This window comes from Mytilus galloprovincialis, chromosome 12, assembly GCF_965363235.1.
Source record: "Mytilus galloprovincialis chromosome 12, xbMytGall1.hap1.1, whole genome shotgun sequence".
Taxonomy (NCBI): domain Eukaryota; kingdom Metazoa; phylum Mollusca; class Bivalvia; order Mytilida; family Mytilidae; genus Mytilus; species Mytilus galloprovincialis.
In genome coordinates, this window is record NC_134849.1 from 11,379,010 (window position 1) to 11,451,098 (window position 72,089).

General features: G+C 31.9%; 2 protein-coding genes across 3 annotated transcripts; one reads left to right on the forward strand and one right to left on the reverse strand.

The window, feature by feature from the left end:
• Positions 1–7,887: 7,887 nt before the first annotated feature.
• On the reverse strand, positions 7,888–30,133 carry LOC143055441 (uncharacterized). 2 transcript variants are annotated; one of them, XM_076228584.1, is made up of 6 exons: positions 29,073–30,133; positions 27,691–27,723; positions 17,462–17,515; positions 16,999–17,035; positions 10,418–10,481; positions 7,888–8,919 (listed from the first exon to the last, which is right to left on the reverse strand). In XM_076228584.1, the coding sequence occupies exons 1-6, from the start codon at positions 29,559–29,561 to the stop codon at positions 8,853–8,855; spliced, it is 744 nt and encodes a 247-aa protein (XP_076084699.1). In that variant the 5' UTR covers positions 29,562–30,133; the 3' UTR covers positions 7,888–8,852. The 2 variants fall into 2 exon arrangements, with proteins under 2 accessions (XP_076084699.1, XP_076084701.1); XM_076228586.1 differs by lacking the exon at positions 27,691–27,723 and having other exon boundaries at positions 29,073–30,125.
• A 3,984-nt stretch (positions 30,134–34,117) lies between these two features.
• On the forward strand, positions 34,118–47,882 carry LOC143053642 (calcium load-activated calcium channel-like). Its single transcript, XM_076226430.1, has 7 exons — positions 34,118–34,238; positions 39,622–39,699; positions 41,438–41,494; positions 43,120–43,166; positions 45,724–45,791; positions 46,362–46,506; positions 47,435–47,882. The coding sequence occupies exons 1-7, from the start codon at positions 34,178–34,180 to the stop codon at positions 47,525–47,527; spliced, it is 549 nt and encodes a 182-aa protein (XP_076082545.1). The 5' UTR covers positions 34,118–34,177; the 3' UTR covers positions 47,528–47,882.
• The last annotated feature ends 24,207 nt before the right edge of the window (positions 47,883–72,089 follow it).

A 72,089-nucleotide genomic window follows, 5' to 3' on the forward strand; every position in this document is an offset into this window, starting at 1 on the left:
AAATATGTCTGTCTTGAATTCTAAATATGTTTCAAAATATTTGGTTGATGGGATGATTGTTACAGAGTCCGACATAGGGTGCAGGCTCATTGGTTGATTATATTGTGAATAACTGAAGCCGGACCCGCTTTGGCAGTCAGTCTCCACATTGCCACTGGAGAAATAAAATAACTAAGAAAAAAAATGGTATAAGAAAAAAAAATTGAATCACGATAATTTTCTGTTGATATGCACATCTACATAGTATGTCCTTATTATCTAAAAAGGTTTCGTGAAATTCTGTTGTGTGGTTTCAGAGGAGTTGCAATGACAAACTGTTGCAGTAGTATATTGAAGCAAATAAGTTCAAAGGGGCCTTACTCCTAGAAAAAAAATGTGTACATCAAAATAGTATGTCCTTATCTAAAAAGGTTTCATAAAATTCTATTGTGCGGTGTGAGAAGAGTTGCAAGGACAAACATGCAGTAGTATATTGAAGCAAATAAGTTCAAAGGGGCATAACTCCTAGAACAAATTTGACTCGTAATTTCCTGTCGATATGCACATCTGCATAGTATGTCCTTATTATCTAAAAAGGTTTCATGAAATTTTGTTGGTCGGTTTGAGAGGAGTTGTGATGACAAGAAACAGGACAGATAGACTGGCTGATGGACGGACGGACGGACGGGTCAAAAACGTTATACCCTGCGCAACTTCGTTGCATAGGGTATAAAAATAGGAAGATGGGGTATCATTGTTTATGAGGCAACTCTTCACCAGAGACCAATTTACAGAGAAGATAACAATTATGTTCCCGGACGGACTTCAACAATTACTATAAACTGATATACCACATAGTCAAACAAATAAAAGTCCCAGAAATTACGTTTTTTTATATGATTGCACATAATGAAAATTTAATTTGCATACTGAATGATCACTGGCAAATGTTTCAAGCATAATACGGATGAGAACATGCAGATAAGTATCAATTATGAAAGTTATGCAAAGTAAGAGGAGCTAGATATATGGACTGCCATAAGAAAATGAATTGACAATTATGATTGGTGCATGTATAGGCAAAATTTCCGCTTTTTACCCTATGAGGCTTCGTATGTATATATCCAGCTGTTTGAACACCCTGTATAATCAAGGGATCATCTGTCAGATTAGTCATATTTCTATGTTAACCACACGATATGAAAATAAGCAGATGTGGTATGATTGCCAATGAAACAACTATCCACAAAATTCAATATTATAAATAAAAAAAAAAACATCTCCTTTTATCATCACGCATAGATCGATGATTAGTTATGCATTTCTTTGCCACGGTAAGATCAAATCAGTGTTCACAAACAAAATTGTCATTCACATTTTTTGCCCCAATGACATCACTCAACTATATTTTTTTTAATCAAGAACTTTCCTTATTCGCTTACCTTTTAAAAAAGCAAGTCAAAAATTAAGATATAAGTTTGCCAACATCCCCGGCTAATATAGCGTTCCTGTGTACTGGGCGTAGTTTTTAAATTACAATCCAAACTTTCCCTGAACCTATAGTAGTATTGTTTGAGATTGCCCGGCACGCTACGGGTGTATGTCCTAGCAAAATCCCGACATGGTGAAACATGGTTCTCCGCAAAGCATGCAGTATTGAGGAATTATATCATAGACCGATATATATAAGGTCGGAATACTAGGCCAGTCCCGGTTACTTTTGACAGTGGTGGATCCAAGGGGAGGGTTCCGGGGATTGGAACTCCCCCTTTTTGGACGATAGAATGGGGAAATATAGTTGGAACACCCTCTTTTTGTCCTGGGCTGGAAACCCCCTTTTAACATAGCTGGATCCACCCCGATTGATCAATTTTCATCTTCATGAAAAGGCGGAAAACAGCAAATTATTGAAGTGTCGTTTTATTTCTGCAGGAAAACAAATAATCATTTTAGTGAAATAAGTTGCTGGATCCATTAGTCTATTTTAATAACATTCAGTGCTCTGATTCAATTATTTTAGTTTTAATGCTGATATTTCTTTTTTTTTTAATATGAACTCGGTTGACATATTGATAGATACAACAGAAAATTGCAAATCAACAAAATAACAATTCAGCAAAATAAGTAATAGAAGAAAAGTATCATAAAAATAGAAAACATTGGCCCCGAGATCTTAGATTATAGGACTTAGTCTAGTGTTCCGGAAATCATGGAATTGTGATACGAGAAAAAAATTCAAATGATTTTCGTGCAGGTAAACAAATCTTTAAATAAAAATGTTAGGTGTGCCTGTCAAGTATTAAGTCTGTTAGAAAATTGGCATGTTCAAATTTGTTTTTGGGAAAATAAAAAATATTCTATAATTATCAAAATTATGCTGTCGCATACTCGGGAATAAACTCCAAAAAATACTTTGAAATAAAGATATTTCAAGTTTTAAATAGATTTATGACAGAAACAAACTGTTATAAAACGCCAAACGGAGTATAGCTTGAAAATAAACCCGTCCGATGCTTTCAAAGCATACTATACGGGCAGAGACATATATACACATATATATCTCTGATACGGGTCACAAGTCAGTGGCGGATCCAGACCTTTTCCTAAAAAAAAGGGGGGGCGCTCTAGTCATGCTTCAATGATTCCCTATATAATCAAATTTTTCCCACGAAAGGGGGGGCCCAAGAGGCGACCGTGTAAGATGAGAATGCGTTTTGGGCTTTGCGAAGCGGCACCAAATACCGTCGACGTCATACATGTGACTTTGTCAGTATTTGTATATTCTTTTTTTTTTTTTTTTTTAATGTTATATTCATGTATATTTCTGTCCTTTTTAACTTTTATGCGAAAAATGAAGAAAGCACTCTGAATTTCTGATCGAACATATTTCCTGTTTTGAAGAACGTTTTGTATCTTTTCGACATTTGTTTACATCGTCAAGGGTGCTTTCATACACGCCCGCGTTCCAAGGTCGTCAAAGCTATTTTTGAGAAGACCCCTAAAAGCGACCGTTCCCAAGGCAGTCGTCGTAAGAAACATGCGTTAAAATATGCGCACTGTTAAAGGGCCGAGCCACCTTAACAGGTTGTCTACGTCAAGTTCATTATAAAAAGAAGGAGACGTGATATGATAAATGTACACCATATTTCAAATAAAGTATACACAAGCAATATATGCAACCGTACGGCCTTCAACAATGAGAAAAACCTACACCATTATCTGCAAGAAAATATCGGTAATGTCACATTTTATTAGTTTCCACATGGATGTTAGGGTCAAAAAAAATAAAGTCACTTATTTTGTCAGTGTGGTAAAAGTAGGCTGATGCTTATTTTGTCAGTGTCGTAAAAATAGACAAAATTGAATGATAATGTTGTTAGTGTGGTCAAACTATACAGTCGGAAAGCAAGCCCTTAGAAACGACCGTTGTTGCTACTTTCTTAAGACAACAATGGGACTGATATTAAAACCCGCCATTCTGAACTATTGTGTTAATGTCGCGGATTTTTTTTTTGGCGCCAATTTGGAAGTTTATCTTTTTTTTAGTTTCCTACTTGCCATTTATTTCGATTTGTTAAGCATGGAGTTTATTATCAAAAGGCAAAAGAATATCTCAAACATGTCAAATTGGCCGTCTTTAAACGATCCCGTAATGCCGTTGATCGTCGTTTAAAATTATTTTCTTCTATTTTTCACAGATTAACAAAGACTATATGTACTATACAAACAATTAATAATACGTATCTCAAAATTTAAAAAAAGCATCAAGTAGAAGATCGTATAACGTTCTATTATGAGGGGGAGGACAGGGGGTACCCTTCTCCCTTCTCCCACCCCTCTTCTCCTTTCTCCTACCCCCGTTCTCCTTTCTCCCATTAGAATAAAACATCTCCTTTTGAGATATTTTTTCTTGAAATATTATAAAATTTTTTAAAAGGAGAGATATTTTATTTTTTCTCCTTTCTCTAACTTTTTCTCCTTTCTCCCAGCCTTCCTCTCCTTTCTCCTACCCCCTTTCTCCTTTCTCCCACCCCCTTTCTCCCCGTCTCCCTTACCCCTGTCCTCCCCCTCTATTATCCCTTGTGAAACCCCGTCTGAACTAAATTCCAAAAGAAAGACATTTTTTGTCATTGTAGTTTTTCGGACTTACACATCGATGTCACCTTGCATCTGAACAGTCAATGTACACACATTTAGTATGTTTGTTTGGAAAAGTAATGGCGAGATCAGCTGTGAATATTTGACTGGATTAATTATTCTCTTTAAGTCAGTGAAATGTATGACTTAACTAAAACAAGGTAAGGAAATCTTATACCGTCTTTGCACAACCTTAACTGCTTTAGATGACTGACATAAAACACATTCGTTGTTTATAATAATATTTTTTTTTTGTGATAAATCATAAAGGAATCCTGCAAAAGTAACTGATAAAGTATTGTCCTAAATTTGAACTTAGGCAGCAAACAACCATTTGATTTTCTGGTGGGGGTAGGGGGTGGTGGCTATTGATTGTTTTGAAGAAAAAAAGTTTGTTTCCAATTTTTGGATAAAAAATAATTTGTTTTTGACCCTGAAAAAAAAATGTTTGTTTTACCCTCAGCTGCCATTAAATTAAATGCTAAAATTGAAAGAGAAGAATAGTTTTCAACTTGTCTGGAAAAAAATCCATATATATAGTTCCCCCTCCCTGAAAACAAATGGTTGCTGCCTTCAAACAATCTCTTTCAGATTATCATTTTAATCAATCTTATTCAAAGCATTATCATACTGACATGAAGTGTGACTTAATTTTGACTTGTGATCTAAAACATAATTGTTGACTTAGCCTCCAGAAACTGCTCTGAAATACTTTTATATAAATTTAAAAATGCATAGTTTTTTTAATGTTATTATTATTTTTTTCAAATAGAAAAAGAAAAATATTACTGCATGAGTCTATTTTGTTCTTATTTATTTTCAAGTTCATGATTAGCACCATTTATGTATTGGTTTAGTGTGTTATTTTTATAATTTGAGTCCATTCATTAGAACTATAACTTGCATGAAATCAATGAGACACCATGTATTGTTATATTTAGTTTGTTCATACAGGGATTGCAAACTAATTTTCCTTTTATAAATTTAAAATAATGAAGATTTTACATTCAGAGTACTTTCATTATGATCTCTTTTAAGTTTAAATGAAAAAGGTAGGACCAACTTGCAAGTGTCAGTAATGAAAAGGAATGCCTGTTTTTTATCATTTTAATACTGTCTTGATCCATTATTCATGAATATTTAGACTACCCTTGTATAAATTGGGTAGACATTTATTTCTGTGTTAAAATAATTTGGTTGCAGCAGTAAAAATAATTACCAAAACATGAATATTAAATTAACTCTTGGAATCTTAAATTAATATTAAATTATTAACCCTATTATGGCACATAGGGACACTATAGGGCCTATTTCACTGGGACTGAGTTCTGAAAAGTGATAAAATGTGTTTCTCTGTTTTTTTTGGCACATGTTAACAGTATCAAAATATATTTAATAAGATAATTTTTAATAATATCCACATGTAAATAACAGCTTGATATAACAATAGTTTGTTCATGATAGTGTCAAACAAAGGGACGTAACTCGTGAATTACCGTCGGCCTGGCTTCGTCAGAAATATCGACACATCGAAGTGGCACATTTGCGTATCTTAGCGTATCAACTGGCACAAATTTGACATAACATAGTCCAAGTTATGTTACATAACATTATTCAAATTCAGCATAGCTTCCCGAGCAGTTAAGAAAGAAAATTCCGATTTTAATTTTCTGTGACCAATTTTTTTCGTCAACACCTTGATTTGAAGACACATTTTGAGAGAAAAAAAATGAGTTTAATCCATAATTGAGTTGAGTAATATATTTCTTATATACTCAAGAATGTTCACTTAAAAGGAAATTAGTTTTAATTCATGCAAAAAACTACAAATTCCAAAAAACGAGCTTCACTTTTTTTGGTAAAAAATGCCCATATATGGTAATCACATGACGTCCATTGTTGCTTTAAGAAATGGGGTCAAACCGGGGTCAGCTTTCCGACTGATAGACAGATGTTGTTTTTTTTTTGTTTTTTTTTTGTCAGTGTGGTAAAACTGAAAAGATGCTTATTTTGCTAGTGTGGTTACTATATGCTTAGGTTGACAGTCTGATACAACAATACAAATGTTTATTTTATTCATTTTGTTAAAATTAGACAAGAAAATGTCACATGATACAACCTGTTTTAACCTACATGTTAAAAACAGAAATAATCTCGATACACAGATTGAAACAAAACAGAAAACACATTTTTGGTCTATATTTTTTTTTTTTAGAGAATTGAAACTTCAGAGATCCGCAGTATACAAAACAAAACATAGAAAACTAAAGAATTAGCAACTCTAATCCCGCTAAAGTCAACCGGTGATCTCAGGGGGTGGTACCGGAAGGTAAAGCAGACCTGCTCCACATGTTGTACTCGTCGTGTAGCTCATGTAGATACATATCCGGTGATTGTATTGATATTTGATATTTTATTTAGTCGGTACAATTCGGGAAAATATGACGGGATTGTGGTTACAGCAATTTGAACAACATTGAAGGTGTGTGCAATTTCACAGCTAGTGTATGCTAATAAGGAAATTTTGGGATAAAGATTCGTTAACATTTCTAGTGAACATCATCGTGTACTAATCAAAACTTGTTGGATTCCAAACAAGCAAATATATGTGCATATATGTATAAATAAGAAAATTAAAAGATAATAACGGTTTCAATTCATCACTTTTACTAGTACTTTCACTGCTTTCACAGATCTTAAGGTGGTATGGGTGTCTTCCTCCATCTTGGATTGTAAAAAACAGAGAATCATTTAAAAGTACCAATTTATAAGAATATAACTTCTAAATATTGATATTTTTGCAAATGTTAATTATTTTTGGTTGTTTTTATTTTTTTTTAAATTGGCATTTTAAGGGGAGATAACTCTAAAAAAGTGCATTTTCTGAAGGATTCTGTATGGAATTTTCCTATTTTGTATTTTAGCCGGAAAAAACGTACGGTGACCCTATCTTTTCTTTTGATATTCTCAAAACAGTGTCTGAAAGCTATCTTTTCCTGAAGTATTTAACAGTTCTATCTTTTTGTTTAGTTTCTAATCACAAAATGGTGTTTTTTTTCCTGTATAATCCATACAAAATGTGTCATTTTGTCCCGTCCTGTAGCTTGAGAAAATGCGCGGTGACCTATCATTTTTATTATATTTTTCAACACGTATCAATAGATTTTTGGCAAAGTATGAACAAATTCTATCATTTTTATTTTAGACTCCCATACCACCTTAAGGTAATGTGACTTGTATATAAAACAATCGATTGACGTAAACAATAGCATGACGTTAACAAATACAAGGGAGACTAATAATGTCATTTCAAGTCGTTAAAATAAGAATATTATACAATTACTGTCTTTTGATGAGGTAAATATGCGGTTTTATTGACTTTTGAAAAAATGATATTCACTGAGGCCGACGCCCGAAGTGAATATCAGTTTTTCAAAAGTCAATTAAACCCCATATTTACCGAAACAAAAGACAGTAATTGTTTCATTCCATATTCCGAGAAAGGAAAATGTATTTAATGACAAACATATACTAAAACAAATTTTACACGAAACATTTTACCATAACGTTGCATGTAAAAGCGCGTGACGTTTAGCGCGGTGAATAACACTTTCTCAGGTGAATATGCTTTTTTATTCAAAATCCAATTCATATAGAGAAACCTACTAAAATAATTCCAATATAGAATAATATTTATCATTTAATCCTGGGTTGAGAATGTTTATGAATAATTCTTCTTTTGCTATATTTATATATAAATCAAAACTGAAATCAAATATAATACTTTATTAACAAATATATCCGATGTATAATAAATAACATAATATGTTTTCCTCTAATATCAACCTCCCTTGGCAAGTATAAATTATCACAGATTTATTCCATCGTCACTACCAATCGGCAATCCTCGTGTGAATCCGCAACTCTCCGTTGATTGGAGGAACGGAATCGATCGAGTTTAGACGAATGTCGTCACTATGTCAATTGCTTACCTATCTATATCTATAATATCAGGAATATGTTTTAAGAAAAGCCCACCATCATAAAATAATCATTACAGTCGTTCATTAAAAAGTTCTCAAGTCGTATAGATTGATTTACAACTATTTTTTCTCATCTATGTGCTGCTATCTTTCTCTCTTTTTCCGATTTTACCAACAAATATGTCGATAGATATTTTTCACCATAGATATTTCTTTGATGAAAATGCAATAAAATTTAAAAGAGGAGGAGGAGACAGTTAATATTGAAAACAGTAACTTTTACACAGCTGTCATGACCAAATGCTCTCATTCCAAATTCGGTATAAAGTGTCAAAGTCACAAGTTTAATACCTTTGATTACTATTTAATATTTTCAGATAAGATTTTATAATTGCATAATGGAAGCATTGCGAAATGTTTTACATAAACATAACATTTACTAGCAGGTTGTTTCTCTTGTTTCTGTACAGTCATACCATAGCTAACATCATTTCTTGAACTACTAGGCCTCCGTTGTTTATGATATATTCCTTATAAGTTAACTACACCTAACAATTGTAATAATTTAACATCGTGCTGATATTGCAGTCGTTCATAACTATATTATTTGTATATGATAATACAAAAATAAATATTGTGATCTACTATATTTATGGGGAATATATCATAAAAACGTAAACATGGAGTCATTTCCTGTTATGTAGACATGGAGTCATTTCCTGTTATATAAGAATGGAGTCATTTCCGGTTGGTTTAGTAATAGTGACTTTCAATATCGTTCATTAGGTCTTCCTCGCTTACATCGTATCTTGGTATGGATCTGGAAAACAAAATGACATTGCTCTTCATTATATATATATACATGTATATACATATACTAGTATACATTGTGTATACATTTGTAGGATACATACATTAATTGAAATTTACCGCGCTAGGGATAAAATAAGTCAAAGACAGGATGGAAATGAATAATCTGCAACACAAAATACAGAAAATAATTTTGAACAAATATTTGTCTAGTAATGTCTAAATTTTGTCTAGCAAGCGTAAGGAATTTGTCTAGTACATTCAGGGATTTTTATCTAGCACTTGTAGGAATGTCTATAGATCATACGAAGATGTGTAATAGGAGTTCCAATGAGACAACTATTTATCGAAGTCACAGTTTGAAACAGTAAACCACTATAGGTCGAAGTACGGTTTACAACACGGAGCCTTATATCACAACAAACAGAATGTTGTAGAAGCCGCCCCAAATGACCAGTGTAAATCAATTCAAATGGGAAAAACCGACGGTCTTATCTTATAAAAAACGAGAAACACTATAAACCACATCAACAAACGACAACCACTGAACATCAGGTTCCTGACTTACAACAGGGCACTCAAATGTAGCGGGTTTAAACGTTTAAGTACGTATAGGAGTTTTGTACATATGTTAAGCGCATTTGTATGTGTTTGAATATTGTCTAGTACATAGATTTTGTGTAGTATGTTTATAGGTTTTGTGTAGTATGTGTCTAGATTTTGTGTTGTATGTGTAACGGTTTTGTGTAGTATGTGTATAGATTTTGTCTTGTGTTTTTAAGAATTTTGTTCTGTACGTAAAATTGAGAATGAAAATGGGAAATGTGTCACAAAGAAAACAACCCGATCAAAGAGCAGAAAAGAGTCAAAGTCCACCCATGGGTCTTCAATGCAGCGAGAAAATTCCGCGCCCGGAGGCGTGCTTCAGTCTGCCCCTAAACAAAAATATGTACTAGGTCAGTGACAATGGAGGTGATACTAAACTCCGAAATGTATAATTAGTTATCAAAGGTGTCAGGATTATAATTTAGTACGCCAGACACGCGTTTCGTCTACATAAGACTCACCAGTGACGTTCATATCAAAATATTAATAAAGCCAAACGAGTAAAAAGTTGAAGAGCACTGAGGATCCAAAATTCCAAAAAGTTGTGCCAAATACGGCTAAGGTAATCTATGCCTGGGATAAGAAAATCCTCAGAACGAAACGTCCACCAGCAGTGGCATCGACCCAGTGGTGTAAATAGTTATCAAAGGTACTAGGATTATAATTTAGTACGTCAGACGCGCGTTTCGTCTACATAAGACTCATCGGTGACGCTCATATCAAAATAGTTATAAAGCCAAACAAGCACAAAATTGAAAAGCATTGGGGATCGAAAATTCCAAATCGTCTACCTTTCTTTTCTGTTTTTCTAATTGACTATAGACTTGATAGAAAAATATTTGTTTTGTGATTTTTGCCTGTTTTATCCTCATTGAAATTAAAATAAAGATATGGTTTCTTACTTTTTTCTGTTGTTATTCATTGTTCTGTAGTAATTATCGTCATCCACATTACCAAACGAGTAATCTGTAGAAGAAAAGTACAAATAAATGCATTTAAAGGACAGCACAAGTTGATTGCAATAACACTTTATTTTTTCTCTTCTCTATGTATTACAGTTGTTTTTTGGTAACGCAAGTGCGAAATTAGGATGTGCTCAAATACTTTGCTACTGATGTTTATTGGTGTGTTAATTAGCAAATACACAGTTTATGTATTGAAGATTTTTATCTAGACCACAAGGAACAGCATTTTCCATCCAAAATATCTGCAGATTTCTTAATTTTGCAAATGCAACATTTTTATGTTTACAAAATCCTTACATGTACAATTTGAACTTATACGGGACTTAACGAATTATATCAAAGATGTGTATACAATACACATAGCATGCATTCGGAATTGTGGGTAAACTGTTAATTAGAAAACACAAATATCTATACTTGCAGGTGAATTAAAGATGCAATACATTTGTCATACGATTTAAAAGCATCTAAAACGATTTGCTTAATTTAGGATTTGAATAGCTGAGGCTTCGTTTCTGTATTCTTTCAGACTTTGACCATTCTTCTAATCATTATTCTCCGTTTTTTCCTAATCTCAATTTTTGGATCAATAATTGTCTATTCTATGAACCCACCAAGAACCTTTTATATTTATTTGTCAAGGATAAATTTTATAGAAAAGAAGTTATGTAATTATATAATTTCGAGATCTCTTCAACAAATCAATACGCAAAATATAACTTAATTATCTGTAAACATCTCAAATTGGTCTTTCATACTTTTACCTTTTCTTTATAACCAACTTAAGTGCGTTTACCTTTATTAGAATACTTAATGCTTAATGTTTATAACACCGAAGTAATAATAAAAAACAGTGTGGCAATAAATGGTCTGTTTGTATATGAAATCGAAGACTTTATTAATTTTGGCACTACGTAAAAGTCATTTGTTATTTGTTAGGGTTTGACTGCCTACTGCTAATAACACAGTTTGTTTAATAAAACGACGAGAACACAATAACATATAAGTAATTGGAGTCGAAAGAAAACAATTGTAGTGGGCTATTAAGCCCGTCATCACTGTTTCCATTTTGATGTAAGTTACAATGTCGAATGCCTTATAGAAATGAAGCTCAAGTCTCTCAATCTTCCTAAGTCAGAAAGTGTTATAAATTGACTCTTCATAGGAACCAGGATTAAAATTTTGTATTAGTGCCACACGCGCTTTTCGTCTAAAAAAATACTCATTAGTGACGTTTGAAAGAAAAACGGGTTTATAATTAAGACGTTGTAAATTAACTCATCATAGATACCATCATAGATACCATCATAGATTTAATAGATGTTAACCACCCAATTCAAACATTCCAAAAAATCAAATGAAGATATAAAAACAGACATCAATCGACTAAACTTCTGTATATTCACATGCACTACCAAATTTTGTGGTGTTATATTATTCCTATTAGATCTTAAATATTTTTATTTTCTAATTTTTATCATAAAAACAGAGAAGATACTTTAAATATTGAGCAATAAACAACATTATATGAAAAATACTTAGTTCTGTAATAACGGTATTATTGAGAACAAAAAAACTAACAAAAGAATTATATTATTTGATTAACTATATTGAAGAATTCTGGCAGTTAATTATAAAGTGGGTTGTTGAAGATTAAAAAAAATGAGGTCATAAATATTGTTTAAACGAATTGAACCTTTTTAAAAAATAATATATTTATTTTTAGTTGATTCTGAAACAATTTAATGTTACTTATATTAATTCCTGTCCACTTCGCCATCACAAGGGTGCTGCCTTGTAGCGGCATTGACCTGCTCTCTTTCGAAAAGAACTCAACAGAAAACAAAACAAATCCAAATGACAATACATATATCATGTATTTATCAATTGGCCAAATAAAAAAAGTACAAAATGGACATGGAAAATCATAAACGTCCGAAGTGATTACTTGCAATTGACCTTTGAACTAATATAAATATATATATATATATATGTATACATAGGAGTTTTTCTTTATCACATTAATTTCCAAGTAACCTTAACACTGTCTCAATATTTATCAAAACCAATTCATTGCCATTTAAAATAAGTTTGTGTGATAATTTGTGGACCGTTTTCCGTTTAAAATACCATTTAAACGTACAGTAAACAAAAAGCAGTCCGATGGATATCAATAACGAGATAAAATGCTGTAATGCATTTTATTTTAGCAGTTTGAACACTAAGGAATTATGAAAAGATCTCCTTTCAAACAAATTAAAGTGTTATAAATATCGCAGTGTGTACTTGATTTAAGGATTTTGTCCAAAAACGGCTCAGTACAGTGAGGTATTTCCGCATTTTCACATTCAAACTATATATTTTGGCGATAAGGAGAATTAGTTCAGTTTATGAAGATTTACAATCGGAATTTTCAAATCTTGCGAGGAATCGAAAAAAAAAAAAAAACAAAATGTATATCCAACAGAAACTAGAGAAAATTGCAATAACCAAACAAATACTGATCCAAAGAATAGTAAGCTACAAAGATAATTAAATCAAAAGGGAAGGTGGATGTTGAGGAAGTCTTAACATTTCCTACACTTATATAAAAATAAGGGCATATAGTATATGAAACGTCATCAAGTATCATAATTATGTATGCAAGATAAAAGCAACAGTATTAAACCGTTGTTCAAAAGTAAAAAATCGATCGAGAGAAAACAAATCCGGTTTCAAACTAAAACTGTGGGAAACACATCACTGAAGTGCAACAATAACAAACACAAAGTGAACATACATAGAAACGAATGCTTCGTCTACAAAATAATCATAATAAAAAACGTTGAAAGGCAAAATAAGAAATGTTTTTTTACAAAGTTGAAAAGCATTTAAAACCCCATAATCTTGAAAGATATTGCTTACTACATTCCTTAGTTTTTCGAACAATTCAGAGTTAAGAAAACAGTTAATTTGTCAATTTAAACATATCAATGATAATACAAATCAACATAGCATTGGGAATGACACACATATCTACCCAAATGAAAACACTGGAGCACTACAGATTGGCAACACAAACATTCAGCCAAAGAGGAGATGAACATCTAGAATTCTGATGAATTAATATTTTCTACGAACAAAGTGAAATCACAAAAATACCGAACGCTGGGGAAAATTCAAAACGGTATCCCTAATTAAATTGCCAATTAAAAAGCTCAAACACATCAAACAAATTGATAACTACATCATCTATATATATATATATATATCGTAAAGTACATCAAACTTTAAACTACGGATATATAACATTAAAGACGACTGCAAACTGTAACTGACATTTTGAAAAATTTAACATATCAGTGTTCACGCTTGACACAAATATTCTTGTGGCATCTTTAACAAGAGACAGTCCAGTTGTTATCACCGACAGAGATATTCCAGTGGTCACCAATGGCACAAATGTATACAATCAGGCAACTTAATTGTAATCAAATAAATAATCAATAACATTGATATAAGAAACATAGTCACTGCTCTATTGTTTTAACAACGTCTTTACTTTTCTGCATTGGCTAGAGGTATTAGGGGGGGGGTTGAGATCTCATAAACATGTTTAACCCCGCCGCATGTTTGCGCCTGTCCCAAGTCAGAAGCCTCTGTCCTTTGTTAGTGTTGTATTATTTTAATTTTAGTTTCTTGTGTACAATTTGGAAATTAGTATGGCGTTCATTATCACTAAACTAGTATATATTTGTTTAGGGGCCAGCTGAAAGACGCCTCCGGGTGCGGGAATTTCTCGCTACATTGAAGACCTGTTGGTGACCTTCTGCTGTTGTTTTTTCTGTAGTCGATTTGTTGTCTCGTTGACACATTCCCCATTTCCATTTTTAATTTTATTCTTATATACATATATTTCATTAATTATCAGCATATTGATGTCCAGTACCCTTTCAAGAGATGAATATTAAGACATGCAAATCAACCATTGCAAATAATTAACTCTGGAAAATCTAAATTTGAAAGGAAAATTATCAGACCGTATTCGCCAGATACAGTACAATAGATATTTCTATGATTATTATTAATTTGTTTCATTAAAGCTGGTTTTGAAAATGCTTACGTGTTTCTTTGAAATTGTAATCATTTTAATTAAAATGCAACAAATTCATGTTTGCCTTTATGATTAAAAATTACACAGATAATTCAGCTGTCCGACTTGCATTCCTGGATGTATCGTTCATAAGGAAATCTTACAACCCAAACAGATATATATATAGCATGATCGAAATAGGTAAATGAAACAAAATTTCGAAAAGATCGTTAACATTTTTGGACCTTAAGACTATGTGCTGTCATCCTTACAATTGGGTGCAGCTATTGATGTAATTTGCAGTTGAAAATGATCATTATTTCTTTAATTAACCAATATCGTTCATACAAATATTTTGGTCATGCATTACAGTTCACGGGTGAACTTAATGAGAAGCTAAATTACGTTATGTCACTGGTTAAAGGAGATCTTATAGGGGTAACAACTTAAATTATGTACTTTGAATATACATTGTGTATGTATGCCTCCATACTATTGTTTAAGAGAATAAAACATTAAGAAATGACAGTGAGTTGATTTTAAACAAGTATGAGAAAAAACGAGAGAGCAAACCAGGGATGACAGAACCTAAACACCACATGACAAAAACAAAATGAAAGAAAACAACTTATTAAATCAATTTAAGGTGGAGTTCGAATCTTTGTTTCAAAACAATTTATAAAATTTAAAACTGAGAAGGTCATAAAAGTATGTGAATAGTCATGCATGTCTATATCGTAGCACTGACTACTTAGTCGATGATACACTCGGGGACTATTAATCAAACATCATATTATAAATCATGCAAGTACCGAAGCACTGACTACTGCTTTAATGAGACCTGTGTGAATTTACAGTGTATATCATGCTACTAGAGTATGCGAGTTTTGAAGCACCAAATACTGAGCTGATGATCCCCTCGGGAACTAATATACCCAATCATGTTATAAATCACTGACTACTGAGCTGTTGATACTCTTGAGAACTTCCATCCAACCATCATGTTATAAATCATACGAGAACCGAAGCACTGAGAAATGAACTGATGATACCCTCGGAGTCTACATCCAACTTTCATGTAATGAATCATGCGAGTACCGAAGCACTGAGAACGGAACTGATGGCACCCTCTCAGACTAACATCTAGTGACATGTTTTAAATCTGACAAGTATCGAAGCACTGCCTCCTAACCAAATGATACCCTCGGGTAGTTCCATCCAACCATCATGTTATAAATCATGCGTGTACCGAGACACTGACTTCTTAACTTATGATACCCTCGGGGACTTCCATCCAACCATCATGTTATAAATCATGCGTGTACCGAAACACTGACTACTTAACTGATGATACCCTCGGGGACTTCCATCCAACCATCATGTTATAAATCATGCGTGTACCGAGACACTGACTACTTAACTGATGATAACTTCGGGGACTTCTATCCAACCATCATGTTATATATCATATATACTAGTACCTAAGTAGTGACTTCTGACCTGATGATACCCTTGGGCAGTAACATCAAACCATCATGTATAAATCATGCAAGTACCTAAGAAGTGACTCCTGAACTGATAGTACCCTCGGGTAGTTACACCTAACCATCATGTTATAAATCATACGAGTACCTAAGAAGGGACTCCTGAACTGATAATACCCTCGGGTAGTTACACCAAACCATCATGTTATAAATCATACGAGTACCTAAGAAGTGACTCCTGAACTGATAATACCCTCGCGGGTAGTTACATCCAGCATCATGTTATAAATCATACGAGTACGGAAGGGCTGACTACTGAGCTGATGATAATCTCGAGGACTAATATCCTCCAATATGTTACAAATCATGCGAGTACTGAGGCATTGACTAATGAACGGATGTCACTCTCGAAGACTAACATCAAGCCACCATGTTATAAATCATATGAGTAATGAAGTACTGAACTGATGATACTCTCGAAAACTAAAATCCAGCTACCATGTTACAAATCATGCGAGTTATGAAGTACTGAACTGATGATACCCTCAAAGACTAACATCCAACCACCATGCTATATAACATGCGAGTACCTGAGAACTTACCTCTGAGCTGATGATACCCTTATGACTTACATCCAACCATCATGGTATAAATCTTGCGTCGAGAAATTAAGTACTGAACTGATAATTTCCTCAGAGATTCACACCCAACCATCATGTTACAAATCATGCGATTACTGAAGCATTGACTACTGAGCTGATGATGCCTTCAAGGAGTTACATTCAACCATCATGTTGCCTCATGCGAGTACCGACGAATTGACTACTGAGATGATGATAGTACCCTCGGGTAATTACATCCAACCCTCATGTTATATCATGCGAGTACCGAAGAGCTACCAACTGATCTGATTCTACATATTGCTCTGTACATAATGTACCTCTGTGTATTACTTTACTTACCATTATTTGATACAGGTCCAAAAATATCAGTTTTTGGCTGAAACAAACAAAAACAATAATCAATATAAAACGCCTTTTTAAGATAACTCTTTTATAAAAAAAAAAAAACATAAGTTGTGTTATTCTTTGATAATAATGTATTTTAGTCCCCGCCGTGACAGTTGTAATGAATAATAAGTAGTAAAGTGTTAAATTATTTCACATGCACTTAAGTAAATTCTATTCATGATCAAATAAATAGAGGTCAAATAAGAAGTCTTATACATATTGGCTAATTTGGTTATTTATTTAAAACACATCATTTTACAAATACAGAAAACAAAAATTTAGAATTCAAAAAGTTTATAAAAAAAAACTTCTGGGAGGAAAATTAACAAAACTGTAATTATCAAAATTATCTAATCTAGACGTTTATAAGTTTTATCTTATCGCCAGCCATAAGTATACATAAATGTAAACCTACCAGAGTTTTGTTAACCTCTTTGAATTTAGATACATCAAAACTTTGCTGAGAAACCTGAAAATACACAATAGTATTTATAGAAAAAGTCACTGCTCTCTACATGTATACGACACTAAAGCTAAAACGTTTGCAGAAGATGTAAAATAATCTATTCATTCATTATGAGGCCACCTCCGAGTTCGGGATTGTCTCACTGACACATTGGTGGCCTTTGGCTGTTGTCTGATCTTTGGTCAAGTTGTTCTCGCTTTGACATAGTCCCAATTTTCATTCTCGGTTTTTTATATAATAATTACATGTTATTAAAATATTTACATTGATTGATTTTACTGAGATAACATCAACATGTTGCAGCTTAAATGTACAGGGAATATACAAATGTTTAGATTCTTGGTTTGAAATGTTCAACAACACAATTGTACATTTCTCAAATGATTGTCAAGTTTGCATTTAATGTAAATCATAGCCTGGATATGATAAATTGATTGTTGGTGTTTAAACGCCATTTTCAGTTCGATTTACTTAATCGTGTCTCGCCAGTTTTTTCTTGACGAGGGAAACTAGAGTTACCGGAGAAAACCAGCGACCTTCATCAGGAAAAACTAGTGAGTTAAGATCACAGTCGAACACACCTGTCACATGCAGGCATTGACATTGATTATTGTTTTAAAAAGTGGACAAACTTAAAAATTTGATACGTCAAAATAGTCAGAAAAAAGACTTTGGGAGTTAAAAATGGAAAACTCTTCGTCGTAAGTTTATTGCGTCGTGAGCCTTTTTCTAAATGTACCTTCACCAGAAAAAAGAAAGTCATGGGTGCATATATACATGAGATGCTGAAAATGCAGAACACAATGTACAATGTATATGAATTTCTAGTTACAATAACGAAATCTTCAGATGAGCTAAACTTCCGTCTATTAAAACAATATAAATGATACAGATGTAATCGAATGAGTCAGTCAGTATAATGAGATTTATTTGCATCGTTATTAACTCCGGGAAATGGTATAATTTATACATTTGTTTGCATGTCCCTATCGATCATATACCGATTATTTCTACCTATAAAGAAACTATTAGACTTGATGTTAATCTGAGGGAAATACAAATGGTGACAAATCGAGATTGTCCCTGATTAATCCAACCGCCACTTTCCAATGCATGATTTATATTCCATTGTTTGATTGTATGCATCTGATATGAATAAATGAAACATGTGAGCTTAACTGTATAAGCAGCTGTTTGGTTTGTTATTTAAAAAAATGGGACCCTTTCGGCGAAGTGTAAATTTGCCATGTGCATAGCAGAAGACGAGGCATCCGGCCCTGAACTGCTATCATTACATGCAATTCACTACGTACTTGTTTGTACACATGGCGTGTCTCTTCTTTGTCTATTTACGACATTTATTTCAGCGTCGCCTAAATTCACATCAATCAGACAACTATACAACGATAGATATAAAGAGTATTTGAAGGTCAACACACGGTCATCAATTATTCATTGTAAAATGCCAATTCAATACGCGTCAACCTCTAAATGCAGGTCCTGGTATATTATAATACAGTGGTTTGACAATGATCATACAGAATTACCAACAGTTTAAGTTATAAAATTATGTTAAAGTGAATGTCGTACTAGTAATCATAATAGTATGCTATTTTTACATTATTGAGACTTTCTTTACCATAATATTATGTTATTTATAAATAAATATATGATTTTGATTATGAATTAACTTTTAAAAAGTATTTAATCTAACCTTAATATTTGTAAAAGTCAACAAAGCATCTTTGTCGCATACACTATAACCAAACCACATGACCATGCATAATAGATTGATATATTGTGCTAAATTTTAGACGAAGTATATATAAAAGTTATGGTGATCACAGACTAACCGATGGAGAATGACTGTCGTACGTATAAATTCTTCAGAAGGACAAAGTGCATCCTTTTGTATAAATTTTAAGTGTTCACAAATTTAATACATATTGCCTTTTGAAGCTAACATAAAACTTTGAATGATGTGTATTTGTAAGTGCTCAATTGCTAATGGGACTAAAGTTTAATATATTGCTTTCTTCAATGTTGTTAATATTGCTCTTGAAAGAGAACTTTGGTTGTATTTTTTTAAAGACACTAACTATTCAGGAGTGGAAAATCGACCACATCGAATGTTTGCATATAGATTTTTCTATTCATTCTTGTAATTGGACATCGATATTTTTTATCCAGTGCGTGAAAAATAGAATTACACTCGTTTACGCACATTGCAGTTTATGAAAATTATACTTTTGTGTTACTTAATTATTATAATATATCTTATTTCTAATTTCTACAAGAACAACTTGTGCAAGCGTGTACTTTTGGGTTTCATTATATTACTGTAACTGCTTCTATCAATATTTCCTTTAGATATATTTTATCATGATAATTTTTAATGATGATTCTTTAATGTTAAAGGCCATTTTTTTCGTCTTTTTTATTTAGATTGCTTCTGACTCACTGTTACTTATATTTTAGCACCACATTATCAAAATGGTAAAAACACACAACATGGAAGCCACTGACGAGTTTTCTGACTTATGTCAAGCACAAACAAAAATAACTTGATGTGGTAAATTGTTAATGAAACAATTAACCACAGACCAAACGACACAGAAGTTAACAACAATAGGTCATAATACAGCTAACAACGATAAACAAAAGACATAACACATGGATTTTCAGTGTCCACGAATATAGTTCCTAGTGTGGACAGTGTGTTACTTGCAAATCTTTTTTATACCCCTTCCAAATTTATTTCTTCATGTTTTATTTTAAAGTAAAGTAGTGATTTGGTCCAGCTGAAAAAGGTTAAAAATCAGCATTTCGGAAGCTGTCAAAAGATTTCAAGACCCCCTGAACATAAAATTGTCCATATTTTAAGTTAGAGCCGATGAAGTTTCTATAATTTTGATATAATTTGTCCCAAAAGTAGTACACCTCACTGTAAAAATATTATTGAGAAAGCACAGGTGGGATTTTTTTTTCTTTCCATTTATTGTCTAAAAGAAATGCACTACGAAATAACTGTGTACTCGGACCACATAGTAGTTATAAGTGCAGTATATGACAATATTAAAAGAATTCAAACGAGAAATGTAAAGGCTTGATTTGTGCAAACAAAATGAACTTAAAACAAATATGATATACAGTAACAAATGACAACCATTGAATTGCAGACTCCTAATATGAACATGTTTTTTAATATTCATATATTTCTATTTTTTCTATAAACTATATATCCAACCGGACTGTATATAATTCTTTCTGGCAACGTTGGTCATGGGTTAAATTCAGAGAAAAATATCAGATAATCAAAAGGATAACTGTAGTTCCTGGATGAAATCATTTTTTTCAAAACAAACCATTCAGCATTAGAGGTGCCATTATTCACCTAGGTATTCTTTATCTAGTGATTCATGTCATTAATCAAATTTTCTTGTTTGAAAAAAAGATATACGGTTAGAGGTGACAGAATTAACCCATGCAGGTATACTTTATAAAGTGGTTCATATACAATTTTGGAGATGTGGTATGATTGCCAATAACATTGACAATCAACCACCAAAGTTAAAATGATATGAATGTTAGCAATTATTATTGGTAACAGTTGAGCCTTCAACGATGAGAAAAACAAATAACGTATAGCCGGCATTATAAGGACCCGATATGACAAATATGAAATTAAATTTTACGATAGTTTCCTGTATGAAAAACAATTCGTATGAGAATGATAGACTTTTAATTTAGTACGTCAGACGAGCATTTTGTCTTCTTAAGACTCATCAGAGGCGCTCGATATTCTTTATCGTTATAGTTACGATATTGAGTATGAAACACATACGGAATTTCCATATTTCAATTATTGACTCGACTTTGTGCATACCAATTTTTATATATTGTCGAAGCAATTAAAAGACTTTATATATTATTTATTATATAATAGAAAAATGTCAGTGCGTTGCTTGAAAACAATCGTTCCGTATTTTGCTCTTAAACATAATTCTCTCTCAAAGAATTCCCTTTGATAAAGATACAGACGTACGTGATCATTGACATGTTCATCATTTATTATGTAAATGGTTTGATATCACGATTACTTAATTAAAGATGAGTTATGACATTCGTATTTGAATAGTAGACGTTAGTAATGTTGTTAATTTCTGTGTCATTTGTATTTGAATAGTAGACGTTAGTAATGTTGTTAATTTCTGTGTCATTTGTATTTGAATAGTAGACGTTAGTAATGTTGTTAATTTCTGTGTCATTTGTATTTGAATAGTAGACGTTAGTAATGTTGTTAATTTCTGTGTCATTTGTATTTGAATAGTAGACGTTAGTAATGTTGTTAATTTCTGTGTCATTTGTATTTGAATAGTAGACGTTAGTAATGTTGTTAATTTCTGTGTCATTTGGTCTCTTGAGAAGAGTTGTCTCTTCGGCAGCCATACCGCAACTTCTTATTTTGATATAATTATATTCGATTTCTAGTATCAAAATATTCCTTGACAATTTAGTAAAAAAACAGAATGGTTTTCAAAGGTAATCATAATTTAAATTAACATTAAACATGCGATTATATTACTTATTTTAGTGAAAATAATGTTTATACTTTACAGATAGTTTCTCATAACTCTTTTTACAGTGGCTCTTGTATGTTTTATAATTTTGTTTTATTAACTACGTAAATACGTATTGTATGTGTTTAAAAATGAAGAGGTGAGACTTATAATAAAATATTGTCTTTTCTTGTCTTGGGACAATTGTCAAATGAATTAAAATCTGATCATTCAAAATTAGCCGTTTTGCTCCTGCACTTTAAAGTCTTATTCTTACACGCGTAGCAGGAGACGCTCATCCTGTCCATATAGCCAGCTTCGCTCTTCTTGGTGTTTATGCGATTCCAACCTTTTCTTTAAATAATTTCAACGTTAATTTTGATCGACTTGTCAGATTTGAATTGGGTTTACTAATATTGACGAAATATATTTCAATTAATTTCCAAAAAAGGGGAATCTCCAATATACTAGTCAAATTAGAAGCATGATTGTTAATTGTTCCTTAATAGAATTGACGAATAAATGGAGATAATAGATAATATTCAACTTCTTTAAATATTTTTTTCTGTCAAAAAGGAAAGTCAATGGACTTTGCTATCTGGTTATCAATTATCAATTTTACGTATTTTCAGATCAGTTTTAAGGAGAAAATATCCAATTATAAGCTTTGTTTTAGTATAGAAAAGAAGCTTAGTGTAATACATAGTAAATATACAAGGGTAGCGATGAAAGTCAAACGATAAAACGATAAATCGACATAAGTGCCGAATGAAGGACATAAAGAATAGAAAGAACAGGGAAAAAAAGAATAGAGAATACTGGTGTCTTAAAATATAAAGAACAGTCAATAAAAGACAAAAAGATAAGAATATAAAAAACAAATCTAAAAAATAATTTGACGAATACAGAATTAAAGACTCCACAACCAGACCATATTTTATTGCTGTGGGTGTATTTATTACGTAAAGAGTTGAAACTGAGCACTTAAGCTGCATTCTAAACCACATATAAAACTAAAGGTTAATTACATATGAAAGCTTTTGATCATATATCGGAAAACATGAATGATATTGGAAATACCTGAAGAGAACAAAATTATATATCAATACGACTTATCTCGAAAATAAAAAAAAAAGAAAATTAGGCATTATTTCTCAATACTGAAAATGAAACATATCTTTAAATACAAGTGCTCTCCATGATAGCAATGCAACAGGTCATAGGAAAACACCCGAAACGCTGGATCGAACTCATAATTTTAAAGTACTAACAATCAGCATGATCAGTGAAAGTTTGTTTTACTAATTCTGATATGAGGTTCTGAATGGGGAGTCCTTTACTTCTGTAATAATTTTTCAATCCCTATTCTCGATTATTTATACCACCTGACGGCGTTAAACCAATCACAACGTGACAATTTACCCGCGGTGCGATATTCTCGATTATTTATACTCTTTGCCCTTTCTTCTCTATTCTTATATTTTAGAACCGCATTATTCCGGGTCTTTTCTTTATTTTTTTAAGAGACAGTTTTCTTTATGATTCTATACATTTTTTGTCCAATAATTGCTGTTCTGTAACCCCCCCCCCCCCTCCACACTCTCTAATAGGGCTGTATCAACGTTAAATGCGAACAAAAATTGCGTATGATCCGTTACCTTCATACGAAATATGTAGTTCGAACAACAAGTTTACAACCCTATAAAGTTACAAATAATAGATTTTAATTCTTATTAAAGTGATATTAAATTTTGTAACATGAAATTATGTTTGACCTCTAAATAACGTCATTGACTCGAAATACTTTCGTATCCATTACAATAACTAGATATGTATTTAGGAATTATACCATATCTGTAACAATTTCTGAATGTGTGTCTTATAATTTGTATTACGTTCAATATTCGTATGACAATCAACATAGATTTTACATCATAGTACTGATCAGGAATATCTACTATCTGGAATATTTCTTGATATATTTAGTTAATATAAACTTGTATATATTGTCTTTTTGAATTTCGGTGATGTTGTAAACTTATTAGGAGTATATACAAATGTCGTACCTACGAGGTTTCTTATGCCAAGCGTTAAGATCTCAATGACAAACTAGGTGTTATCTTACATCTTGTAGCTGTCTACTTGTATCGAGTTCTTCCGAAACTGATAAAATTGAAAGTAATTTAAATATCTTAAAACAAAACCTTAGTATGTACTTGAAGACCGTGCTGATAAAAGGTGTAAAAATAAGATCACGTTTGTTTCACGGTTATTTAAATGTCTTATTTTGTAAAACCACATGTAAGGGGTCATTAGCTTAAACTATTAAAATTTCAACAAGATTTTAAACATTCATTTTAAATCTAGACCGCAGAACAAATAAACAAATTCTTAAAGTCGTGTTTAACTAAAGACTATACAGATGGTACCGTTACCCCACAGAAACTTAATATGTACGTCATTATATTTTATTTTTTGAATTGATCATAAATTATTGATGATAGGTGAAGTATCGTTTATATCTAAAACAGAGTTTCACATTTTTTGTGTATCGCTCACCTTGACTGCATGCATAACATTGACATAAGGTGGCTATCACTTATTAGGCTTGACTAAATTAGACAAGTGAAAGGATCTCCTCTTAGGAAACGACTGTTAAACTGCAAGGGGGAGGGGAAGAGGGTATATTGTTTTCATGAAAAAAATATTCTGATTGATAAATTGACGAAAACAAATACTCTGTTCAACCAGAAGACAAAAACATATTCTGAATCCAGATTTCCCTCATACTCGTAGTGTTAAACTTGGAACAAAATAATTTGATTGAATGCTTTGCTCAAAAAAACATTCTGACTCGGACAAATAACCATAACCGACCTTCATCCTTTTTTGAAGCTAAATGGTTGCTCCTTTATGACAAAGAGGTACATGTACGACAACTTTCCACTGATATTAATGTTTGTGTACATCAAGATTATTTTCTGAACATCCGTCAATCTTTTCATCGAATTCACCATAGATTATAATACATTTGCTTTCAGGTTTAAACAGCAGTTTAGTATATTCTTTAAAACACGAGATCAAATTCGGCTTAACACTTTATTTTGACAGATTCTTGCAAGTTTTGAGTATCTATTCTTAGAAAAATGTACGGAAATCCTAAATGAAAAACACGTACAGATAACTACGTAAGAAATTTAGATTTCTTAAAAATAGTCAACACAACATCAGTTGCTAGAAAGAAAAATCACATATGAAAGAAAAAGAGGTACTAAGTTTTAGCATGATGACTTCCGGTAGAAACTAAGATAACACTGTCCGGACCAATTAAGATCGCCGTGGCTCTCCGAAATCTCTCAAATAAAATTTTGTGTTCGATTAATAAATTTAATTTCTAATACAAAAAAAGTAATTTTATCCTGGCAGTGAAAAACACAGCTTACATGTCAGTTAACTGCTAGTAGTCTGATGTTATTTGTGTATTATTCTCATTTTGTTTATTTTCTTTGGTTACATCTTCTGACATCAGACTCGGACTTCTCTTGAACTGAATTTTAATGTGCGTATTGTTATGCGTTTACTTTTCTGCATTGGCTAGAGGTGTAGGGGGAGGGTTGAGATCTCACAAACATGTTTAACCCCGCCGCATTTTTGCGCCTGTCCCAAGTCAGGAGCCTCTGGCCTTTGTTAGTCTTGTATTATTTTAACTTTTAGTTTCTTGTGTACAATTTGGAGTTTAGTATGGTGTCCATTATCACTGAACCAGTATATATTTGTTTAGGGGCCAGCTGAAGGACGCCTCCGGGTGCGAGAATTTCTCGTTGCATTGAAGACCTGTTGGTGATCTTCTGCTGTTGTCTGCTCTATGGTCGGGTTGTTGTCTCTTTGGCACATTCCCCATTTCCATTCTCAATTTTTTACATGACTAAACACAATAGCTGTTCAGGCTCGTGTAGATACAGTGAAATTGGTAATATCTAATTTCATCATGTTCATTTTTATTAATAATTAATGTTTATTCTATGTCGCGAAGACACGATATACTCAATTTACTATGCTTAGAGTTTTAGTACCAATGTGTCCCTTGGTGGAGTTTATTATCTATTAAGGCTTCCTGTCCATCCTTGATTTTTTATCTTTGTAGTCTGCGATAACCTTAAAGTACTATTCTCAGAGTCAGTATTAAATTAAAAAGTATTATCTTTTCGAACAGCAGCAGCAGCATAAAGAACGTGTTACGAAGTATAATATTAAAGGAACCAATTTTATTACATATCTTTTCAGTGAAGATCGATGCCAAAACTTGAAAATCCAAAATCTAATACAAAGTTTAACGATGATGTAATCATTGTTTTAAACGCATTTCGCGCGGCCGCCCATTTAGTGCCAATTTGCGACCAATTTGCACAGGCACTTTTCTCAGAAATTGTGCTTTCCATATATACCTTAATATAACGTATATAGGACTTGTTTTCTGTGACAAATGCCTGACTGTACTAATTTGCTTTGGATTTACATCAACAATGCCATTCATAGTAGCATATCTCCATGTATGTCCTAACACTTAATGTTTTGGCGTATATTTGTAACAGGTTACATATATCAATCTATATAAAAAAAAAGTTTGATTTAGACATGGTATCTGTCGAGTCTGGTTTGTTTTCCGAATTCACGATATCAGGAATAAAGAAAACTTACCATTGCAAATACATTTATGTTCATCCAAAGATTAGTAATGAATTTAAAAAATGTTGTTATAGTTACGAGACCAATATGTTAGTCAGACTTTGGACATAATATATAATACTTGTTGTTGGAGTTATTTCTTTCTATATTAAACTAAATATTGTGTAGTTATCAACCTATTTCCCGTAAATAGTGCCCAACACCACCAAGTTCAAAGCCAATTATTTAGTTCATTCTATACTACAATTGGTTAATTTGTATTGACTGAGCTAATTGTAGAGGCGTGCAGCCAATTATAAGTTGTATAAAATAAACTCCTTTTGAATTTCGAAATTAGTACATTTTGGGTATTTCTAAACAATTCTTAGTATCATTTAAGGAATGACTGTAATATTCTTTTCTGTCTATGAAGAAATAACATAAAAAATTTGGTGTACACTGAATAACGCGCGTAGCGGGTTATTTAATAGTGTGCACCACATTTTTTTTATGTTATTTCGAATAGACAGAAAAAAAATATTACAGTCATTTCTTATAATTTAATTCTAAATTCCATTTTAAACCGTAGAAAACCATGAAAAAACGTTCCGTTATAAGATTTATGTGTGCGAGACAGGATAAAAAGACTTGGCTACGGCTTTTTAATCTCACACAAATAAATTTTATACTCCGAGGCTGTATACGATTATCTCATGAATATACCATGAAAGTGCTGACGAAATAGGAAAAAAAAATGCACTGGTTATTTAAGTTTCAACTTTAAACTCGCCAACAAAAGGAAGGAGAAAAATATTACAAAAATGAGCATAAACTGCCAATGAATTAAGAAAGAGCGTTGAAACTTCAATATTAGTGTATTTTCTTTGACTTGTTTAACCCAATCCAACCCATGAAATTGTGAATAATATTTTGATATGATGTTGTAAAACTTACGTTCCATAGTGATCCGTTCGGAGATGTTTTACGCTGAATTGTAAATATGGTTAAAACTGACACGAAATGAAATAAACATAATTATCATGGTATAAAGATAGGAAATGGTGTATCCATTCAGTGCTCAAAATCACTCCAAGAGAGAGAGATGCTCATTTCCAAAATCCCGCTTTTTGGGGTAATTTTTAACCTTCTTTCTCAGATCTCGCCCTTTTGTTACGATATATTCGTAATTCCTTCTTTTTTTCTTCCTTATATCCGATATCACAAAAGCCCCACTTTCCATTATTATTGAATAAAACAAAGCCAAAACAAAAACAAAAAAATAAAGGAAAAGCACTGTTCTGTTGTCCCTTTCAAAGTAACAGTAAGAACATGGAGGAAAAGAAGGAAAAGGGATTTTGAATTCAAGACAAAGAATCCCTACTAGCTGTTTGACAAAAACCGAAAAAAAAAGAACTGCTCTCTAATAAATACAGGTACACCGATTTTACCAATGGCCAAATCAGTATTTTAGGGCTCGGTTCATAATGTTTTTTGTTTTTGTTTGGACATGTGCCTGCATGTCCCAAGTCAGAAACCTCGTAAGTGCTAAGCCTTGTTTTATGTCATATCTTTGTGAGGATTTGTAACAGTTGTTATTTAGACATGTAAAATTGAGAATGGAAATGGGATAAGTGTCAAAGAGACAGCAACCCGATCAAAGAGCAAACAACAGCTGTGTTTGTCTAAAGTCTGTATGTCATACATTTAATATGCATTTTGTTGTTGTTAAATTTGACATGTGTCTGTCCCAAGTAAGAACACCGGTAGATGTTTTCCAATGTCATGTTGTTAAGTGGGTAGTTTAATGTTGATAACAGATATTAGAATGGTGGATTTAATTAATTGACAAGTAAAAATCTATTCTGGAAAACTCAGAGCTTGACATAGTGTATATATAGTCTGTTCTTGTAGACTGTAGATTTGTTATGTTGCTTTTGTTGTTTTTGTTTGCCCTCTCATTGGCGTCTACCCGACTTTCTCCTGAGGTGTTTATTGGGAATTTAAAAATGTTGGTTTAAGGTTAATGGGATAGTATCTGTCACATGGCTGTCTTCATCGTTCCAAGCACTAGTTAACTTTGTTTAAAATTATATATTTTGGTATTAGAAAAGTTTGTTTCTTGTGTAGAAAGAGTATAGACCAACAGTCATAGACAGAGGAAAGATAGAAATACATGTAGAATGCAAGAAAGAATCCAGAATTTATAATATATAAGTAAGAAGCTGTGGTATGATTGGCAACGGGACAACTCAGAGACCCAATGACATAGAAGCTAAAAGTATGTTTTGGCAGATAAATTAATATAATAGAAGAAATTAATCTGTAAACATTCGTACCTGATCTATTTCCCATTCGTCTGGATTTCTGTAAATTGTCTTTTGTCTTAAAAGCTGTTGTTGTGTATATTGCTCTCTTTGTAACTTTTGAGCATACGTTTCGGGATAATCCCCTTTTGGAGGCTCGGGAGGTTGCCATGTTTTCACTTTGCCATTTGAATTAATGTCCGTATTTTTATTTCCATTATAATTTTTCTTACTTCTCCATTCATCTTTCAACAAGTCATCGGCATCGTCGTCGCTATCATCGAAAGGTTGAGGAATCCGTGAATTTGTTTTATTATTATTTTCAATTCGAGCTAACTTGTTCGTATTCCCGTTTAATTGTTTGTCTGACAACTTGTTTTTTGAGTTCTTGATATTTTCACTTTTCACTGCGCTATTTGAATTCACTTGTGATTTTGGGGACAATGCGTCCGATTTCTTGTCTGTGTTTTGTGAAGTTATCCGAACATCGTTTGATTTCTCTTTGCTAGAACCTGAACCCATCACGTTAAAACAATTTCATAAAATTCTTATAATTTCAAATTATAAAATCTTACGTAAAGTATACTTTTCAATGTCTGAGATGTAATATACTAAATATACACACCCATATGGAAATTAATCCAAACAAAGTCCAATTAATCTACTTAAATCCAAAAATTAAAGTCCAGATTCGTGAAAGAAATTTCGTCACCGGGTATTGAAGATCTTCGCCTAGTATGTGATAAATAAATGTACATCAAATAAATAAATCACACAATTAATCGATAAATATCCAATACACATTCAATTAGGATTTCACCGACCGACAATATTTGTAATTTAACTCCATTTTTTTTTTTACTAAATTTTTGTAGGCGTCGTCAATACTTTAACACAGGGGTGCACTAAATCTCTAACTTGTTAAAATGCCAATAATGTACTAGAATATTTTAACATATAACATTCAATAAACAAATAAACAAAAATATGAAAAGGTCGTTTTAAAGTTTGTATTCACTACCGTTCCACTGACTGAGCAACTGCATGGTTGTGTATTGAGACGTATTATACGATTGAAGATTATTCAGTCATTTAAAAGTAACAAAAAATGAACGTGATCCTACCATATTGACTATCGATCTTTATAACAGGTATACAATATTATTGATCGGTTTTATGTAATAAACTAGAGATAAAGAATGAAAGGAGAATCAGTCGATCTTTTACAAATAATTGAAATTAAACTGCTTCGGGGAAGTCTTGTTTTTATAAAACAAACAAACAAACAAATAATTTATAATTCATATGAGAATACATATGAACGAAAAGGGGTTACATGTATTGGCATGTTATAGTATAATTCATAGGGAAGACGCACGTACAATAAGGGGTTATTGGGATGTTATAGACAAAAAGTAACATGTGTTAACCTCATGATCACAATGAAGTCTTTATAAATTAATACAAGAAGATGTTGTGTGGTTGTGAATGGGACAACTCTCCAACATTGTTACAGAATGACGCAGAAGTTAGTAACTATATATATTTAGAGCAGAGCAACGTATATATATATTTTCATTTTGTTTATTTTCTTTGGTTACATCTTCTGACATCAGACTCGGATTTCTCTTGAACTGAATTTTAATGTGCGTATTGTTATGCGTTTACTTTACTACATTGGTTAGAGGTATAGGGGGAGGGTTGAGATCTCACAGACATGTTTAGCCCCGCCGCATTTTTGCGCCTGTCCCAAGTCAGGAGCCTCTGGCCTTTGTTGGTCTTGTATTATTTTAATTTTAGTTTCTTGTGTACAATTTGGAAATTAGTATGGCGTTCATTATCACTGGACTAGTATATATTTGTTTGGGGGCCAGCTGAGGGACGCCTACGGGTGCGGGAATTTCTCGCTACATTGAAGACCTGTTGGTGACCCTCTGCTGTTGTTTTTTATTTGGGCGGGTTGTTGTCTCTTTGACACATTCCCCATTTCCATTCTCAATTTTATATATATGAGATTCATCAATGAGTAAGGCCCATACATCATAGCAAGCTACAAAAGACAACTAAATGACAAACGAGAAAAATAACATGCAGCCTTATATATGTACAAAACAATAAACGGCAGACAAATATGCAATTCAGCAAAAACAAAAAAATACAAACACGGAATTACGGGTTTCTTACTTAGGACAGGCACATACCTACAGAATGTGACAGGATTAAACATGCCTCCGAACTATACGATTGGTCATCTGCATAAAGAATACTGACTCACTAGTGGAAACAACTTAAAGTCAGAGAGCACAATTTTTCAAACCACGACTTTTAATTGAGAAATGTATTTTCAATTCTAAGTATTTGATGATATCCACGTACTCAACAGAATAACTCCAAGCTTCAGTCAACAAAAATTATTAGAATAAAACAATTATGGTTATGTAACAATATGTTTAACACTTTAACAATAGCTAATAATTTTAAACAGATTAGAATCACTATTAGTACAAGAAACGAACTGATAAAAAGGCAATTGAAAAGATTATCTCTATACGAAAACGAAAAATTGTGTGGATTAATGTAAAAAATGAACATGATGAAAGGTGTATTGTAGATAAACAAATTAATCTCTTTAAAGATGTTTAAAGTTTTCCACACAATGTTGAGGAATTATAGATAGCTGACTAAATCAAAAATTAAAAAGTTATTCTTCAAAAGATCACAACAAAGCCCAAATCACACAGACGCGTGTTAAGCACGTTATTGCGTCAATACCGTGTAATCAACCAGTCCACACTAGTAAACAGTTTTTCTATAAAATCATAACAATTAAGTTATATAAAATTCATATCCATAGACTAGACAGGTAAGTACTATTCCGAAAATAACTACAAATTGTTGTATCATATTTAACAATAGTATAAAATAAGGACAACATATTGACAAAACGTCAAAAATATGCGTGTCAGACGTAACAGACTATACACATAATAACCTTAGCAGGGGTGATTGTATTCTTCAAAACAGTCTTATATCCGCGAAAATTCGAATGAATGATATGCTTTATATATAAAGTATTACAATATTACTGAATATGCGTTCCTGTAACGACCAACGCTATATTTTGGCAAAAACAAATAGTGTTCATTATGGTCAGATTTAGGAAAATGTTAAGCTATCAAAATTTATAGGTTTTAGATTATAAGATTATATTATATTTCGTTTGTGTAAATTATGCTCATAAAAGTACATAGATAGACCAAATCAAAATCGAATTTTTGCAGCACTCACGACTCATATAAAAATGCAACGGCATCTGGAAAATGTCTTGCAAGATGTCCAATGTCGGATTTCGCCCGCTTTTTACAAATAAACTGTCATTTGCGACGTTATTTATTGTAATTTCAGAATTATTGCATGCTAAATAGTGCTTTTCCGTAATTGTACTGTAACTCTACATAACAGCTACATAATTTTTGATAATTTGCGTAGTCAAAATGACTTCGTTTTCAAAGAAATGAAATGTCTTGCAAGATTGTTCACTGGACGATTTTCATACGTTTTCAACGTTGTCGATTCGGGACGCTATTTATATATGGTGAATAATCTGCATATATCTCCTCAGATATAATTTTCTTGATAGTCAGATAATATCAACAAGACCACAAAGTATTAAAAAATCCGATTAGTTACTGGGGTTGTTCGTTTAGATAAGGTTCTTAAGTTGTGAAAAGGTTGTGTATTACGATAGGATAAAAAATCATCTTTTTTCAAATTTTCAAATTTGGGAAGCTTAAAACCGCGATTTTTTTTATTACTCTACAACAAGATTCATATGTATAGAAAACTTAAAAGGGAAACTAAAATTAGGCCTGATGCGTGGCTATATACCTCTCCTTATCATTCAAAGCTTATAGACATATGAGATGAATATAACTAACCTTTTTTTCTGACAATCCTTTCATTTCTTAATTTAATCGTTCCGTTTTTAAAGAAAGTAAAGTGAATTTTACGACAAGACCCGTCTAATTGTAATTCCCGTCAAACTTTTTTAATTAAAGCAAAATATATATCTTCTTTCTTTTCGGATCTAATTTGGAAACATTGCATTTTTTTACGTTTTATGTCAATTGGTCTCTAGTAGTGTACGTTGTCTCATTGGTACTCATCATACCGTATATATATCTTCTCATTTCATATAGACTTATGCAAATACGCAAATACGATATATTTTGTCGTTTGTTGCTTACGTTACTTTCAGTGGGAAATATTTCATGCATATTCAGTACAATCAAACATTAAGAAGTATCCATATTCATGTGCAAAACCGTTGAAAAATAGCAATCGAAATAAAAACATATCCCCAATAATCATTAATTATAATCGCCGTAAAATGTAAAAATTTTACGTTACCATTTGAGACGCAATATCGTGCGTAACGTCACAGTAAGCTATAAAACGTATCGATATGATAATTTTAAAGAATTCTAAAGAGAAAACTAACGGCTTAATTTGTTTATACAGTACATGTACAAAGCCAAAAAAACGTAAAGCAAATACGATAATATACAGCATCAAACGACAACAACAGTGGCGGATCTAGAAATTTTCATAAGAGGGGGCCCACTGGCTGCCTTAGAGGGGGCCGATTTCGTCACGCCTCAGTGATTTCCTATATAAGCAACCAATTTTTCCCCCAAAAGGGGGGTGGGGGCGGGCCCGCTGCCCCCCCCCCCCTAAATCCGCCTCTGAACAAATTAGCATATGTTGAAGAAAATATCTGAGCACAGAAATTACAAATTATATAACAAAAAACCATTTGAGTTTATCTTTTAAAACAAAAAAGTTATTTCTTTCTTTCGAAAGAGAAAATACGGCCATTATTCCGAATTTTGAGCAAAGATACACAATGTCGACCTCATTTTACTCAAAAAGTAGCACATGAAGGTATATTTCTTATAACTTATTTGATTTAATCAGATAAAAATAGTCTATATTGATTTGTTTTTATCAAAATGTAAATACGGGATCAAAACTGTATCGTATGCCCTTAATTAAGGACCGAGTCCGGGGACGTGACAATGCTTTTAGTCTCATCAATACCGGAAGTTAATAAATAAATAGTACCGTGGCCAACGAAAATGTTGTCAGATTGTCTTCTCATTGTGTTTATATCAATTTGTACTGCTTTACTCGGCGAAGGTAACTTCCCAAATGTTTTACTCCATCAGTTATGACATAAACCCCTCCAACTTTATGATCAAAGTTTCTCACAATATGTAAAATTGTATTCCTACATTGTCCTATCAGCTGTTTTTGTAAGATGATTTTTTTTATCAGGTTTGTACATACATGTATAACATGTATATTCGGTGTGATTGAAACCATTTGAGATAAAAAATCTAATATGACTCTGTATGGTGGTGCCCCTGTCAGAGGTGGAACTTACAGATTAGGTAACAGGTATAACTATGATATCTCTGAAGGATATTTTTATATTGCTGTGACACCTCAACGTGGAAGCAAGTTAACTAGTACCAACGGAAACTCATACCATGTTTACTCGTACCAAAAAAGTTAACTCGTACCAACGTAAAGTCGTACCACTGGGAAGTCATACCATTGAAAATATATTAAAAAATATGAATCTTTTGTGGTGTTTTTTCTTTCTAAAATTAATAAAAAAATGTTGAATTACTGTAATTTTATACTGGATTTTAATGAAAACTTGTAATACCATGTGAAATCTTAAATGTAAAAGGATGATATAGATGTGAATAAAACATAAGGTGTATGTGTATCTCTTGAGAGAGAAAAAATAATAATATTTGATGTTTTGTTAATTTTTTATAGATAATTGTTATTGATATTGTGGTAAATAAAGCATCAAAATAAAATAAACATCCTTTGTTATTCTGCCAGTACTACCATTAAGCCTACTGGCCATTCACAAGACCATTATTCACAATACAGATGGACAGTCAAACTCATAACTCATAAATAGAAATAAACTTAAAATATTATGCTGCCAACACTACCATTACGTCTACTGGCTATTCACAATACCATTAGAACCATGGATGGACAGTCAAACTCATAAAAAGAAATAAACGCCATGGCTAATAAATAATAGCACACAAGACCGTGACACCATAGCAAACAAAATACTAATCTGAGGATGATTTCAGGTATCATTTACTTTCCTCTGAAGGTGTCACTACTCTTTATCAAAGCTATGCATATCTCACACATTAAATGAACATGACATTACTTCAAATCTTAAAAGAAGTTGTCTTATTTTGATAACATTACATAGACGTAATAAACGACCTTGACTGGCTATGCAACCCTGCCTCAGTTGGTAATCCTTAACTTGTGCAAAATATTATATACATGTATAAAAAAAATCATACTTTTAACATGTTGGTCATAAACAATTTACAACCTTTAAAACACACTAAATTAATTCTTTCAGTGAATAAAATTCCTTTGAGAAACAAAAGAAAAGTATCCAAATCTATTCAATGTAACTGATTTAGAATGATTAAAAATTAAATCCAATGGTTATCAGTATAAGTTGAAAAAAGAATGATTCAAGGGAGACAACAAATCAAATCTGCCAAGGTATTGTCTACATGTATATCTAATACACATGGAACATTATCTACAGATAGGTCATTGTACTTTCAAATTATATACATTTTACAGACTTTATTCATAATTAAACACCAATCAAATGCATTTAAATAAGTTGGTACGAGTTAGCAGTGGTACAAGTTTACATTGGTACGAGGTTTTTTTTAGTGGTACAAGTTGACGTTGGTACGAGTTTACATTGGTACGGGTTAACTATAATTCCTCAACGTAGGATGTCTTATAAACGTACATGTATCTACACTATTTATATCTAGCTGAATTTTCTCTTGGTATGACGTCAGCTCTGCTGAATAACTTCTTGCAGTCCAGCAACACTACCTTTTTAATTATGACATCAAATGTTTTGAATTGTGATGTCAAATGTTTTGAATAGGGCTCTTCACGGTTAATTCAGCCATATTGGATAGGGAGCAGATTTTCATAATGGAGGTAAAGATGATGTGAAAAATACGGGAAAACATCATTTAAACAGAACCCTATTGTGAAGTCAAATGTTTTGAATTGTGACATTTGTGATGTCAAAGTCTACAAGAACTTGTGTGATTTTTTCGTAATGGCGGACAAATTTGCCTTCAAGTGTAAATACATCCATTATTTGAAGTACCTTTTATGTAAAAAAGTTTCAAAAATATCCACAGTCCCCTAAAGCAAACTCTAGGAATGTTGAGTCCAATAAAGTGAAAGAAGGCCAAAATTTTAACTTGCCCATTTGCATGAATCAGGTATGCAAATCGGGTCTCGCTAATTAGCGACAACAAGCGTCAAGAAGCGACAACAAGCGTCAACAAACGACAAGAAGCGACAACAAGAATTATTTTAGCAACAACAAGCGACAAGAAGACTATTTAGCGACAAGAAAACATTTTTTTTTTATTAGATATAAAGAAATTTGTATTTAATGTTTTTTTTTAAATATACGAGCAGATATGTCTTACTATATAGATAGACGAAGAAATGAAACATTTGTGAGGAAGAAAGAGATTGTGAAGTTTATATTAGAATATTGGTATATGAAGAAATTTAACATTTGTGAAGAAGAAAGAGATTGAGCTTCTTTTTTTATTTTTAAATATGAAGAATATGTATACGATAATGTATGTTCTGTTTTCATCAAAGTCAAAGTATGAATAAACGAATGGAGATATATATGGAGCGGGCATAATGGAATATAATATTTTGATTCATTTGCTTAATACTATGCTCTAAGTGTACTCTTGTTATGTCAATTCGATGCTTTATTTGTAGAACTCTCAGCTATGCTTTGTCATCTTAATTATTTAAGCGTGTTTCCAGACCCCACGACGAGGACATGGTTCTACCTTGGGGTCCATATATTTTTTTTTTTTTTATTATTATTTTTAGTCATTATATAGTAATATGTACATTCCTATCTAACATAATATTTATACATTTTGTACATGGTGGTCCCATTTTGATAAGCCGTAGATTTTTACCACTAAGGTTCACTGTATTTTTGCCCTTTTTGAAGTTGTAGTTTTAGCATTTTTAATACGTTTTCGTTGGCAAGGTTTACGTGCACATGCACTTGTTTTGGGGATTGTCGTGGACTCTGGGATTGCGTTTAACTTTCTCCCATGAGTCAAGAATTTTTGCAATGCAAAAGCCTTTTCTTTCTCCGATTTAATCTGCCATAGAGCTTTTGTGCATTGAAAATGGCTTACTGAGGAGCTTATAATTCATTGTTCTTGATAGGAACAACATTAGATGTGGCTTCACCCTAAGGTAATAACAGTACACACAATGCGGAACATCAAATGAGATGAACGAGTCCCGTGTCCCCTGTTTTATTGCTACAATAACATCCAATTAACACCTTCAACTTTGTACACGCGTCGACAGACTATACAATTACACGCGCCAGATTATACAATCATTGTAAATAGTGAACCCCTGTTGAAAACTCAAGATTGTCATTAATTTCCTTTCATCTTCAATCAATATGCATAAACATGATAAATATCGTTTAATGAGGCAATAAACAAATAAAAAGATGAAAACAATCACATTTCAATTTTCTTTTCCTCCTGTTTGATTTCAGTTCTTTGTATTTCACAATTTGTGTCAATATTTTCAGGACAATGATGCACAAATGATTGGCTGTTATTCCTAATAGATGATAAAATATTATGTAAATAATGTTTCATTTTTTTCTATCAATTTTAACTTTCTTCATGTTGCTAAAATTATTTTCTTTTGCATATTCTTTTAATATTTATTGCAATAATTAATTTTAATTAAAAAAAAAATAGTTTCTTGTCGCTTGTTGTCGCTAAAATAATTCTTGTTGTCGCTTCTTGACGCTTGTTGTCGCTAAAAATCTTGTTGTCGCTTATTAGTGAGACAGTGCAAATCAGCTTGTTAAACTTTCAAATCTGAACAACTTTGCCATAATCCAAAGGTAAAATACCAAGTGTTATACACACTACATGTACATTATCATATATTAAAATCAACAGACAAAGCAAAATACATGTATCTTGGCGTCACCATCACCAGCGTCTAGTAATGATCTGACATGGAATTCACATAACATTCCTAATAAACATGATGAGGCAAATCAATGCATTACTAAGATTTATTAATGGAAATGGAAAAACCAACAGCATTAATTAAAACAAAAGAATTTGCACGTCAAAACATACATGTAAAATGTACAAAAATGTATGTCAGACGAAAAAAATAGAATACATAGTGTTGTCTGAGACCCCTGGCAGAAATAGTTTGTCTAATTTATTAACTTCAAGGAAAGCAAAAATTAATTTATTAACTTCAAGGAAAGCAAAAATGACAAAATGCTATAAATATTATAAAAAAAATGATCTGATATATAAATATAATCTACAAAAATTGTAACTACTACAATATTTAATGTACTATTAATTTTTGTGATTTATAAACATGATAAATCTGTAAGTTCAAGTTCAAAATCAGTATAGATTTTTATCCGTCAGAGATGTCTTGTGAAACATGTTTCAGAGACTGAGCGAAATCATATGCAGCTTTTAGGTATTGACTGAAATATAACAGTCAGAGCTTAGACATGAACAGGTAGATTTCTGTATTTGACTTAAAGAAGTCAAAACATGTACTTATTATAAAAATGTGTTTTCAATTTTAGACTTATCTAAGTCAGAAAATGACAGACTTAAAGGTCTATTTCTGTTGATGAAAAAAATAATTTTAATTTGTGGCGTAAGTACACCACCTACATTGTATGACAGCAAAAACCTGTCTGAGAGTTCACAAGGACTTGAGCTATCTATATTTAATTATCTAATTGAACATCCTTATTAAACACAGATGTTTTACCTCATTAAGTGAGGTTCCAGGTGGTTTCATTGTAAGGTTAATTAACATTATCTCTGATTTTTTAGACTCTCATTCATTTTTTTTCTTTAGAAGACAAAGCATTGTCTTTCAATGTAGTCATTATTTGATTTAGATGCATGACCTTTTTATAAATATGCGTGGGTCTTGAAGTTAATCAATTTTGTTAACTTATCGACTTGTAGGAGTTGACATTTGCAACTTTTTGATTCTGGTCAATTATTTCTTGCTTAACAATATTTGACTTATTAAAGTCGTATTTTGTCTTGCATTATTAAAGGGAGACAAATCCTAAATCTTACAAATTTAGACCTCTATGTCAGAGTCAAAAGCAGATTCAGACTTATTTTTGTCTGAGCTCTGACTGTATAACAGATTGGATGATTACATATGTATCTATCTATGAATTATATTTTTTTATTATTTCCAAGTATTTGGAGTCAAATGGAGATTGTCAATATCAACATTGGTGAAGAAATAATTTTTCATAAACTCCAATTCAGATTACCCACCTTAAATCATATAGATACATGTATATGAAAAAAAAAACCACTTTAATTGATATTATTATGTTTTTTAGGACTAACATGGGTATTGGTATACAGAACAGAGAAGTACAAAAAACTGAAAGCAGAAGTAGAAAAACAGAGTAAAAAGTGTAAGAATATTAAAAAGTCCAAACATTGTGATAGTTGTTTGGATGTATGATTGAATTAGCATGCATTTCATTTTAATTGAAAAAGATGGATATAGACACATAGAATTGCTGGACTGATAAATGAAATCATTGCCTACTATTTTCATGATTTTCAAATTCTGTATCCTTGGGAACATTTATGTGTTAATCACACAAATAAACCTAAATAAATAGATTTTGTTGTAATATTTTGCTCTCATTGACAAGAAATGAGTGAAAGAGAGTCTGAGAGAGTTATTATCCTAAACATATTAACAGTTAATTATTTTCTTCCTGAGTTTTGTAAAAAAATATTGTGTAGGAAAGTTTTATAAGGGAGGAGGGATGCATAGAAAAAGCAGAGGGGAGCAGTTCCCCTTAGTTTTTTTTAATACACATGTAGTTTTTACACTGCTTTGCGAAATAAATTTATTTAAATTAGAATTCTTTAAAAAATGTGTAGGCTGAAAACGTGCAAAGCAAAAATCAGTTCCTGCCAATTAGCTAAACTAAATTGCTCGGTGCTTCAGCTAAAATTGAAAGGGACAGGATATGACAATGGAGGGCAGGGCATTTTTTTTAGAATAGGAAAAGGCAATGCTCATTTTTGTCGAGCCTTCGACTTTAGTCGAAAAAGCGAGACTAAGGGATCCTACATTCCGTCGTCGTCGTCGTCGTCGGCGGCGTCCACAAATATTCACTCTGTGGTTAAAGTTTTTGAAATTTTAATAACTTTCTTAAACTATACTGAATTTCTACCAAACTTGGACAGAAGCTTGTTTATGATCATAAGAAAGTATCCAGAAGTAAATTTTGTAAAAATAAAATTCCATTTTTTCCGTATTTTACTTATAAATGGACTTAGTTTTTCTGCGAGGAAACATTACATTCACTCTGTGGTTAAAGTTTTTAAAATTTTAATAACTTTCATAAACTATCCTTGATTTGTACCAAACTTGGACAGAAGCTTGTTTATGATCATAAGAAAGTATCCAGAAGTAAATTTTGTAAAAATAAATTTCCACTTTTCCATATTTTACTTATAAATGGACTTAGTTTTTCTGCGAGGAAAAATTACATTCACTCTGTGGTTAAAGTTTTTAAAATTTTAATAACTTTCATAAACTATCCTTGATTTGTACCAAACTTGGACAGAAGCTTGTTTATGATCATAAGATAGTATCAAGAAGAAAATTTTGTAAAAATAAATTTCCACTTTTCCGTATTTTACTTATAAATGGACTTAGTTTTTTTGCCAGAAACAAAACATTCACTCTGTGGTTTAAGTTTTTAAAATTTTTACAATGTTCTTAAACTATCCTGGATTTCTACCAAACTTAGACAAAAGCTTGTTTCTGATCATAAGATATTATTCAGAAGTCAAAAAAATCACTTTTTCCGTATTTTACTTATAAATGGACTTAGTTTTTCTTCCAGTTAACATTACATACAGTCTGCAGTTAAAGTTTATAAAACATTTATTAGATTCATAAACTATCCTGGATTTTTTTACCAAACTTGGAAGCTTCTTTCAATCAAAAGACAGTATCGAGAGGGAAATTTTTATTGATGTTTTTCCTCATTTTTGTTGAGTCTGCGATTAACAGCAAAAGTAGGCGAGACACTGGGTTCCGTGGAACCCTTACAAATTTTTTAGTCTATAGTTCTGTGTGCTAAGCTTATAATGTATTTTAGTTGAAAAGTGTTTTATGTATTTTAGTGGAAAAGAAGAAAGAAAGTGGAGAATCATCAGACAGAAATCAGAAGAAAAAGATTGGTAGGTCGTGTAGGTCAAATAAACTGCAATAATATAGTACATGTAGTATTAATGAACATTTTCAAATTTCATTTTTTTTTATTGCAAGTGCAAAATATTTTATATAAAAGGCTACTGTTGAATTGATATACAAAATTTAAAATGCGAGATTAAATTATTGCGATTTTAACCCTATCTCATTTTCACAATAATAAAATCATCTGAAAAATTTCCAAGTTAACAGTATATTTACCAATTTTTATGTGAGAACAATTTTTTTATGTAAAGCAAAATGTTTCTTTTTTTTTGACAATGTTTAACATGGTATTGGCTATTATTAATGGACTTTTGAATACCTGCTTTGTGTCTTCAATCTCTCATTTCACTGATGTCATCATTAATTTGAAGATTATTTCATTATTTGCACTATATAATCTGATAATAATAGTGTATTTATTGCAATTTGGAAAATATTGGTCAAGGGAGATAAATAAAGGCAACAGTAGTATACCACTGTTCGTAACTCATAAGTGGATTGAAAAAAACAAATCTTTTTACAATCTAAAACTGAAGGAAACGCATTAAATATAAGAGGAGAACAAAGACACATCATTAAAATGTAACACACACAGAAACCAACTACAATGTAAGCATTAGACAAAATCTGAAGAGAATAACAAATATAAAATAAAAATAAATACATGAATTTGGGATAAGGCCTAAAAAAAAAAGATATGTGTTTCCGGTAACATCATTTTGAAAAATAGGGTCGGTAGGTCGGAATTCTTTTTTTTTTTTTTTTTTTTTTTTTGGCATCGTAAATGAAATCCGGAAAATCATCATGTTTTTTCCAAGTCCGGATCCGTAATTAGTTTCAAAAACCGGAAGTGTGCCATTTGCAATGTTTTTGAAGCACCTGCTGTGCAAATTTCTTGGATTTTAACCTATTTGGAATACCTTTTGACATTAATAAAATGTTTTACTGGCTTTCTATGCAAGAGGAAGCAAGAGAGAAAAAATATTATGTCATCTATCAGAAGCCTGTGTCAAAAACAGGGTCGGTTGATAAATTTTTTTTTTTTTTTTTTTTTGGAAGATCCAAATAAAAAGTTAGGGTCGGGGCTAAAAAACAGGGTCGGTCGGGTTACCGGAAACACGGATCTTTTTTTTCTCGGCCTAAAGAAAGTACCGTCCCACATCTTATAGTAATAAGCCATTGGATTATATTAAAAAATCAAAATTGATCATTGGCATGTAGACAAGGGAGATAAATCAGCTATTGGATTATATTAAAAAATTAAAATTGATCATTGGCATGTAGACAAGGGAGATAAATCAGCTATTGAATGAAATCAAACAATCCAATTTTATAATTTTTTATTTGGACAAGGGAGATAAGTCAGCTATTGAATTGAATCAAACTTTTAAAATTTATCTTTTTTGTTTGGACAAAAGAGATGAATTAGTTTTGAATGAGACCAAACAATAAAAAAGGATCATTTTCATGTAGACAAGGGAGATAAATCAGCTATTGAATTAGATCAAACTCAAAATTTATCATTTGCATTTTGGATAAGGGAGATAATTCAGCTATTGAATGAGATCAAACCATCAACTTTGTTATTCACACTAAACATTTATTTCAGAGAGACAAGAAGAGAAGTTGAAGAATAACAACAGGGATCTATCTTTTGTAAGTTTTTAATTATTCTGATAATGCAATTATATTTACAGGGCATTTATTTTTGCAATCAAATTTATAGTTTATGTCTTGTTTTAAACCAAAGTCTTTTATAAATTGTAACTAATTCAAAGTGCAATAGATGTCAGGTTGCAGAGGGTTATATTTGCTTCTAGAATATGGAATCCTGTTGAAAAAAATACTGCAACTTGAAATATATATAAAAGTAAAGAGATGTGGTATGATTGCTATTAATGGAAACTAATTAGCTGAAAATTTAACAACTTATTCCCGGTGAATGCTTTGGTTCTTCAATGATGAGTGACTAGACACCCTTTTTAGCTCACCTGGCCTCGTCGTTAACTTTTACAAAAATCTTCTCCTCTGAAACTACCAAGCCAAATTTAACCAAACTTGGCCACAATGATCATTGGGGTATCTAGTTTAAAAAATGTGTGGCGTGACCTGCCAAACCAACCAAGCTGGCCGCCATGGCTAAAAATAGAACATAGGGGTAAAATGCAGTTTTTGGCTTATAACTAAAAAACCAAAGCATTTAGAGCAAATCTGACAGGGGCTAAAATTGTATATCAGGTCAAGATCTATCTGCCCTGAAATTTTCAGATGAATCAGACAATCCATTGTTGGGTTGCTGCCCCTGAATTGGTAATTTTAGGAAAATTTTGCTGTTTTTGGTTATTATCTTGAATATTATTATAGATAAAGATAAACTGTAAACAGCAATAATGTTAAGTAAAATAATATTTACAAATAAGTCAACATGACCAAAATGGTCAGTTGACCCCTTTAGGAGTTATTGCCCTTTAAAGTAAATTTTTAACCATTTTTCGTAAATTTTATATATCTTTTACAAGAATCTTCTCCTCTGAAACTACCAAGCCAAATTAATCCAAACTTAGCCATAATCATCTTTGGGGTATCTAGTTTAAAAAATGTGTGGCGTGACCTGCCAAACCAACCAAGATGGCCGCATGGCTAATAATAGAACATAGGGGTAAAATGCAGTTTTTGGCTTATAACTCAAAAACCAAAGCATTAAGAGCAAATCTGACATTTTAAAATTGTTTGTCAGGTCATGATCTCTCTGCCCTGAAATTTTCAGATGAATCAGAGATTCCGTTGTTGGGTTGCTGCCCCTGATTTGCTAATTTTAGGGAAATTTTTCTGTTTTTGGTTATTATCTTGAATATTATTATAGATAGAGATAAACTGTAAACAGCAATAATGTTCAGCAAAGTAAGATTTACAAATAAGTCAACATGACCAAAATGGTCAATTGACCCCCTAAGGAGTAATTGTCCTTTATAGTCAATTTTAAACAATTTTCATAAAATTTGTAAATTTTTACTACCGGTAACTTTTTCCACAGAAACTACTGGGCCAAGTTCATTATAGATAGTGATAATTGTAAGCAGCAAGAATGTTCAGGAAAGTAAGATGTACAAACACATCTTCATCACCAAAACACAATTTTGTCATGAATCCATCTGCTTCCTTTGTTTAATATTCACATAGACCAAGGTGAGCGACACAGGCTCTTTAGAGCCTCTAGTTTATTAGCTAAATTAGAAATGAAATATTTATAAATAATCAAAAATAGACTAGAAAACAATTATGGAATTCTACTTTAATGTGTCAAATATACTTATTAAACTCATGTAAAATCTGCACCCATAGTTCTGTGATGTGAGTTATTAGTAATTTGATATATGTGCATAGTGAGACAAACTGAACATAGATTGACTAGTTTTCTTAATATTGCACAACACTGCATTGTGTTCAAGAGCTCAGGCAAACTGAACATAGATTGACTAGTTTTCTTAATATTGCACAACACTGCATTGTGTTCAAGAGCTCAGACAAACTGAACATAGATTGACTAGTTTTCTTAATATTGCACAACACTGCATTGTGTTCAAGAGCTCAGACAAACTGAACATAGATTGACTAGTTTTCTTAATATTGCACAACACTGCATTGTGTTCAAGAGCTCAGACAAACTGAACATAGATTGACTAGTTTTCTTAATATTGCACAACACTACATTGTGTTCAAGAGCTCAGACAAACTGAATATAGATTGACAAGTTTTCTTAATATTGCACAACACTACATTGTGTTCAAGAGCTCAGACAAACTGAATATAGATTGACAAGTTTTCTTAATATTGCACAACACTACATTGTGTTCAAGAGCTCAGACAAACTGATGAACATGGACTGACAAGTTTTCTTAATATTGCACAACACTGCTTTGTGTTCAAGAGCTCATACACTTGTATATTCATGATGTCATAAGAATTGAAATGAAGTGACTTGCTTTACAAAATAAAGTAACAGTCAACTGACAACAGGGTTAGCCACTACTTTTATGCCCCAGTCTAATAAAGATTGAATTGTACTAGTGAAAATATTAAAAATTTTACATAGTCCTATAGGGACAAGTTTTGATATTTAGTTTTCAGAATAGTAGATAAACAAAATTTCTGCACAGACTGTAGTAACATAATAAGAAAACTTTCTACAAATGATTATTTTATATATTTTTAGGTTAAAATGAAATCTATGTTTGCAATAGGTTTTGCATTCACAGCTCTTCTAAGCATGTTTAACTCTATGTAAGTATTTTTAGAAAACATTTCAAAAGTTATGATATCTTATATGTAAAGATTTGTTCATGAATTTAAATTATATAAGAACAAGTTTGCAATCTCAAAGAGTGGCAAAAGATACCAAAGGACTGTTTGTAATAAAAAAAAAAAATCCTTGACTAAAAAAAAGAATTTTTCAATAATTGCATTGCATGTATGTTTCATTATAATAGTTATTTTGATTGGCTAACAGCAATCTCACGTCCCCCTGAAATTGACATTCATTACGTAATGAACTGTTACACTATGAAGACACCAGGTCCAACAATAAAGTGCACAGGTAAATTAAAGAAAACCTTGATAATGTTGATAGAAATTGTGTTTTCATGATTCTAGCTAAAAAAATGTAATTATAAGTATTGAATGCTTCTTTTTGTAATTTCATAGGGTTGTAAAAGGGTTGACCATGCACACATTTTTAGAAGCAAAATGTACTTCGGTCAAAGCTTTTACACCCCAATGAAATAACAAAAAGAAGCATTCAATTCTTAAATGTAGTTGATGATTAATAATATTCTGTGATCATCATTGTTTCAGATTTGATGGAAGAGTTGTAGCCAAGCTGCCATTTACACCAATTTCATTACTGCAGGGTATATCACATCGGAACTTGGGTGGAGATGACTACACACATTGCTCATTTATTTTCCTCTATATACTCTGTACAATGTCTATAAGACAGGTAAGCAAGGTGGCTAGTCCTCACTCATTTATTTTCCTCTATATACTGTGTACAATGTCTATAAGACAGGTACGGTATTTAGAATAAGCAATCAAGACAAGAATCATTTAAGATTGGTGCATTAACCTTTACACAACACATATTCAACCTACACTCAAGAGTCTATAAGGGTACCAAATTTTGAAAGAATATGGGTCTAATTTGAATACCCAGAACAGAATCTCTCTTTAGTGTTTTTCTAAGAGAAGTGACATTCATGCTAGTATCAAATTAACAAAAATATACTAAGTATGTCCTGTAAAAGGGGATATCAGTATATTTAAATTAATCAAAGTTATGTGTTATTTGAATTGTGGTTTTAAATGTCAAGAACATTAATAAAAAAAAAAAGGACCAAAAACAAACAATATAATGAATATTATTTGAATAGTAAAATAAAAAACTAGGAACATGTATAGCATTATGTTTTTTCACTTTTGTAAAAAAAAAATTAAACAAATAATGCACTCTTTGAACCTCATTGAAACAATGCAAAAGTCAATAATACTTTTAATCTTTAATATTCGTTTGGTAATTCGCATCTAATTCTGTGAAGTTTTAGCTGATTATTAATGATTGACTATTAACAAACAAGGAATCATATTAAACATGTTTAATATCCAATCACAAGCATTTACTGTGAATTCATTTATTTTCATGGGTATCAAGGAAAACTTGCATGTTCATAAATACTTGATTTCGTGGTTTTGCTTATATAATTAGGTATACATGCATGCCTATAGGAAATTTGTCATTCATCAAACATTTAATTTCTTGGTTCACCTGTAACCATGAAATCAATAAAAATTTGTATCCATGGAATAATAATGAATCCACAGTATCTTTTTAATTCAGATAATACTTATAGTTTTCTTATTATTTGTTTTAGAATATACAGAAAATTCTTGGTTTATCACCCTCTCGTGCAGCAAGCAAGCAAGGCGGAGGTCTTTTCTCACCACCAACTCAACTGACAAAGTGATCTAGGAAGATTTATGAGACTGTTGAATATAATGACATATGAACTTTTCATAGTTAGTTTAAACAAGACTTTACTGTTGAAGATCCATCTGACTTATTGCTAATTTATCAAGATGTAAATGGCCTTATGTGTATGTGCAGTTTTTAGTGATGTACATAGGTTTTATTATTTTTCATATTCAGTGCATATTTGAAATGTAAATATATGACAGTTAGAAATAGCCATTCAGGATTGTTTGAAAACTAATCATTATGAAAATAAACAAGACACCTTTCCAACAAGTCATTCGTATTGAACCCATGGTCAGCAAACAGAAACTGTACATAATATATGATGAAATAAATTTTAATGTGTATTTGTCTGTACTTGATTGTGTTTCTTTGTTAGAGGAATGTAAACACTAGCTGGATTTGTATAGCGGTTTTGTAATCAACACAAAAAAAAAATGGTATCCAAATTCCATTTTCCCTTAGTTTTTTTGAGATTGATCTGAGAATGAATATGTGTACTGAGACTTTTTTAATATTGAAATTATTGAAAAAATTGCAATAGATAAGTTTCACAAAAAACTAAAACCCACATTTAAAATTTGAATAGCACTATTTGTACGCATCATTTCTTGAAATTTCAAAGATTTTATTCCTCACTATTACCCATCATTCAACAATCACAATGTAAAATGCATGCAAAAAAATGTACATAGAGGTCAATTTATTTGGAAGAGTCGTTAAAATGAAAAAGAAAAGGATACTGGGTATATATCCATGACGCAAAATCAGTACAACAAAAAAACACACAAAAGCAAAAGAATATGGTTTTTATTGCTGTTCTTCATCTGAAAGTCACAGGGAGGCCTTGAACACAAAAAGAAAATCTAACCTCATATTTGGTGATTTCTTTTAAAAGAGGGACGAAAGATACCAGAAGAACAGTCAAATAAATCAAAAAGAAACTGACAATGCCATGGCTAAAAATATAAAAAAAACAAACGGACAAATAATAGTACTCAAGAAACAGCATAGAAAAATGACTGAGCAACACGAACTCCACCAAAAACTGGGGTGATCTCTAGTGCCTCAGAAGTGTTAGCAGATCCTGCTCCAAATGTGGCACCCATCAGGTTGCTCATGTTTTAGTTTTTGTTGAGCCTGCAACTTTTGTTGCAGAAAGCTCGACATACGGATGTGATCCAGCGGCGGCAGTGGGGGTGACGTTGGCTAACTTCTTAAAAGTTTTATGTTGTAGAAGGTAGAAAACCTGGATGCTTCATACTTTGTATATAGATGCCTCAGGTTACGAACTTTCCGTCAGTCACATGGCCAATGTCCTTGACCTCATTTTCATGGTTCAATGACTACTTGAAAAAAAGTTTAAAGTTTTTTTGTAATACTAAATTCCCTATTATTATAAGTAATTTGATAACTATATTTGGTATGTGCGTACCTTGCAATGTCCTCATGCCCTTCAGACAGTTTTCACTTGACCTCGACCTCATTTCATGGATCAGTTGTTATAGTCAACTTTTTGTTTTTTGACCTGTTTTTTTCTTATACTATATGCAATAGGTCTACTATATTTAGTGTATGGAATGATTGTAAGGTGAACATGTCCAGCTGGCAGATGTCATCTGACCTTGACCTTATTTTCATGGTTCAGTGGCCAAAATTAAGTTTTTGAGTTTTAGTCGTTTCCTCATACTATATGGAATAGGTCAAATATATTTGGTATGTTTATTTGACCTTGACTTAATTTTCATGCTTCATTGTTCAGTGTTAAGTTTTTGTGTTTTGGTCTGTTTTTCTTAATCTATAAGCAATAGGTCAACTATATTTGTTATATAGAAGAATTGTTATCTGTACATGCCTGTTTGGCATGGTTGATCGGACTTTGACCTCATTTTAATGGTTCATTGGTCAATGTTTAGTTTTCTTGGTTAATGCTTCGTTTATGTGACAGTTGTCATAAACCTTTATATTTAGGACTATCAACATAATATCAATGATTTGTAAAGAAGGCGAGACATTTCAGTGTGTGCACTCTTGTTATACAATGAGAAAGATCGGGTCAACATGGTCATTGAGCATCATCTTTAAAGTGGACTGTGTTTAAGTTTAAGGATACTACTTAACCTAGCTTCATTTTATCCTTCTAAAACATTATAAATAGGAAAATGTATTTACATTTAGTTTAAAAAAAACAATGACGATTAAAAGGGTACCCCTTAAAGTTTACTTCCTAATTCAACTTGTTTGATCTCTACCATTCCGTCATGAAATGCGAGTTGCCAAAACTAAATGGAGAAAAACGATTATATCGAATTGCCGAAACCAAATTTTAATTGCCGATAAGTAATTGCATTTTTATGTTTTAATATCAAGAAAACAAAGATGATCGATTGATATTAATGGATATTAATTGTTATAAAAAATGTAATGTTTTGTAACCCAAGTAAATAATACATAACAATTACGAAAAAAGGAAGCTTGCCACTCAAGTTGTTTTTGCAATGTAAGTGCATAAAGGCTTCTCTATTGCAATTCGCTTTTGATTTAATCTTCCAACTGTGTTTGATTCGGGCGTCACTGGCGTACCAAATTATAAGCCTGGTATCATTGATGAGTTTTATTTACTGTCTAGGTGTGTTGTTCTGTCTATAAGCCCGCATACAGCTATTGCTTTTATAATTATTGGCTGTTCATGTCTCTTCTCAGTTAAAGTTATAGAAATCCAAGAAGAATTTTGAATATGTGTTTATTTCTTTTAATATCGAATTGGCAAATTTGTAAACTTTTATTTTGTACCAGGTTGTTATTCTAATGAGATACAAAACTTTTTTGCCCGAATAAAACTAAAATTTTAAAAGTGAACATACGTGGTCTTTAATGTGCACTAACAACACTTAGAAAAAGTTAAATATAACAAACATTTAAATTTAGGAATAGCACTGAGAATAAATCGTGATACATTTTATGTGTTTTATTTCTTGATATTTCACTGTTTACCTTGTTGATGCAGTAGTTACAATAAATACGAACAAATTCATCCAGTAATTGGATATGCCACCGTTACTAGATATTAAGCTAGGTCTCCTGCTTTTTAAAAAGGTATGCAAATGTTAAAGATTATATCTTGGTATTACAACGTACAACGACCGCCTACACTATTGACGAGGATAATACCGGGTGGAACTCATCTATAGATGTTTAACTATAACAGAAAACACGTCAAACCAAGAAGTTAAAAGGTCGTATAAATCATGAGTGGAGGGATTGTATAAAGAACACGCTTACAGTCAAAAATCTATCTGCATATGCATTTATATTTTAAATTAGGAAAGATTCGAGATAAAATTAAATTTAACAAAGAAGACATTTGTTGATACAGATAATTGATGCCAATTCATAATTCATAACTTTTTTTTTTAATTGCATTTTGTATATGTTAACATCACCAAGAAAACAAAGACAATTGATTTGCGTTAATGCATTTCCTCCAACTAACAATTGTTTAAATGCAAGGAAAGTACTTTTAAGTATGAACAAGTTGAACCACTTTAATAATCACTATAATGAAACATTGCTTGTCATTTAAATTTTTAAATTTATGATCTAATTAAAGTTCATTTATTTAAAATTTCATCGAACAATTAAGTCACAAAACTATTGTATTATCTCAATATAATGTTAATGTGTAAAATACTGTCATAATGTTTTTTGTCATCATGCAATTATATTGCTATCATTTTTTGCTCCTGATGGTCTTTGAAATTTCTTTTTGTACAAGTGAGTACTGACTTCTTTTAAATTTAGTTTACATCATAATTTGTTTATTAACCTCATTTTATTATACAATAATGAAAATTGTACTTGTTATTTTCATAAATATTTTCTTTAATTTAATTATATTTTATCTAAGCAGCATCAGTAGATAACATAAGTTTCATAACTCATCAATCAAGTTCTGTATGGATTCTGTAATATAGGATCTCAAAAACAAGTCTGCCTAGAGAATGCACTATTAGAACAATTTGAATACTGACTCTCTATTAAATAAATTTACTATAAACTCAACAATCATGTAATATATGAAATGTGTTGTTGTAATCAGTGTGATTCACGCATCGTTGTCAAACATAATAGAATTTGATGCGATTGTCGTACAAGTGAGAGGTTAAGCGCTGTAAAACCCGGTTCATCCACCATTTTCTACATTTGAAAAGATCTGTACCAAGTCAGCAATTTAACAGTTGTTATCTATTTGTTTGATGTGTTTTAATTATTTGATTTTGCCATTTAATTAGGGACTTTCCGTTATGAATTTTTCTCCGGAGTTCAGTATTTTTGTGATTTTACTTTTGACCTAAAAGTAAGATTTTTCAAACCATATTAAACATAAAATAGTGAATGTGGAGAAAATAAAACTGAGGGTAATCATCTTTCAAAACGTATGATTCATACAATTTTCTGTTATTGTAAATAGCCATTTACTATACACACATACATGACGTCATTTAATTATTAAACGGTTATTTTCATCTTTGTATTCTTCGGTATGTCCCCTTTACAATTTGAATGTTATAAAACCACGGATATAAAGAAAAAAAAACTCAGAGGATATCGGATTTCAAAACGTTAAATTTATTCAGTTTCAATCATCGAAAATAGTAGTTTACTATAAACAAATATATGAGGTAATGCATTAATTTAATTGGCAGTTTGTATCCCTTTCCCTTAATATGACAAGGCCCGTGTGTACGCTAAACTCGTGCCTGCATTTATTCTTATGAAAATATTGTATCAAACCTAAATAAATGTATATCAGTTTTACTATTAATCCCATTTAATTATGTTGCGATATAGAAATTTCCTAAGTTAGTCAATAACTCGTTTTGTTAACGTACTGACGCAGATTTCTTGTCCAATAAACGTGTAAATGATCATATAACGTCGCCTTGAACAAACATGTTAACGATAAGATGGCAATTGTAATCAAGGTTATTGAGAATTTTATTTATTTATTTTCGCGACTTTCGAAATTAAATCGTCGCGAAAAGGAATCACCTGGATCTTTCCTTATCAAACTGCATAAAGTAAATAAGAAAATCGCGAAATTAAATCGCCGCGAAGTTGACTAGCTGGGTATAAACGCGAAATAAAGTATCCGCGAAAATAAGTTGGTTTACAGTACATGATTAATGAATGATATTGTATTTTTAATAAAAAGTGCAACCAAAAGATAACAGAAAAAAAAATAAGCAACCTGCTAGTTTCGACATTGGTTATGGAAATAATGCCGTATAAAACTGAGATTTTCCGATAGACCGATCTAGCAAATAATAAAATTTCTCAATGTAAAAGTCATTCACGTATCACTTTAACGGACTGAACATATTTTACTGTAACTCAAACAAAAGTTTTGCATTCGTAATTTATATAGGACTTACTAATTATATGTCAGTAATCAGACACATAATGACATTCAATGTAACAATTCTGTCTAACCTTTAATATTTTTTTCTTACAAACCTTTGATATGTAATAGGCTGTACCATGCAGCTGTTCGGTAAGACATACCAAGTCGGAGATGGAGTTGAAATAATCGAATATAACAATGTTGACAAAGACACATGCCTGTATAACTGCTTGATAAGATCAACGTGTTCCTACACTGAATACAGAACTGGAGGAAGATGCAAATTATATCAAAGTATTGATAGCCATTTTAATATGCTGATTACATTATATTCCATGTACAGGAAGGATTGTTCAGGTATGATTATTTATGCTATAAATATGCATTAAACTATTAATCTTCTGGACTCGGGAATATATAACAACTGTGCCGTAATAGACCACTTTTAAGATATGTAATCACTGGAAAAAGATTTTAGTTAAAATACGGGGTTGCTCTCAAACTACATTGTAAACATACATATCATTTAGTTGTTTATGCTATAAGACAGATAAATATTTCAGAGACAATGACCAAGTCACTGTAAACAATTGAGAGTTCGTTTAATATTTTGTACAAATTGGGATATCAAGGTTTACATCTACGTCTTATTTCTCCATATATAAATAGTCGGGGTCTGTACAATACATATAAACTAGGTTCGTATTCATGTAGTATAACCCATGCTATCGTCTAGATCACGATAAAACAGATTCGAAAAATGCCACAGACATTCATAGAAAAATGAAGACTGAATAACACGAAGCGCAGCAAAAAAAGGGGAGATATCAGCAACATTTAATACTCAATTAGACGTTAACTAACCATTCATCCATACATCCGTTCGCAGTGATTTTGGTAATATTAATGGACACAACAGTCATTCTTGCTCTCGCTAATCCTCGCCTGTTAAGTATTAATTTCATTCATACCAGTCATTTGTATCTTTTTCTTAAGTTTGTCTCAATAAGATTAAATCATTCAATGCTTTTAATGTATTTTTAGATAAAAAGAGTATGGGGACTTTCGAGCGAAAATATTCTGGAAACTTGTTTTCAGAAATGAAAGTTGTTGTACCAGTCCGAACACGTGCTAGATGTGCTGACCTTTGTCACACTGAGGGAGAGTGCTCTGCTTTTATTTACGATAATTCTATATTGAAATGCACCTTGCTTAGAGAAGATGCAGTGTCTGGTGATCACTTTTGTAGTCATACTTTTCAATGTTTTCTAAAGCTATAGCATAATATATTATACCAACCTACATTGGTATTTACACAATTCTAAAATATATTTTGCAGTTGTTTTACGTGTATAATAAGAAAAATACGCCAAAGACAACATTTCAAAAAATCATTCAGAAAGCCGAAGGCTTACACTATTCTCTAATATAGCAATATAATTGTAGAACGAAATCTGTGACAGAACAAGAACTAGAATTTGTATTCGTGAAAAATTGAAGTATTCGTACATGTTCTATCATGCATCAAAATCTTTTTATTATATATGTCATGTATGTTGTGACATTGTACTGTTTCATTTTATAAAATTGTGTATTGCACATATATCCGTATATCAAACTGCTCATCGAAGTACGTCGTATAGCACTTACAATATGACATCCTGCTCATATTCTTTGATATAAGTACAAAGACCGATAAATATGATATCCCATGATTAAGATAACTACAACGTGAGTTGATATTCTATAATACATTTTTCATAATGTTCAAGATAATCATTTGGATACATATATCTGAAAGTGAAATGAAAGAGAGTGCAGAAAAGTAAATGCACAGTGACATTTCAAGGACCGTTTTTGTGCCTTGAAATGTAAACATAAGCCGCTCGTTTATTCTCCTGTCCGACGATAACGACACACAATTAACTGATGTTCACAACTGTGTTAGTAAATGAGACAAAATCGAGTAGCTCTGTGTCACATTAAGTATATACAACTGATCTTTACACGACATTGGATATGTCTTCGATAATAACTGGCTGTAAAGACAAATTGCAATCCGTATAGTTCCCCTGTCTGTCCTTTTGCGCGGAATGGTTTTGTTCCCGATCTTTGGTGGGGGTTGTGTTGCTGTTATATCCCTAATTATGACTTTTGTTCACGCATTGTTGTCAATATAATGAAATTTAAAGCGACTGTCTTACAAGCAAGAGGTTTAGCGCTATAAAACCAGGCTCAATCCACAATTTTTCCACATTTGAAAATACCTTAACCAAGTCAGGAATATGACAGTTCTTGTCATTACATTTTGCCATTTGATTAGGATTTTCCTGGGAGTTCAGTATTTTTGTGAATTTACATTTTTTCAGATATGATATAACTTTTGTTAAGGGGTTTTGAAACGTTTATGTAAATTGGTACTTGAAAATGATAACAATTTCGAAACAGCACATTTACGTCATTAAAAGCGGTATTTATCATGTTTATTGTAGACTGATTGTAAAAACATGATTTTCCTTCATTATTTAGATAAATGTTTGTTATAAATAACGCAACATACAACACTACTTTGATAAAGTCAATGGCGTTAAATCAAATAATCTTCTATATTAGAGAGTAAATGTTTTCGATTCTACCCAGATAATCTTTAATACAGTCACAACTGTGAGCGAATGTATTTGTTAAAATAGCCTTCCATAAAATTGAATTATCGATAAACTTGAGGAGAAAGTTATTTATACGCCACGTATCTCGACAAACAGGTAAATTTATTGTGTCGTTGTATAAAAAGTAATCTAACTTAAGGTTCATCATAACAAATGGACAAATATGGCCGTATTTTCAACTCAAAATTTACTATATGTGCAGACTTACCTGTGCTGTTTGGAAAGTTTTAAGTCCTAGCATCCACTAGATATATAAAAGTTGAATGCATTTTGTGTTTAAGAAAGCTAAAATCTTTTCTGGTTTTTGCTGGGCATTTTTTTTCCTTTCTGCAGAATGTGTAAAAATAAACAAACACCTGAATTACTTTGATATTGTCCACTCAGCATGGTCAAATAAACTCTTTAACTCACCTATAGTTATGAAGATACCTACTGTCCATGTCAATTAAGAACAATCAAAACAATACAAACCGTTTTTTTACCTGAGGAAGCATCTCAAAGTTGTTTCACAACTTAGTTAATTTTCACACCTAATGCATGAAGGAAAAAAAATGCCCATAAAAATCCAAAAATTATTTTATCTTTCTTATATGCAAAAAACATTTAACTTTTATATATCTAGTGGATGCTAGGCCTTAAAACTTTCCAAACTGCACAGGTAAGTCTGCACACAGAGTAATTTTTAAGTTAAAAATTCGGCCATATTTGTCCATTTGTTATGATGAACCTTAAAACATATTTCAATCCCACGATTTAAATAAAAAGCCAATCTTATGACCATAAATTAAGTGTGAACTTAGTATTCAACCTTAACCTCAAACATTTTTTTAAAGATTTAAGGGGCTCGCGGGTCTAAACCGTTTTTTTTTTATTAATATAGGATTTCGCTATTTTGTTCTATAAATAAACTTTATCCTATACATAATGGAAAAATTGAATAAACATATGGATTCACCGTTCATTTTAGCTAACAATCTACCTTTGAAAGAAGCTTGAATCTTTTTTTAGGTACTTTTTTCTGTTGATCTAAAAGAAGAAATGAAGGTAAACTCGAAATAAAAAAAAAAACTGAATTACAGAAATCGCTAAAATTTTACAATAATTGAGTATAAGAACAGTTTATCTGAAAAAAAAGTAAAGAAAATAGGTCACCGATTAGTTAAAAAAGTAATGTCATTTTTGTCGAGCCTTCGACTTTTGTCGAAAAAGCGAGACTAAGCGATCCTACATTCCGTCGTCGGCGGCGTCCACAAATATTCACTCTGTGGTTAAAGTTTTTGAAATTTTAGTAACTTTCTTAAACTATATACATGTACTGGATTTCTACCAAACTTGGATAGAAGCTTGTTTATGATCATAAGATAGTATCCAGCAGTAAATTTTGTAAAAATAAATTTCCATTTTTTTCGTATTTTACATTTAAATGGACTTAGTTTTTCTGTGGGGAAACATAACATTCACTCTGTGGTTAAAGTTTTTAAAATTTTAATAACTTTCTTAAACTATCCTAGGTTTGTACCAAACTTGGACGGAAGCTTGTTTATGATCATAAGATAGTATCCAGAAGTAAATTTTGTAAAACATATTCCATTTTTTCCACATTTTACTTTTAAATGGACTTAGTTTTTTCTGCAGGGAAACATTACATTCACTCTGTGGTTAAAGTTTTTAAAATTTTAATACCTTTCTTAAACTATCCTGGGTTTGTACCAAACTTGAACAGAAGCTTATTTATGATCATAAGATTGTATCCAGAAGTAAATTTTGTAAAAAAATAACTCCATTTTTTCTGTATTCTACTTTTAAATGGACTTAGATTTTCTTCCAGTTAACATTACATACAGTCTGCAGTTAAAGTTTTTCAAAACATTTATAAGATTCATTAACTATCCTAGATTGTTACCAAACTTGGACAGAAGCCTCTTACAATCAAAAGATAGTATCAAGAGGAATATTTCTAGTGATTTTTTTCCTCATTTTTGTTGAGCCTGCGATTTACAGCAAAATTAGGCGAGACACTGGGTTCCGCGGAACCCTTACAAATTTTTTATGCAATTTTTGCAGATTTTTTTTTGTACCATCGAGGCTCCTTAAACACATAACTTCATATTCCTATAATGACGATAATGTCCCCTGCGGATCATACTCAGTATCATTAGTTGTTGTCCAATTAATAGAGTATTAATAAAGAGTAGATCGTTGGTTTTCCTGTTTGAATGCAAGCATAGTTTTTCACTAGTCAATTGGGGCCCTTGAAAGCTTACTGTCCGGTGTGAGCCAGGGCCTCGTACATATATTGGTTAACTTTATCAAATTGCGAATCTGATGGAGAGTCGTCCCGTTAGCATGTATACATCCATTATATATTCTTGTAAATTCAAACCCGTAAATTGATAGAAAAAAACAAGTCGGGTCATCAACCAAATCCGAGGGAAACATTAAATACAAGAAAATGACGACACACCATTTAAAATGTTACACACACAGAAACGAACTAAGCATTAGACAAAATCCAATGAGAATAACAAATATAACATCAAAACTAAATACATGAATTTGGGATAGAAAAGTACCGTGATACGTCTTATAACAATTTGAATTCACACTCAAATACAAGAGGAACCAAACGACACAAAAAAAACCAACGTTCAAATGTAACACACAGAGAAATGAACTATAATATAACATTGACCATATTTCTGAATTGGTACAGGACATTTTTTAAAGAAATAAAGTGTGTCGGTTGAACTTGGTTTGGTGGCATGCCAAACCTCCCTCTTTTATGGCCATGTGAAATATAACAAAAAAATGACAACACAACATTACAGGACCACAATACAAATAAATAAGAGAACACAATTGACAATAAAACACAGGCATAATAGCTAACAAAAGGCAACAGGTTTAAAATTTAATACGTCAGAAGTCCGTTTTGTCCACAAAAGACTTACTAGTGACGCCCAGATACAAAAGTTTAAAAGCCGAAACAAGTACAAAGTTGAACAGTATCGAAGACCAAAAGTTCAAAAAAGATGTGCCAAAAAACGCCAGGGATTTTTGTTAGGAATATATTATAAAATGATTATACAGAAGATATACATGATAAAACTGAAGTATTAACTAATTACAGAAAACATCCGAAATACATTACATATCTCGTCTTTAATTTAAGAGAAGAAATAGGTTTGAATCTAATAAGATAATCGTTTGTGCAGTCAAAACGACATATTTCATATTTGATAAAATTGTCTTCCATACATTTTTAAAATAACGATCAACTTGAAGAGGAAGTATTTACACACCACGTATCTCGACAAACAAGTAAGTTTATTGTGTCATTTTACATGATAAATAAAGGCATAAAATATTTGAATATCACCATAAATAGTTTTTTGCTCTTAAATACAAAACCAACTCTGTGACCATGAATACAGGAGGGGACTATATAAGTATTCAACATAATATTACCATGATAACATCACACCAAAATGTCTTCTCATTGTTATATGGTTATTATGTCCCCTGCTGAAAAGACATAACATAATAATACCGTGGCCCAATTACAAGATCAGTGTTTCTTTATTATAGTGTGCAAACCTTCAATCACATTATTATTTCAATAATGTTCACGCCTTTGAATTATAATATAAATATGTTGGTTCATATTCAAGTGTGCATGGAATAATATGAGCCATATAATCCATTGTACATGTAACTAATTCTTAATGTAATTTTTGGTCTTTTGTGGATAGTTGCCTCACCAAAAAATCCACGTCAATATTAAGAGGTAATAACACTGTTAAACTAACAGCTTAACATATAAGTAAAACATTGTGTAGGACAAGTACCAAAACATTAGCATACATATAAAATGAGATTGGTTTGAGTGCCAATAAGACACCTCTTTAAATGAGAGAAAAAGAAAAACAAATGATAGTACACAAGACACAACATAGAAAGCAAAAGTAACACAACCCTACCAAAAACTGGGGGTGATCTAAGGTGCTCCGGAAGGGTAAGCAGATCCGGCTCCACAGATGACACCCGTCATGTTGATCATGTTATTACACACCTCGTAAATAGTCTAATTCGTTAAAAAGGGAACATGATTGTTTTTACGTCATGGTTAGGAATATATCCGATATGATCTGTGAAACATATATTCCGTAATACCAACTTGTGACGGCGTCGGTAATATTTACGAACTCTTGGTTTTATAGCTCACTTGTGAGCAACAACATACTTCAGCATGTCGAGCATGTAAAAGAAGTTTCGGATTGTATGTTTTAAAAAACTTCTTGAGTAGTAGGTGTACCTTATTAAACAGATGATAGTACCAGAGTTTTTTTTTTTTAAATAAACAAGGTGTTTTCATTATATTTGCACTCATAGTCAACATACATAATTATAATGTTCAAGCTTTTAGACAAAAAGCAAATTTATTTGAAATGTTTTTTTTTACTATTAATTATCATTATAAAACGGAATACAATTGTATACTAATACCTACGTCATAATTTCCCATATAAGATAATCGGTAAGATAAATTCATAACACTGTATGCTAGTGAGCAATTATATTATATTGGGGTAAAACATTCTTTTAAGGCTTCAAGCCTCTCTCGCTCTTGTCCCATATGGATTTACTGACCCTGAATGTACCGTATTATGACACAATCTCACTGTGTAACCAATAATGCTTTTTTCAAATATTGTAGGAATGGCACAGGTATTGGCAGTCCCAGGAGATATTAGACATGGATTCGCCTATAAAACCACATTCAACCGTAATTTTGGACGGATAACTGCAATCGCATCGACAACCACGGGGAACATTCTGTTGTGTGATTATGATAACAAGAATCTACTTTTAGTTGATCCTCTTGGAAAATACCTAAATAAGATTAATTTGGAAAGTGAACCATTTGATGTAGCTATTACAAGTCAAAATATAGGATATGTTACCCAACCAAACATCAGATCTGTATTACAGATAGACCCTGACCGTCTTGTTGTACTGCATAAGACAGGAAGCAATGATCAAAGCAATTCCGTAATTTGTGTGTCAGCAGTACCAAATTCTGGAAGGGACATTGGAAACAAGGTTCCATGTTATATTGGCGTAAAAATCAATGGTAATTTAACCGCATTTCCCGTCCATAACTGCAACATGTAAGTCGTCATTCTTGATGTTATTCTTTAAAACAAAATATAATCATATTTATTTTTGATTTGAGCTTAATAAAGTCAGTTCGCAATTATTTTGGTATTCATTCTTTATCTTTATTATGAAGAAGGAGTTTCGGAAATAGTATAGGTAATTTTCAAACGAAAACATTGCTTAACATGGTTGATTGATTTCTTCTCACTTTCTAAAACAATAAGTCACAGTGCATGTTGTAATGGTACAAACTGATGAGTTTTATGTTCGCATCTATGTTTTTATAGAAGATATTCATGATATTATGATAAAGGTTAATAAACGTGTTAAAATTGTTGGCTACGAAGCTTCTAAATGCTCCCCGTTCTATATACACATCTTTGTATTGTTGCCAATCGTATATTTAATTAACGTCAATTTTTCGTGTAATTTCTGCGCCGTTAGGCTGTTGTTTTGACCTCTTGGTTGAGAAATAGGCTGAAAAAAACCCACGAGCAACGAAACATTTCCAGCAATTATACGACTACAGAACTCCATGATGGCAGATTACAAAGTGAAAATCTATGATAACTGAAACAGAAACGTAATCAACCTAAATGTAAAAGCCAAAAAAATAAACACCTATCATATTCCTGACTTTGTTCATCGACCCAGTGGTGTCATCAGACATGTCCGGCTGATAATTGTTGAGTGCTCAAGAATTGCCTTTTATTTTCATTATATTTGTCAGAGACGCTCGAATAAGATCATTGAAGACAAAAGAACTTCCCTACCTCGATAGGAAATGCCAAACAAAACAGTAAAGACAATATTTATCTGATGGTGGAAAAACTATAGAGTAACAAAAAACAAATACTATATTTTAAACAATGATATTGTATGTGAACAAATGGTGATAATGCAAATTATCAATTCCAATGTAATAAGTAAAGGCTTATAATAGTTATACACCAATAAGATATTTGAATATGTTGAGTATTGCGTCTCTCTAAACATGCTAACTGTTTAGTAAAACACAAATTTTGTTAAGATTCGATATATGCAATGCATTTTTATCCTTACATCATGTACATAATTTTAGGACGACGTAGTTGCAAATGGAATTCTTTAACACGATTTTGATTTACAATTTAAAAATCCTGAAATCATATTATAGACATAAAAGTTTTACAATCGTTATTTAGTTTCCTGTTCATGTTTAATTTGTTTACTGTTATTTTTCAGATGTCTCACACCCGACACTAGGTATGCAGCTCCTGGAAAGGTACTTGACCCTCGTGTTGTGAAGTTCCATGCATTTAATGTCGATAACTTTGTCTCTTGTATCGGTGGTCAGAGTTATATCAAGATTACAAATACAGATTATGGCTTAAATGAACATATTGTCAACATTGAAACTATGGTAATGCCTACTGATATATGTTCTGATAACAATGGACACATCTACGTCAGTGGACAGGGTTCAAATAACATACACCGGTTGACAAAAAATGGAAAGGTTATAGATATACCACTGGACAGTAGACATGGTATCAAACAACCAGTTGCTTTATGTTTCAATCAAAACTATGATAAATTATATGTTGTCAATGAATGGGGAAAATCGGTTTTAATTTTTTCTGTTATTTGAAAAGAAAATAAGCGTGATATGTTTCAATACTGTTGATAGAGATTGTATTTCTACTGTAATAAATAGTAAACACTGCATCTAAAATGTATGTTTACAATACGTTGACTATATGGCGACTGCGAGATTGTTAGCTTTAGTTTCACTTTCATATGATTTTCGACGTTTTTATTAGGTTATTCAAGAAGAGAGTGTATGTCAAATGACTAAATAACCAGTTCTGGAAGTGAGTCAGCTAATACACATTACCTATAACTTCTTTAGAACTCTCACTGTTTACAAACTGTCATTAAGTTAACTAGCTTCATACTTCTACATTATATTTCCTTTATGTCAATCTCGAGATGTCAATTTCAATACATTAAAGTAATAACATAATTATTAAGAGTCTAGTTGTTTTAATATAACATTGAATCTATATACATGTAATCTATTCCATATGTCGTTAACTAATTTGAAAATTGATGTGTTGCTTTGACACATAGTGAAATGGAAATGATTCAAAAACATATAACATGTAGAACGCATTATTTGTTTAAGGTGACAAGTTAGGTAAATTTGATAAATTTAATGGACCGAAATACCTCACGGCTAATTTTGGTCTTATTTGTTAGATAAATATAGATTTGATTAAGGCATTCCGTAGAGAGCCAAATAGGTGCAGATTTTTGAAAACTAAGGTCAAAGTTCAAAAGGGGGGATTTTAAAAAATTGCAAATTTTAGACATTTTGGACAATTTCTTGGTAGTCTCTCATGTTAATTGAGAAATGTTTTTCTATGAAAGCATGCACTATGCTTGCTCTACGAATGCAGCTAGTCATATCTGTGTCTGATTGCCAGAGATTAGTGATACATACCCTCGTGTGCAACGTGTAAGAAAATGAAAAACAAAATCTTTATCTACGGAAATTATTGACAAAAAATATTCATAATTAAGATTTAGCTATGTAATAATATATGGCTACATATAAAGATATTGTTCGAAAAAGGTTTGTTAAAATGCCATAAAGAACAGAGGAGAAATAAGAACCTTAAATTTAACACCGGATCCTCGATGTAATGAAAAACAATCTATGAAATTCTTGTCTGATAATTCAACTTAAAAGAATGTTAGAACTATACAAATTAGTCTTCTTGTTCATGACGCTTTAGTTCATGAAGTTTGTTTTTATGGCAATAAATAAATCAGTAGTAGAGTAAAAGCACATTGAGAAGATGTGTCCCACCTTTTTATACGACCCCAAAAATTTTTGGAATCGTATAATGGTATGATTGTGTCGTCTGCGTCGTCTTCGTCGTCTGTTACGTCTGCGTAGTCTGTATCGTCGTCGACCGAAGACACATTGGTTTCCGTATAATAACTTTAGTTTAAGTGAATAGATTTTCATGAAATTTGTTCAGAAGATTCAATACCACAAAAGGAAAGTTGGGATTGACTTTGGGGATGATGGTCTAAACCGATTAGGAATAAGCGGCACAAAAGGGGCTCAAAAAAAGCATTTTTCTAGTTTCAGGAAAATAACTTGCGTAGAAGTAATTCAATTGCTCTGAAATCATACCGCAATGTTTAAAACCACAAGTAGAAGGTTTGGATTCAGTTTAAAGGTTATGGGGCCAAAGTTTAGGAATTGAGGACTAAAGTGGGGTCAAAACAAACACTTTTCTAGTTTTAGGACAATTACTTATGTGTATATGTATGGATCTCTCTGAAATTGTTCCACGATGTTACATATAACACAGGGGAGACTGGGATTTAGTTTTGGGTTAAATGCACAAAATATGTAGGAATCAGAGGCCAAAAAAGGGCCAAAAAGAAGCATGTTTCTAGTTTCCAAACAATCATGACAATAACTTGTGTTGAACTGTATGGATCTCTCTGAAATTGTACTACAAGGTGCAATACTACAATGGAAAACATGGGATTGAGTTTAATGGTTATTGCTCAAAGAGGGTTTCAAAAAGTTGAAGAGGGGGATTTTTTTGTTTACCCTTTTTGAAGGGCTTCCTTTTTTTTTTTAAATTTTCAAATTTTGAAGTTTAAAAGGTTTAAAGAAGAAATCTTCAATTGCACAGTATTGTGCAATAGATTTTTTAGATCTTTGACCACATTAACTGTGTGCCAAAAACCTATATTATGTAAAAAATTTGATCACAATCCAAATTCAGACAGAGTCAAGCTTGAATATTGTGACCAAATTTACCCCAACTGTTCAGGATTCAACCACTGGGGTCGTATAAAGCTGCACCTGGTTCATTTATAAAACAACGACAAACATGATTGTCGTTGGTTGATGTGGTTCATAAACGTTTCTCGTTTCTCGTTTTTTATATATATTAGACCGTTGCAATGACCAGTCATGGTAATAGCATGGATGGTGTTTTACCGAAAGTTTGTTTATTTATCATCGCACACATTGTTTTTCCCAAATTCAAATGCATCAACATGCTTCCTTCTTGAACAGTACACGTAAAGGCTTACTAACACGACCTAAGCAACTTTAAGTCAATAATTTTCCTGTTCCTATGTGGTTTAAAATTTTTCTTTTTCAAAAACTTCGCAAGAATTAAACTTTCAAAGCACCTCAAAATATATGTATTGGGATCCATTTAACATGTTAAACCCCTCCACATTATGTATGAATGTGTCTGTCCCAAGTCAGGATCCTGTAATTCAGGAGTTGTCGCTTGTTTATATGTTAAATAATTGTTTTTTCTTTCATTTTTTGTACATAAATAAGGCGGGTTGTCTTCTGGTTTGAATTGTTTTACATTGTCATTTCGGGGCCTTGTATATCGGACTATACGGTAATGACTTTGCTAATGTTGAAGGCTGTACGGTGACTTATGGTTGTTAATTTCTGTGTCATTTGGTCTCTTGTGGGTCTCATTGGCAGTCATACCTTATCTTCTTTTTTGAAATTTTATCTTGGGTGGTGGAGTGTTGGCATTTTTTTCTTTCTAGGAACAAACAATACATTTCAATATTTTTTTCGATAAATGATTTTTTTACTAAAAGGAGTAATAATTTGTTATTTACACTTAACTTGATATTAAATATGATATCTCCCTATTAAATTAACAGGAGAACAAAAAATCTCTTTCTCACTTATCTTAGGAAGCAAAATATTTTTTCAAGAAATTAAGAATCAAACAATTTGTTTACCCCCCCCCCCCCCAAAAAAAAATAAAACACACACAACATATGAATAAATTGTACCATACATTAATGTTTGATATTTGTACTTACCTATTGATGGAATAACTTTCTGTGCTTCTGTTTTTCTGTCTGACTTGTAAAACAATACAGAGGACAGTCAGGACATTTTCCAAGCTCTGCTTGTTGGTACTTCGGCATGTGTATATCCTCATATTCGGTAACATCTGAGTCACATATATCAATAAAAGTTAAAAAATGTCCCTCATGCTTAGTATCTGGTCTTGGAGAAGGTAATCCCTTAAATCTTCTTAATAAGCTACAAGCTTCCTGTTTAATCACTGGGTTCTCTGTACAATGTATACAATTTAATTTTGTGCACTTAATAATTGTGATGCTATGGATGCGTCTATAGATATGTCCAATACATTGCTGTAATTCTTCAAATAATTCCGGATTTTTCTTAATAGCTGTAGGAGATTTTGACAGTAGTTCATGTATATGAGAGTGATCTCGAGTTGGACCCCCTTCTTCCAAACAAGGCTGATATAAAGATTTTACATCAAAACCGTCAAATTTAAGATTATTCCAATATTCATTTAGGCGTCTCATTGCAGTGTCAAAAACAACTGCTTCTTTTTGAGTCTTCTCCTCTTTAGAAAGCTTTTGTTGACATGGAGCCTTTTCTTCACCATGTATGTTTGGTGGGAGAATCACACCAGCAAGAGCATCAGAAAGTGGTGACCATGCATGTTCTATTGGATTGTAAGCAGATTGACCAGGACAGTAACTGTTCAATACTAGTGCATCTAATTTACTAAGTTTCCAAAGTCTATACATAAAATAAATATTAGTTAAAGAGTGCATTGTCCAGTCTGGGCCATTATCACTTATGATAATGCATATAGATTTACCCAAAGAAAACTGTTCTTTTAAAATCGGAATAAGATCATTTGTATGACTTTCAACAGTTGACTTGTGAAACTGAGAAACCCTATTCACTACAGTTAGTGGTCCGGTGCGGTAAATGGGATAGGGCTCCCTGTTCAGTTCATCTTGGCATTTATTTTGTATGTTTTGTTCAGAAGATTTTGAACATAATAACATATATCCACATGGTGTTATTAAATATCCTGGAAAAGGAAAATCATGGTCAGGAAAATCTGGCCTGTCACCAGAAGGATAAAACCGACGTAGCTGATGATATCTACTTACTGCAAGTGTTCCTATATGAATTTTATTTTTATTGTCACAAGATAATAAAACACAGTCATTTGAGTACTTTGAAGCAAATTCCATCGAGTATTTCACACGGGTTGAATAAAAGTGAGAATTCGCATCTTCCTTTCTAATATTGTTTTGTTTACTACACAGCTTAGCATCTATCTCTTGTTTATAAACTGTCGATGCTGATTTTAATCTTTTATCTGGGGGAGCTAACATATGATGAACTGTGGTTTTGTGGATTCCTCTTTCCTTTAAACCTGGAATCTTATCCACAAGTTTATTTTTTATCTGATCTAATGTAACACCGGAAGATCGGGCTGTATCACAACGTCTACGCGAATCTGCCTGGTAACCATGTTCTTCAATGAAATCTTTTGCAGTTGGTACGATATTTGGAAACATTGAAGTTAGCGATTTTCTCCCACGTTTTCCAGGTTCAGTTCGCTGATCTTTGAGCGATGATACAGTGTTTGATTTAAGATTATATGGTGTGTCTGGTGTATTACCAGACCTAGATAAAATCCAAGCAGATGGGGTTGATTTTTCTGTAGAAGTAGCTTCCTCCAACTGCTTGACTGGCGTTTGGTTAGATTTATCGAACATCCAGTCAATTTCATCGTCACTTGATACACTATCCATTATTTACCCAAGTGTATTCGGATCTATAAGAACTTTGACATTCTGTATTTTATTTTCTATATAGTTTTTTCCATTGGAAGTAACAAGTGTGTAACACAAAATAATAATTCTAATGTTTGTCAATTTTGCCAGTGTCTTGTAAGAATTAATAAGGACATCATCAGAAATAACAGAGTATGATGCATCAAAGTATTCAAGATTCAACAGGTATGAAAGAATTGCTATGAAGTCCTCACCAGAAATAATAAATCCATTTGATATGTCTAACATACTTAAAAATCTACACCCATTTGCTATTTGCAAAATTCCTACATTTGTTATCAAGTTGTTTATGGATCCAATAACCAGTTTGCGCAAATATTTCAAGGATGATATTTGTAAACAAGACCTATTAGTGATATTCAAGCAATCATTTATGTACAATGATTGTAAATTTATTGCAGAATCCAGAAGTTTTATTAGAATAGTGTCAGTAACTGAAGTATGGCCTATATTAAGACTTACTAGTTTCTTGAATTTTTCACAAAATCCTGTTTCATTAGCAAAGGATCCATTTATAGATGTACAATGAAATATATCAAAGTCCAAAAATCTGTAAACAGATTCTGTAATATTAATCAAATCAATGTCCGTAATGTGAATGTTACTCAAATGAAAAGATCCCAGTGTATGTTGATTTAATGTTACACTTTTTAAAAAAATACAAACTTGACGAAGTCGCATTAAATCTTCTACTTCCAAATACCGAAATACAATTAACCACAATTCCGGTGGTAAGAGTTCACTCATAGTACACTTTAATACATTCAAGAAAAAGTGCTAAATGCTATATCATAGAACATGCATAGCGATATATTCTAATAAAGATTTACAAATGCTCTCTAAAAAGCTCATAAGACCAGTTTATTTGCCCTATATATATTAAAGCTCAATATAAATGCACATCATTCCATGGGACATTAAATGTTGTAGAATTGAAAACAGAATAATTATGTTAACTGTTATTCGGTTTAAATAAAGTTAATATATAGATTTAATTTTCTTAATTTCATATACATATCGAAAGTTTTCTTTTATATCCCCCCCCCCCAAATGTATTGCACAGTTTGATAGCTTGCAGTGTAAATTAATCCAGAAAGTTGAAAAAGGCATTTTACCAAGACATTGAAATGTCTGCAAAATATTAATAACTACACAGAATAAAGACGTATTGCCAATATATTTTTAAACATCACATTTATAAACAAGCATCTTTTACAGGCTCATATGAGCTTTTTACTGATTGAACTCAGCGTGGATTCTCAATCTGATTGACATTTATGGGGTTTTAATGGTGTTTTAATGAAATAAGCTTTTCTAAAAGGCTCCAAGCATCCCCCAAGCATGCCTGGGGGAAGCTCGAAAGAATAAATATATGTTCCCTTAAATAGCATTTGTTCTTATTTAAGCACATAGACACAACTATTGATGCAAAGCTATTCGCATATTTATAAAACTTAAAAACAAAATGCATCTTAAATTAATTAGGACACACCGGGGAAATATGAAAAGGGAGCTTTCCATGACTTATTGAGGTAAAAAGTAAGTACTGGTATGTGATTAGAATTATAAAAAGGCCTTTATGTTGATTTTGTAAGTTCTTTCAAACTTTTATATATCGAAACTTCGTAGGTATTGGTTGTTCGACTATCAAAATATTGGTGATACAAAAAAGAAATGTATTAGACTTTGACAGACGGTAAGATTGAAATAAATGTTGCATTCATTTGAAAATCGTCCAATTTACTCAGTGTATATGGCATATGATATTAACGTTTCATGGTGAATAAAAGCTGATACATCATTCTTTCATTTAATACGAATCGTTTGATGAAATTTTCATTCGGGAATTCGTTTGAAAATGAAAAAAAAAAATAATCCGAAAGTCACACTTTAAAGCGATTTAACGCAAAAAAAAGCACCTTCGGAAAACTCTACGATAGGGCTTAAATGAAAGAATATTGCTCACGCAATGTTTTCATGCATATGTCGTAAGGCACTTTCCCCGATTTTTCACTCCACTATATATATAGCTAGTAAGAAGGAAGAGAAACAGTTAACATACGTGCACGAATTAATTACAGCAATACATCGATACAAAAATCAAACATTCATGTAGACATATAGACGACTGCATACCTTGTTCTTTATTTGTACGTGCTTTTATTTTATATCAAGTTCTGAATCTTTTCAAGGCTACACAAGTTGTTCAACGTTCAATTGAGACCTTCAACATATTCAAGGATTGTTCATTGATTCATCAGTATGTATCAATCGTCGAGACAAATATCAATCTTGTAACAAACACTTTAGTTTATTACTTTTTAACCCTGCCAAAGTACTACATCTATTGTGCACATTTATAACTTTCAAGAGTTATTAGTTTAATCGTCAAATTTCCAATGAGTTTGAATCCTTATAATCACAGAGTAAAGTGCATATATGTCTCATTGTCAATCGTACCAAAACAATTGTATCTGATACTACCAGTCTGTTTAAGTTATAACTTAAAGGTAATCTTGGTGATGGTTATACTGTAAGTGTGTGTCAGAAATCATACAAAGAATCTGTTCATAGTCTAAATATGAGCATATTATCCCTCATTAAGATAGCAAAGCATTTGTCCCAAATACTGCTAGAGACTTGTGGTCGATAATTTAAAGACTTAGAGTTTTGAACATTTAAACAAGCAAACACTACAGTGAATGTTTAGAATTTAAGGGAAATATTTCTTAAAACATGAGTATTATTTGAAACTGTTTTAGTACACTCATTTCTTTAAGTCGTCTTTTCTTTTGATTGATTCTACGGTCGTTTCGTTTTATTCATTTAAGGGGCCTGGCAGGTCTAAATCAATTTTTTTAATTATTATAAGATTTCGCTATATTTTTCTATGATTCTATAAATGAACTTTATCTTACACTTAATAGAAAAAATGAAATTTAAAAAAAGGGGTCACCGTTCATTTACGCTCACAATCTGCCTTCGAAAGAAGCATACAGTTTTGTTAATGTCCTTTTTTTCTGTTAAACGAATAAGAGAAAAAGCGGTAATATCGAAATAAAAAAAGAACTAAATTACAGAAATCGCTTAAATTTTACATCTAAATATTTAGTTTATGTACAGCTTATTCGAAAACAACAATAAAAAGATAGGTCACCGATGAGTTAAAACAGATCTTTAAATTTTAATGCAAAAAATGGCATTTTTGCTAAAGGGAGATAATTTGGACTTTTTACCTTTTGGCAGGTTGCCAGAGAGATTCGTGCAACAGATGGATTAGATAACTTGCATGAAGAACTTGTACTCAGTAGGTGTTTCTCTCAAGATCATATTTGTTTTTTTAAACTTTTAGGATTTTTTCAAAGGTGCATATCAGTTCTAAGACAAGTAAACAATTTTAGCCTGGCAAATAATGGGAAGTTAGTAAAACATGCCCTCAAATATCTATAAAATGCACTATAATTGTAATAGGTTTTTGGCCCTTAACATTTTAACTAAAACTGATCAAAGTAGACTTATATTTTGGACAATAACTTTAGTTTAAGTGTATAGATCTTTACGATTTTTTTCAGAAGGTTCAATACCACAAAAGGAAGCTTTGGAACGATTTTTGGGATGATGGTCCCTGCCGTTTAGGAATTAAGGGCCCAAAAGGGACCCAAAACAAGCATTTTATAGTTTAAGGATAATAACTTGTGTATAAGAATTTCAATTGCTCTGATATTGTATCATTATGTTTAAAACCACAAGTACAAGGTTTTAATTCCTTTAAACGGTTGATGGTATCAAAGCTAGGAATAAAGGTCCAAAAAGGGGCCCAAAACAAACATTTTTTCTTATTTCAAGACGATAACTTGTGTGTAATTTTATGGATCTCTTTCAAACTGTACCACAATGCTCCATATAACAAAAGGGAGGCTGAGATTTAGTTTTGGATTAATTGCCCGAAATATGTAGGAGTAAGGGGCCAAAAAAGGGCCGAAAAGAAGCACATTTCTAGTTTCCAAACAATAACTTGGGTTTAAGTACATGTATATGGATCTCTCTGTAATTGTACTACTAGGTTCTATACTAAAAAGGAAAGTATAGGATTGTTTTTTATGGTTATCGCTGAAAGGGGGGTTTCAATAAGATTAGGGGGGGGATTTGTTAAAAAAAAAGTTAAGGGATTTCTTCTTTTTTTTTCAAATTTCAAATTTTGAAAATTTTCAAGAAGAAATCTTCAATTGCAAAGTATTGTGCAATGGATTTGTTGATCTTTGCAACATTTATTTTGTAACCAAAACCTTTTTTTTGTCAAAAATTCAATCACAATCCAAATTCATACAGCATCAAGCTTGAACATTGAGACCATATTTAATTTGCCCCAACTGTTCAGAGTCCAACCACTGCGGTTGTATAAAGCTGCGCCCTGCGGAGCACCTGGTTTTTCACATACTTTCAATTGATGACAGTCTTTTAAAAAGCTTGTTATATGAAACAAAGCTGTGAACATACTTGTACTTCATTAAATTTTCCTCTTTGAAACTTTTGATTGGAATGCAACCAATTATAGGGCCAATCACTCATTGAGTGTCTTGATTAGAAAGTTGTGTCTATTAGAGCGTATGTAAAAAAATGTGACTATTTTTTTT

Excerpts from the sequence above, each read along its gene's own strand:
- LOC143055441 (XM_076228584.1), bottom strand. The coding sequence starts at position 29,561 with ATGGGTTCAGGTTCTAGCAAAGAGAAATCAAACGATGTTCGGATAACT. Across the intron at positions 17,516-27,690 it reads CGAACGGATCACTATGGAAC|GTTTCTCAGCAAAGTTTTGA; the intron begins GTAAGTTTTACA and ends GTGTATTTTCAG. Across the intron at positions 8,920-10,417 it reads ATGAATAACAACAGAAAAAA|ATCCATACCAAGATACGATG; the intron begins GTAAGAAACCAT and ends TTTGTTTTCCAG.
- LOC143053642 (XM_076226430.1), top strand. The coding sequence starts at position 34,178 with ATGTTGTCAGATTGTCTTCTCATTGTGTTTATATCAATTTGTACTGCT. Across the intron at positions 34,239-39,621 it reads TACTGCTTTACTCGGCGAAG|GACTAACATGGGTATTGGTA; the intron begins GTAACTTCCCAA and ends TATGTTTTTTAG. Across the intron at positions 41,495-43,119 it reads AAATCAGAAGAAAAAGATTG|AGAGACAAGAAGAGAAGTTG; the intron begins GTAGGTCGTGTA and ends CATTTATTTCAG.